This window comes from Leuciscus leuciscus (genome assembly GCF_965113295.1).
Source record: "Leuciscus leuciscus genome assembly, chromosome: 7".
In the NCBI taxonomy this organism is placed as follows: domain Eukaryota; kingdom Metazoa; phylum Chordata; class Actinopteri; order Cypriniformes; family Leuciscidae; genus Leuciscus; species Leuciscus leuciscus.
The window spans coordinates 29165773-29237861 of record NC_138731.1 but is presented as its reverse complement, the minus strand read 5'-3'; the positions used below and the strand labels follow the sequence as shown (position 1 = coordinate 29237861).

Genomic DNA, 72089 nt, shown 5'->3' with positions numbered 1-72089 from the left:
GGGTCTCTTCTTCTGTGTGACAGGCGAGTGTCAGAAGCGTAAAGATGCGCAGCGCCACCTTGTGTACCGGGGTGTTTCTGTTTTTCAAAAAGCGCCATCTACTTTCAGGGAGTGAATTTGCACGTCCACTCGGCACATTGCCAGTGAAAATCGCTTGGGTATGAACACAAAGATGCGCAGAAAAACATCTCGAAAAACGCTCAATCCCATGAAAGACTAGTCACGATAAAAGAGCTCAAAGTGAAAAAACAAGCCAAAATGCCATGATTACGATTGCATTATGTCACATTTGCTTTTGTTAACACTATCGGGAAGGTTTAGAGTTTAGTGTAGGTAAGTTATTTTAAAACTTGATGGAGCATTAATCTTTTAGTGCCACTCACCGGACATTTCAATTCAGAACTGCAGTGATCTGTACAAACTCTGGCGTAATAAAATGTTGCCATATACACGTTCATCTGTTCCGGAAAATAAACTAAACACGCTTTTAGCGCCACTCTCTGGACATTTTACTTTGAAATTGTCGTGAAACGTGCACGGCTCAACGTATTTTGCAGTTTTATTTATTTTTTTGTCACAGACAGGCTTAGGTTTTTCTAATGAGCCTGGGCTGTATTTAACAGTCCATAAGCATTATGTTACACCTATCAATAAATAATGTAAACTAAGTCACACTAGCCAAAATTCAGTATTTGAGCACAAAATTAGCCACTACTTATTTATATATGGGGTTGAATGTAAAATACCTGAAATTGAAAGCTTAAATTTTAAAAAACACAAATTCAGGCCTCAAAGGCCAAATTAATTTCATTATGGTACAATACATTCAGCTTCCTGCATACTGCGCAAAGAAAAAAAAATCATACTGTGCAACAAAAAAAAACATAACAGCGTAAAGTGACATGTGACAGTACAGGTCATGTTTATATGCATCAGTATCCAAATATGTGCAAGTGTTGAGTGTTCGGCACTCAACATAAATGTTAGGCACTGTGCGAAGTGTGTAGTTCAGTGCAGGTTACCAGCTGCATCAGCAGCACTTACTGTTCGCCTTTTCATCTGCTCATGTCAGTCGTGATTAACCTCCGCCAAATAGGTCTAATTACCACAAATTTCCATGGCTACACAGAGACACTTTTAATTTAAGACCAGGTCAGATGGGACACTGAAGTGGCTCAAAGCACAACTCTTGCTCTCAATGTTAGCAGTAAAGTCTCATTGTATAAGTCTAAAGAAAATGTATTATAGTCAATGACTTGAGCAACCCATCTTTTCATTGACAGATTCTGTTTTGCATTCTCTGATGACATATCTTTGCCTTTGGGAGCTAAATGACATGCGGAGGAGAGGAAATGCAGAGATTAGGCCAATAAATAATTCACATCATATTATCAAAACACAGAAATCCCTCCAAATTGAAGAATAAATAACAGAGAGGCTAATCACATATTAGATTGCAATCTCAAAGATCCCGTAAATAGTGGGGAGAGGAGTAACGCGTCCTCCTGCGTGTCCCTCTTGCGCACAGTTATTCATTATAAACCTGTCACCTAATCATCTCTCATCAAGCCCTAAATCACTGCAAACACTGTGTATGGAAATCAGTGAGGCCACTTTATTACTAGGCCACTACAATACTACAACATTGGAGCCACAGCTCAAGCCCCCACGGAAACACATACATTAGCACTATTCAAACAGTAATTCTCAGGGAGACATCTGTAAAAGAAAATTTGCACGGCTCAACTGTGATAAAACACAATCAGATGACAATTAATCCACAGGGTCAAATGAGTTCGGTCTTATGAACTGTAAATTTGTTTCTGATATAATCAATGTTCAACATGCCAGTGAGTCAGACATTTCCGATCTGGAGAGCAATAAAATCACAGACTTATTAATCTAAATGCTAAAATTCCCTTACGTCCCCATGTACAAAAATTCCCATTCAAATAGGGCTTAAAATTCACTTTCAACCTTTCTCAAACACATGTATACAGATAAATACAGCCCTAAATATAAATATGATCTGATGTCTTCATTCATCTATATGGATTTAGCATAATTTAAACAACATGGAACCAAATTGGGACTCCTAATAGAAAACGAAGGCCCAGATGTACCATAGTCAGCAGGGGGCTTTATCTAAATGAATAAACTCTCTGCTGGGGGGAGAGTGTAAAGGGGGTGAATGCAGAGCAAGGAGCCACTAAATGATCAGAAAGAATGGCAACCCTTCCACGCAAGAACTTCGATGATCTTTTTTCCTTTCTCCCCCCTCTCTCTCTTTTTCCAGGGGATCTGTTTATCCAGGCAGGGTGGCTTTGAACCCTAGAGCCTTTGTAGTTCTAAAGCTTGCGGTGGCATCTGCTAATGTCAATGCTAATGAAATGAGCACCGTTCCCCTGCCTGTCGACACACTTAAAAAGAACAGCACAAAAAAATGGGGTGGGGGGGGTGGGGTGGTTTGGGGGGCACATAGGGAGCACAATTTTATTTTTGGGCAGGATCTGTGCATTTATTTATGAACGCATCCATGCACAAGGGAAAACAAGAACCAAAAAACACGCAAAAAGTACCACAAGAGTTGCCAAGTCTGGGACTGGTGCAGAAACCACTTCAATTGACAGCACCACATTAGCACAGAAGCTAGGAGATGTGCGTCCCATGGGAGCGTACTGGAAAGCCTTTTTTCCTGAACACGGCTGCAAGGAACAAAATGATGAAATAAAGAAATAAAGAAATAAGCCTGGCTTTTGCTTTCATCCAAGAGCTGCTCAGAAGAGGGACACATGTGACGCACACTTGCTAGGCCGCCGGGCTCTGAGGTGAAGTCCACTAAATGATTTTGTGGACCAGGGAGAACAAAGGTACAAGACAGTCAAGCGGTGTCAGCAAGGCTTGTCAGATGATCTCCTGCAGAATGGAGAGACAACAGTTACCACTTGAGAATCATTATTTTTGTCATGTATTTGAAGCACTTTTTTTTGGAATGGAACGAAGCAAGTGCCAGCTGAGGGCAATGAAACCCCCTTCCCTCACCCCCAGGAGAACGATGGCTTTTGATTAAGCCTCCGTTCTCCCAATCACACCTAGTTTCAGTTCTCGAGCAAATCCGCTCTGTGTTACTCTGAATTAGCAGCTGCCGCTAACTGGCTCTCATTTAGCAATTAGCACCAGTTTGCACAATGAAACTAACGGCAGGTCTCCCTCCCTAAAAATATAAACACATCAAAAGCGAATTCAATTAGCTTGCCCACAAAACACAAATGGGAGATCATAGCATTAGGCAAATTAGAACGCGATGAAGGAGCAAAACAACACGCTGGAACATGTTAATTAGAAACTTTCAGGCATTACAGATACGGAGGGAGATGGAATTGACCTGAAAGGGGAGGATAATACCAGGCGATTAGATGGTATCTCTGATGCAAACACCAATAAGTCTACCCATTCTAGTGACTGAGATTTTGCTAATTGATTGTTCCGTATGATGTGAATGTGCTAATCATCGAAAAACAAGAGCAGTAGGTGTTGAGAACTGAAAATTAAAACCACAAGACATCTGACATGGTCCTATTTTCCTACAATACAACTTGCTTAACCTTTTCTATTCTACAAATCTACTTTAAAATAGCGTGGCATGTTGATGGAACAACACTTCAGACAACTAATATGATTTTATGGTCACGGTATGGGCTAGTATACCAGTCTATTAATTAATTTTGAGACAAATGTGTCCATTCCTGCTCTTAGAGGGCCATTGTTCTGCAGAATTTAGCTCCAATCTGCCCCAACACACCAGCCTGAGGTTTCTAGTCAACTGAAAAACCTTGGTTAGCTAGTTCAGGGGTGTGTTTAATTGGAGCTATTTGTAAGAAAGATTGCCCTCCAGGAGCAGGATTGGTCTTGGTTTAAGGGTTAGGTTATTGTTAGGGTTTGGGTTATAGGTTATGGGTACTGGGATTGTGTTAGAATCTATTTTTATGTATATTTTTACAGGACTGCTGTTCCAGGACATACAAAACATGCTTACCATAGAACATGCTTTACTTGCTTTTACAAAATCAGGGCATGCTGAAGTGTTTATTTGGGTGGTTTGCATCAGCCTATCTTTCAGCAATGTAATGAGTCAACCTTACTTAATCTTGTTTGAGTAAAACAGATCCACATAGTAAATGACACCTAGGAAATATCCATTCATTATGCAAGATATATTTTTTTTCAGAGAAGCAGCAGTAATGCGTGAGAACTGTTGTGCATGGAAGGAAACAAGCTAAGATGAGCGTGGATGAGCAAAAGCGGATCTTTATCTGCCTCGTTTGTGTTGCTCCAGAGGCACTCAGCTGGACTGCAGTGGTTATCGATGTGGGCAGCAGTATTTGGTCGATACCTGAAGCAGTGCTCCGGCTGAGATCTCTACCGACTCGTGTAACACCTATGTTCTGGGTGGGTGCAGGTCATGGTAGTGATTAAACAACATGAGCTTTAAATCTAGTCTTAACTGTATTAGTTGAACTGACCTTTAATTTTATAATTTGACCAAATGTAATTTGAGCTGAGTGTTGAGAAATGTAAATCAAATGCAAAGTCAAATTCTTAATCATTACATGAAAATAGCATTCTTTAGTTTAATCTGTGAACATGTTAAGTTTTCCATAGATCTTCACTCACTCATTCCTTCATTTCTTTGGTCCACCTGGCTCTAAGTACCTCAGTGCTCTAGGGTGAAAAACAAGTGTGTGGTGACAATTAATGTTGAATCAAATCCAAACTGACAGTGTTTTTGTCTCTGATCAACGGGTGAGATTGAGTGTGATGGTGAAGAGTTACCTGTAGGCTGACAGTCAAAGATGATATTGATGGACTGCTCCTTTGATCTGGGCTGCTTCTGGGGCAGGGCTCCAGCAGCTTTTAAAGGTTCTCTACCAGTTATTGAGGTCGATACCTGGCAGCTAACATGCTGTGTGTTGTTGCCATGGCTCCCTTACTGAAAGACCAATCCCTACGCTATTGACCCCAGTGACCCCAGTAACCCCAGAAGAGTCACAAAGTTACCCATATTAGAATTGGAAAACGCTATCTTATTTGGATGAACCAGAAAGAAAAATCACAAATATCACTGTCAACAATTTTAAGCAATTTTCAGAGAAACATCGGAGACAGTGTTGAAATCTAAAAGAAACGTAACTGAGCGATCGGTTAATTCCCCTGAGCAACGACCAACTAACAAAATCTTCCTCTGGGGAATAATGTCATATGTACAAGTTAGAAATGACGAAACGAGATACATTCTGTTTATGCTTTAAAATCAGAATGTTTCTTAGAGCCCTTATTTCACATCATAACTCAAACATGAATGCACAGGTGTTTGTTTTCTTTCTTCATGATTACTCTTACATAACAGATCACGTTAGCATCAAATTCACATTCAAATGAAAAGCTGGGGTTAGAGGAGAAATGGTCAAACTTCCAATCTTGTCTATCTCTAATTGTCCTTCCCCTCCCTCCATTCCTGTTTAATGCACTGTCAATGCATGCCCTTCTTGGCCCTGTGTGTACTCCATTGCCGTTTTTTCCACATTCTTTCCTCTCTTTTTCTGCTGTTTATTCTTTTTCTTGGCACAAGAAACACCAACACAGCACTAATACTGACCCCGCTGAGAACGCACTTTCTGACTGTCTCTCTCTCACACTTTCTCTCCCCCCCTCCTTCTTTCTTTCTCCATTTCTCTCTTCTTCTCTCAACTTCACCCTAAACCAGCCGGTGTTTTGCGATCTCGTCTAGGCTGGAGCCCGTGACCTTCGCTCTTACCCCTGGGGAGCAGTGAAAATGACTGGCTCCCAAATCCCTCCAGCTGAGAATCAGTGAGTGTATCTATAATGCTCTGATGAACTCCTCCTATGAATGATTTGTAGCCCTCTCTCCATCAGTAAATATAGGTCTTATCGACCCACGCACACCCCGTCTGCACTGTTATTTGCTCAAAGACTCCCCCCGCTCTTCTCACATTAGAAATACATTTGAGTTTTTGGTTTCTGATGAAGAACAAGAGTGATCAGATTGGCCACTCCCATGCAGCCTGATCTCATTAGTATTCATAATGTTTGTACATTTGTATATGCACTGAAATGTACAATACCGACAGCATCTAAACTGTAAACGCATTTATGTATACCCATCTTAGGAAAACTAATATAAATCACTTCAAATACAAAGTACAAAGACACTCATTTCAGCAACATTGCATGGATAAGCTTTAAAATTAAAAGACAGAGAAATTATTAAATTGATAAAAGCATTTTATTTTATTTTAACATTTTTAAGTTTAAACTAAGGAAAAGTAATAAAACATTTGATATAATATTGATTAAATACAATAAAATCGACCTGTTAATTCTATGAATTAAATCTTCTACAAACCTACAAGGATTCTTAAGCATATCTGTCCCTAATCTAGTTCATATGTTGTTTACGTTATAGATATTGTCAAAAAGTTAGTAAAGCCATTTCTGTATAAATGTCTATGATTATGAATGAGATTATTGGCTTTATATTAAAGAAAGGTGCCCTGCATATAGTCTGCCATGCCTTAAGGTAATACATTGAATATTGTGGTTCTCCAATGCTCAATGAATTATAAAAAAAAAAAAAAATGGAAATGCAGCCATTTGTTTTGCAGGTACAATTATCGACAAAGTAAACCGTTTAGGTTCAGGGTTTGTCATATTGTCAGGCAATATTGGGAAAACATTTCAGGACAATGAACAACATAGTGAAAATGTCAATTTGATGTGTTGATGGTCTCATTTGGCATCAGTAATCAGTGTTTAGAAGGGGTTGAACACATCCCTGTATCCTCTATCAGTGAAGCATAAAAACAGTCCATGATCACTGCAGAAACCCTGTGAGGAAGCCCTTGCACAGCCCCGGACATACCAGACATCACCCCTGCTATTATACACCAAAAACACACAGTAAAAAAAAAAAATGCTAGAGCCAAATATACAGCCTAGAAGCTAAAGCAAACCACACTGGCTCAGTTACTAATGAGAGATGAGTGTGCTAGAGCTACATGCTAAGTTTTCCCAAGGCATTTGGGACTTCCTACTGCAACACTTCAGCATCCTCCTCCATCAAAAAAAATAAAACGCAGGGCATAGTACAGCATCGCCACCACAAAGCGACAAACCCACAAAACTAGATTTAATCATCGGCGCAGCGCTCGTTTCCCAGCGTGAGCCCCGCGTCCAATTATGAATTCATTTATTTGCGATTTATTTTATGACAAGCACGCGCAGCGCTCAGAACGTAATGGTGCACAAGTCTGTCGTGTGGAGAACGCCTTGCTGAGTGACTGAAAAGAAGCAAAGCGTGATGGGATTGCTCCAACCTCTAATGGGAGTTTGGGGATGCTGGGTGAGTTAATGCTGCGGGCTAATCCTGGAAAAATCGCAAAAAAAAAAGAAAAAAAAAGTCAAAAGAAACAAAAATGGCTTTACTGCAATGAGATTTCAAGGCTGAAAATAGACTGAATAACCATGACTAATAAGGGCCTGGTTAATGCTTCGTATAATCTCGCCAAATTAATACGTTAGACACAATTGGCACGTAATTAATTCCTGTGAGTACACCCAACAAGATTTATTTTCAAATGTCAATCATGCTGTAAAACCCACCCCACCAGAGGGATTACACTTCATAGCCACATAATTCTAATTATATGGTTATGTGGAATTACATGGTTATATTGACCATAGACACCATGTATGTATAAACAGCCATTACCTGAGCAGTAAAAATCACCGCTGACAAGGGCCGATCATCAAAAGGAAGGTCATTCTAATAGATGAACAGTCTGCCTGTATCTTACGTTTTTATGACTTCATAAAGAACGTGTCTCAACGGGACCATCAGCATCCCGTCTATCTCACAGTACGATCTCTCGCCCTTTCTCCGAAGTGCCAGGCCGTGTGTCCGTGGTGTTGCAGTGGCCCAGCGTCTGGCTGGGAGTCAAGAGTCAAGGTTGAGGAGAGGAGAGGAGAGGAGAGGAGAGGAGAGGAGAGGAGAGAGACGGGAGGGGGGGGGGGGGGACACTGAGGGGGGAGAGCTTTGATCAGGGAACAGATTTAAGCTGGAGTGACAGTCCACCAGTGCACAGCTTTGTTCTGGCCCCAGCTCAAACGCCATCCGACTGCAAGCACAGGGTGCCAACCCAGGGCATGTGTGTGCGTGTGTATCAGTGTACCCAGATGACATGCTCCCACACGCTATCGCTGACACACACACACACACACACACACAAACATCTGTTGGTAAACAAGCACAAACACATACACAGGCAAACAGAAACAGACTGAAAAATCTATGCATACAAATATGATCATTCAATATTTTTTCATGCACAAGGATACCTACTTAAACTGTATATTTCCAAGCTACAAGCAACTCATTTAAAGTAGTTAACTACAGTCAAACTGAAGGATAGTTTGATGTTACTGAAAAAGGAGAAACATGGAAGAGATCATTTCCATACAATGAATGTCAGCATTGTCCAATAATGTTTTGGACCCCTTTAACTTTTTTTTCCTGACTTTTTGACCTGTTAAAGTACTCCTTTGGCCGTGAAAGACTGAGTGCACACTGTCTAGTGGACTTGGTTTTCAAGAGCTCGAGTCACTCAAGAATGCGCTGTTCTACGCTGATGACGAGAATTACGTCACACGGACAGTGCGCGGACCGTCGTGGAACACGGACGGCCGAAGTATACTTTGGGCTTTAAACATTTAAATTAAATACAACTAATACAATTTTATTTAGGTCCTAAAAATGCCTTAATGTATTTATTTTATTTTTTTGTAAGAACTGTTTTATTGAAATGAGCATCCAAACATACTGATTCATTAAAATGAATCTCCACATTACTTTAGAGAGAGAAAGAGAGAACAATTTTAAGACAGTGCACTTGTTTGTATGCATGCAATACAATGTCACATAAAAACAGCGATCAACCATTTGTTACACTACAACGATGATGAAAAATTGTGTAGCTGCTCCATTAACAAGCTATTTTCAAAGCTCCTGACCTTCTGTCACCACATATCTTCCTTCCTTTCGACACCATCTTAAAGAAAATTGAAAATGTTCACAATGCATCTCCGAAGGGTGTTTTAAGAGGTTCACTAACACAAAGCGGTGAGGAGACAGTCCCAGGACATTAGCCCTTCCTTTTAATTCTATGTAAATAGGCCTACCAGTCGTAACAGCTACCATTATTATCACTATTCAAAATCGCCTCCCCGTATGCTATTTGCACTCCAGTGCCTCTATGACACTGGCTTATGCATCTTTTCTTTATTAAAATCTCGACGTAGAATTAGCAAGAGAATATGCTTAACCTCATATACCTTCCACAGCAGAAGGATATATTGCCTCTTCTCTGTTATTAATAAAATCACAAGCACAGGGGGGGATGGGGTGTAATATCAGTGGCTGTAGGCTGGATGAGCACTATATTGCTTTAAAGAATGTTTATGTGTGTATTTGAGGCAAGTGCCAGGTCTCATATCTTGAGGCTCGAGGGGGGGTTAGTTATGACCGCTTTGAACAGCCTAAATCCCACCTCATTCGCCCTGAACATAACACATGATGACGATGGCAAGACTGGGGGTTCTCCATAGGTGCAAATTATGAGGTCTGACCCTGCTAATTAAAACATTGACCCCCCCAGGTGGAAGGAGGGTCTTTGTATAAGTACATTCTTAAATATGGTTTTTAAACTTTTCAATAAACAGAAAAGTTGAAGATTTGTGTTCGCCTGAGGTAACCATAGCAACAGCAGGCTGCTCGAGCACCTTCTAGTAAGGATCATTACAGACTAAACCGTGACAAAACTCAAAATAAATGTCATTATTTTTCACTAGCAACTCACATTACATACATACATACATATATATATATATATATATATATATATATATATATATATATATATTAAATGGATTTAAACGGATAGGCTATTTCACCCTAAAAATCATTTGAAAAATCTATATTATTTACTCAGCCTAATGTGTTTCTTCCTAACCCTGTGACTTTCTTCTGCAGAAAACGAAAGAAGATATTTTAAAGAATGTCTCAGTGATTTTTTGTCCTTACAGTTAAAGTCACTGGGGTCCAGTGTGGTTTTTGAACCCACTTTAACTGTACTGACAAAAAAAAAGCATCATACAGCTTTGGAACTACATGAGCTTGAGTTAATTATGACAGAATTTTTTTTAATTTTAGGCTGAACTACAGTATCCCTATAAGATTGTTAGCTAACGTTCTAGGACACGATTTCAGCAAGCCTAAATGAAAAATTTCCTATAAAATGTCCTTTTAAAAAGTCGACCCCCCTCAAAGTCATAGCTAAATTTCATATCGCCTATGGATAGTGTGGGCAGTTGGGATGTGGGGGTCTGCAGAGATGCTACCAGCGCTGCTCCTGGAGCCTTCTTTAAATATTTACACTCAGCAGAACGGAGATAAGGCACTGAGACGATGCAATGGAGAACGCAGCCAACTCCACATACAAAGCATACATGTATAGGGAAGCAATTCGCCGGCAGTGTGTTACTGTGTTTTTATCTTGATTCTCACACACCAAGATTGAGTCAGAGAGACTGATCAGGATAAAAGGTGTGAGATAGAAAGCGCGAGAAAGAGGAGAGGTGAGAGACAGAGAGAGAAAGACAGCATAGGCGCTTTCAGTGACAAAGATGGAGGCAGTAGCAATACAGGGGGATAAAAGAGGAAGAGATAAAAGTGAGATTAGATGCAAAAGAACAAATACCAAAAAAAAGCTACAAGATGAGCAGTCTGAACATGTGATTAAGGGCTTGATATAAAAGGAAAAAGGAGGAGAATGTTTGAGGGGACAGTGTGAGGGAGTTCTAAATGTGTCAAATGGATGGATGTGATGCCCACTCTCCTCTCCCCCATAATGCCGTGAGCATGGCGAGCACTGCCGGGTCAGCCTCATAGCATACTAATGAGATTACAGCCCAGTGTGCCACATCAATAGAGCTACACTGAATCCCCCTCACTCTATACATGCTAAACCAGAACACAGCTAGATACTCCAGTGCGCTCTCTCTGTGTCGGATCCATTTGGAGGAATTCCAGACTGAATTTGTACAATCCCATTTTTTTCTAGTATAAGAAAAGATGGCAGTAATGTTCAGCAGGAATGTTTGGCCAACAATTTAGGTGCTGAACACAAGTTTCTGGAAGACATGCACTCATTTTTTGTACTTTGCAACTGAATTTACGCAATACCTCAAGGTTTCCTGGGCTCTCCCGCACGCAGTCAGAGGCGACGGGATGAAAGCGTAAAGATAAATGTATTCCCTTTATCATCCAAAGTATTATTCCTTGTGCTAAATTAATCATTCTGTTCTCAAGAGGTCCAAATCTGAAAACCTTCTTTTCAAAGAGGACCTTTTTTTTGTGCCTTAGCAGACCCCCCTCAAAAACCCAGATAATAATAGTAAGGGAGGGAGCCATTCTTTCCATTTCTCATCTTCTCCTCTAGCTCCTTCCATCCAAAGCCACATAAAAGGTGTTCTCTCATGCAAGAGCAAAGGTGCTAGAGGTCAGGGTCATTTTGGTGTACGCGCCTAGACGGAAAGAGAAGTGAGGCTGAATGAGACAAAACAACACAGGCTGAGAGAAGGGGAATCTCGGCACGTCTTCAAGAGGGCCAGTCTAATGCGAGTGGATGTTTTCATCTCCGTAGCAGTGCTCCAGTCCAACCTAATTGGGACAATTCCCACTAGTGATATAATTTCATTCCTACCTCAGTGTGACTCCTATGATCTCATGCTGCAACCTCTTACTTCTCCTCTGATTCCCCTTCCCGCACTCTGCCACGTAGACGACCACTGCACTGCCAATTGGAGTTTGAGCTATACCGAAAAGAAAGTCCGGCGTCTCGCATGAAATCAACGATGACAAATTAATGTGCTCGTGAAACATCGCACGGCTCATGAAATGCAACTTTAAGTATCGTCTTATCTTCGTAAGCTTGTGTTGTCACAACTGAGCAAGCAGGACTCATCATAACTAAAAATGAGTCTGTGTTTGCCTTCCTGTTTCATCTCACTAACATTTATGTTATGCAGTGAGCGACTCCACTGTGTTGTGAGCTCGCAGCAGTAAGCGCCCGCTGTGCAAGAACACTTAAAAGGATGTCAGAAAGTCGAGTGTGATCACAGGTCACAGATGAGAGTGTGGAGGGCTGTGATGTAAGTGCTAGAGGCTGGGTGGGATGCCGTTGATGAGGGGTACTGGGTGAAGAGTGCCCCGGGGTCGGCTGGTAGGGGTCGCTCTGGGAGTCGGACTGACTGAACAGACAGGAGTGGCGCCAGGCTCTCCCCTGTGTGTGTGTGGAGCAGCGGGGTGCTGTAATGGTACAACCCTGTAGCTGCTAGGATCTGTGAGAATCCCAGTGACACGAGGGACCGCAGGGGAGGAGAGTCAGCCCCGTGTGTTTATGCAAACAGATCAGTTGCCATGACTATCCAAGCAGTGGCAGATTCACATGATGTCACCTTGGCAGCAAGGGAAAAACCATAACACAGAAACACGGCTAATTTAGGACAATGCAAAGCAGGACTATCAACATAACACCCACAAATCAGAGACACTGGTAATTTCTTGGTTAAACACACTTTTTAAAAGAACAGTTACATTTTAAAATACAATTCTAACATTGTTTTCTCACCCTCATGTCGTTCCAAACCCGCATGACTTTGTCTTTCTTTCTTTCTCTCTTTCTTTAAACTGTCTCCTTTTATTTTCCAAGAACGTTCATGCTACTCTTTTCCATTCAACAAAAGCATGACCAGCCTAGATACAAAAAAAACACCATTGTGTAGCATTCCAAGTCTTCTGAAGCAATAAGATAGCTCTTAAATTATTTAAGACTTAGCAATAACATTGTTCATTGATCTTGTAAATCCATTTCAATGCTTTGCAACCTTAAACGTTCAGTTTTCTAAGATGTTGTCTACATTGTTGTTGCAGATTCTGCCTGCAAATGTCACAGAGATAATGTAGACGGCCAACATAAATTAGTTTTTGCCAAAATCGCTAAAACAACTTGTAATAATCTTGAAATATCAGTTTGATTGTGATGAAAATACAAACCAATCGGTAATGTTTTCCATGATATGCCATTTTCCAACAGTGCATTTCTGAAACTATGCAGTTAGGCTACATAATAGCTGTGTAATTTCAGCTTGTTGCTAATTTTCTTTTTGAAAAGAAACAAATATATTTGCGAAGAAAAAATTAAAGAAAACAAACAACATTTAACAAAGAAATCTAACACAGCAAAAATAAAAAGGTATTACTTAGTATATTTATTCACTATTTATTCATTCATTATTAATGTTTTATATAATGGACCAGTGAAAATGTTGCCACGGCAAGTGAAAATAAAATAAAAATGATAATTTTAGAGTATTTTCTGGGAACAGTTAAAGAGCAGTGTGAGCATTCTTCTTTTGTGTTCCAAAAAAGAAATAAGAAAAAGTCATAAAGGATTGGAACTATACGAGTAAGTAATGTGTTTTTATTTATTTATTTTTATTCCCATTTTGGGGTGAACTGTCCTTTTCATTTCTGTGTATGAAGTCAAGAAGAGTCATTTAGTATGCTTAGACACAACTACATGTAAGATTCATGATATTACATGCAGTTGTGTCTAAGCATAACAAATTATTCCCCTTTTGACGTCATACAGCCTTTAAAATTTAACACTTCAGCCTCAACAGTAAATGTGTGAGGTAGGAACTGGGGCACCCTGAGTGTGTTTTATTCTGTGTCCATGGCCCAGTTTGGAAGTTGCAGGGTTTGCCCCGGGTCAGGGCTAGGCTCAGTGGGAACCAGCTGTTTCAGACTTGGTGAGACAGCGGGCTAGCCATAGGAGGGAGTGATGAGCCAGTCATCAGGGCTTACCCTGCCCAGCTGTGCCACCGAGCCTGGCAGACTCGCACCTGCCCTTAACCCGCCGCGCAATAACACCAAAGCACACACCTGCTTTTTCTTTCCAGCATCCTCAGTCCCTCGGTAGTGCGCTCTGGCCAATGAGGAAGAGGCAGGACTAAGCCATGTCCCCCCAGATCTGATCTGCTCTGTGCGTCTGCAGCTCAGGAAATCACATGCACTTCGACATTCAGCTGCAAATCTTTCAGTGTATATTTTTGATAGAGACAGGCTAGCGTGTCTTGTGGAGCAGCTTCCACCCCTCCATCCAACCCCCACTCAGGCTAATTCTCTCTGGCAGGGAGACCTGTAAAAATCAATAGGGAAAATGTCCTGAAACAGTCAATCTAGCAACCATCTGCCCCGGTACTCCACTGAGACAAAAACCAATGTCCCCTGGGAAAGTGACGGAAGACACAGACAGCACAACGCGCATACAAACTCAATTACTCACTGCAACTAAAACACTCTTTCACATTGCAAAATCAGGCTTACACTTTTCTACTGCCTGTCACTAATTGCAACTGAAGTAGTGTTTACAATTATCAAAACATTTTATTTGGTGTTTGTGACAACAAGGTTGGTGCGCTTGCAGTTTCAAATTTCAAGCAATCTTTCTAACAAACTGTAGTTAACAAGAGCAGAATTAATTTAAAATGTTCATATTTTAAGTGAACAATAAACCTGTGTTTTGGCAGGTTGTTATGCTATCAAACCTTAATAACTGATTGAATGTAGCATTTGCTTTGTTGATCAAACGTAATTAAATTATTCTTTATCAAGACATTTTCTCTCACTCAGTCCACAAATTAATGTAATTGCCATATGTTACTAATTCATTTTAAAATGAAACTGTTCAATTTCCAATGTGATGGTGGCTGCTTCTATTAAAACAAAGAGGCAAAGTCAGTACTGTTGATTTGTCATCGTCCCCTTTAAAATACACCAAAAATACCAGACCCACAACATACCAAAGAAAATCTGGTTTCCCTCTCCCTCCCTCTCTCTATGTATGTGTCAAATTATATATATTTGTATGTATACATACATACACTCTCCTGGGCAAAACATTTAAATAAAATAAAATTAAATTAAATGGCTAAACACTAGGCTTTAAATTGTCTTAACCATAAAGTATTGGTCACGAAATTAGCTAAATTTAAGCAAATTTACTAATTAAAAAGCCATTGCTGTCTCAGAAAAACAACAAAGACAGAATTAAGTTTTTGGCAGAATTTGGGAAGTTAGTGATGAATCACAATGAAACACGAGTTGCATGGTGATGCTCCAGAGTCTTCGTGTCCAGTGTCTTCGAACGTCTGGTTAGAATATAATAATAAATGCATCTCTCCCACAGTGAAGCATGGTGGAAGAGACTGTGTCATTGTGTGGGGAGCCTTTTTAGCAGCTAGTATTGGTGAGCTGCTTCACTGTGAAAACTAATTTAAAGCTTTGGAGTACAGGAGAATATTGCAGAATGGCTTGCTTTCAAAGGAAAAGTTATCAAAAGATGATCAGATGTTATTTTCAACAAGACAATGCTCCTGCCCAAATTGTAAAGCCAACCAAGAAGTGGCTTGAGAAGGAGTCCATCAGGCTCATGTTTGGCATGTTCAGAATCCAGATTTGAACCATATAGTGAATATTTGGTCTTGCATTAAACTCAATTGAACTGGGAGACATTTTTCAACTACTCAAGAACTGTTTGAAGCCATTAACATTGGCTGGAACAGCACTGACTTTTCTTCAAAAGCTGTCCACAAGTTTGCCCACATGGTTTAAATATTTTTATATTTAAATACAAGTCTGTTAATAGTTATATTTATATATATATAATTTTAATAATATTTTAATACACAAAACAATAATTGTCAAAATCTAGGATTCATCTGTGTAAATGAGACTTCATAGAGCAAAATACTTTTTACAAAACAACAAAATCGGAGAATTAATCTCCATGCTCTCAGTGTTGTCAATTTAAGATGGTTTATCCATATTTCAAAATAAATAAAGGATAGTATACAGTCAGCTATTATCGGGGAAAAGGCCAGACAGTTGATCAGGATAGAGAGATAGAGACAGAGAGACAGAGAGAGAGAGAGAGAGAGAGAGAGAGAGAGAGAGAGAGAGAGAGAGAGAGAGAGAGAGAGAGAGAGAGAGAGAGAGAGAGAGAGAGAGAGCATAAGCCACAGATAGAGATAGACAGACGGATGGATGAATGAGTGGTCACTTATACAGGTTTGCCAGGGGCAACAGTCATTATTCAGAAACATTATTCTGTTTTAGGTTTCTGTTATATGGTTTTCAGGAATTAACAGCTTATAGAAGTGTTTCTGGCTTGCGAAAAACATCCTGAAGAGTCAATTACCCTTTACACAACAATAGCCAGATCAGTACTGCAAATCAATGCCATCAATTGCTGTAATAGTTGCAATTATAGATGCTCTTTGTGGTCATTTGTGCCATCAGAAGAGCTAAAACTCTAATTTCAAAGTGCTAAGCCTCTTATTTCAAAATGCACAAATTTAAAGTAGCCTATCCCTCATCCTGTCTGTGAACCACTCAATCCTAGTGATTGTGGAACATCTGAGAGGATCTCCACAGAAAAAAAAATGTTTCAGCACTTGCCTGTGCCTCAATATTAGCCTAGTAGGCTACAGCACAACATCGATCTATTTTTCTGAACAACTGTTTCCAACTTTATCGGCAGTTCTGTGGTTACCCGTGTACAATTTCCAACTGATATGACTTCATAAAGAGTTAGAATTGCCTCACGTTTCAACTGCAACTTCTACTTCTGTTTGTTGCGTTCTCCCTGGCCGTATGAGAGACGCCAGCGCGCTGCCGCTGCTATATAGCTCTCTAAAAATAGCTCACCTTTCACTGCCTTCTACGGCCCGATTGACAAGCGTCCTGAGCCAATCACGCTATATTATTCAAATTGTACTCCTCCTATTTGGCCATTTTAGCACCGCCTTACATGGACGCCAGTGAGATCATCAACCCTATTTACCGTATATGGTCACGCACGGAATTGATTGACAACAAACCACGCCCCCTCTAGTTCCCTTGGCTTCCTCTCGCTCGCGAGACAGCGAGCCCAGCAACTTGCCTTGGTGATCCACGGCATTCAAGATAAAGGCTACCTGGAATTTATAGCGCAAAAGAGACAGAGGCAATGCGGAAATAGGTGGACAGTTCATGTCACCGATTTTGCATCCCACTCCCAGGCTGAGGATCTGAGAGTTCGCGGGGATTGCAATTAAGTGACAAGAATTATTTTTATTTGTTCCTTCCTTTTCCTCAAAGCGCTTAAATTACCAGCTTTGAACTACACTTCACTGAGGATTTGAAACATTCTTTTTGCGTTTGGCAGTGGGCTGAGAAGTAAACATATACCAGAGGATCAAGCAACACTTTTTTTTTCTTCTTGTGAGCATCAACATGGACGTGTTGGCAAATTACAGTATTTTTCAGGAACTTCAGCTGGTGCACGACACGGGCTACTTCTCGGCGATGCCATCGCTGGAGGAGAACTGGCAGCAGGTGAGAGTTTGCGCGTAACTATTGGACTGGTAGTTAGCATAAATAAGCCGTGCTTATTTGCGCACATGGATCTAATGCAAACATTCACAACTTCACAGTGCGCGCGTATGTCTAAACACGCTGTTTCCTTGTACAAATTATTACGTGTAGTGGTTTATAGTGATGACGAAAGCGCCGCTGTTTTGCTGCTTTCATACTAAAGCATGTCTAGAACTCCGGTCTTTAATACGAGCGAAAGTGATTATTATTAGTTTGACGAATAATCTATATTGCTTTAAGGAATGAGACGCATATTTAGTACACTTCTCTGTTGTATACTCAAAGCAAAACAGATGTCAATGACAGAATAAGACACGAGATGATTCATGTGCATTATAGTCTACTTCTGACTGGAACTGACTGAATGGCGTTTTGTTAAGGCGCACGTAATGTGGCCAGAGAAAATAAGGGGTTGGCTAACAATAAGCGAATTGTTATTAAATAATGCATTCGTCTGTCAGATAACTTCGTGTTTTTCAGCCCGACGATATCAAGAGCAGTTCCCGATCTTCATGTATTATGTATTACCTCCGCCGCGAGGGTGCGCGCGTGAGTGGATGTGAGGAGAATGCATCCAAATCACCCACTCCTGAGAGCTGGTGTGCATCTGTATGACAATTTGCTGACTCTTGAAGGGGGAGAGGTAATCAATGATAATAGTGGTGTTTTACATTTTTATGATATCCCACTTAAGCCCTCTGGAAAAGCTGGAGATGATGCACATACGTGCCACTGGAACATAGTCATGTTTTTAAGTGATGAGGTCTTAATGTGATCAATGCAAATCAATTGCTTTGTGTTATTGGGCAATAATTGTTTTAGCAGCAAATATAGCACCAGGATTTGGAAGTTTTATCAATTAAACGACAGAAATTGAATGATAAGATTTATGATTTGAGGTTAGAAGGACTTCTGGTAATCGATGTGGCGACGAACGCCTCTGAACGCATGCACTGGCTGTCTTCAGCTCATTGCAATTCCATGTGCTCAACTGCAGGGAAATGCAGTGAGTGGTTATTTATTGCTGATGTGTGAACTTGAAACATATCTACCCCCACCAGCAATTCAACCGGCACGTCTAATACAAATATTACCTGGTAGCAAATGCAAATGCAGACGTATTGGCGTGAGTATAGAAGGAAAATACAGGTCTGGCAATCTCTTCTCGAAGATTAGAACAGAGAAGAAATTATGTTGTGCAGGAAGACAGACAGGTCTGGTTTATCTGCTAATTCTGGCATTAATGAACTTAAAGCATCATGGTTATATCAAATAATAGCATGCATGTGTACATGGGACATTTATTCTCTGCAGTGTAAATTGACTGTCCAAGCACATATTGATCACAATTATATATATATATTATCTATATATATATATAGACAGTTTAAAGACAGAGAGAGTGAGTATCAGCTCGCATCAGAAGAGAAGCGGAACAACCACATGGAATCCGAAAAAAATAAAGTTGAATCTGATGGCAAGAAAATGAGCATAAAGAGAAAAAGGCCTATCTCTGTAGACAGGCTTTTTTCTTTGAGTAACATCATAGTTAAAGTTTGATTCTTTTACAAGTTGTGATAGTTTTAAAGTGTAGCCCTAGATCTGCCAGTGCAAGGTAAACAGCACCCTTTGAGAAGGAGACAAGATGGATAGCTGTGCTCGGCCCCTTGCGAGTGGAGCATGAATCAGACCTTAATAGATGTGATATGGGTGAATTGAGTTTCAGAGCTCAGTCTTCGACCAGGGATGGGGCGCAAGGGTCATGGAGGGGAGAGTGACAGAGGTGATGTGCTCGGGGATGACGAGAGGTTGTCCACCGAACGTTCACTGCATCTATTCCCCACGAGTAACGCAAACTGCTGGCACTGTCTCCCCCAACTTGAACAAAGACGCTATCTCTCACTGTCAAGAAGAGACACAGAAGAGAGAGAAAAAAACAGAAGGGGGGAAAGACAGAGAGGGTGGCTTGCTGTAATCACAACTCGCCAACCTTTCTTTGGGTAGAGAAGGGAGGGATTATTTTGGCGATGACCCGCAAGCAAGGTTAATTCAAAGAGCGGCTGTTTGTGCAACAAGAGAGCCCCTGTTGGCTCTCACCCCCCTCCCCAAGCAGTGCCACCCAGTATGACTCTCAGAGCTCATCACTGGAGGCTGCAAGAGCAGGTGGAGTGGCCTGGGGAATGAGGCAGAGGCAGTAAACACCACCATTAGAGGCAGTCAAGGCAGCCTGGCCAATTAGTAAGGATCACCTAAGAGACGGGTTGGGGGGCTGAGTCTGTTTGTCTGTATCCATCCATCCATCCATCTGTCCTCCATCAGCTAGGGCACCACGTGGGCCTTTGTTGGTGTGTCCTCTGACAAGAAGGCCTTTTTGTGGGTCACAGCAAAAATGGGTCACTCTCTGTCTCTTTGTCTACAAAGTCTGGCAGACCTGTCCTTACAGCACTCTTCTTCTCGTCGTCAAGTGTTTTGTTCAGAAAGTTTTAATTGCCATCAGTAACTCCAAATGACTTCATTCAAATTTCTGAAGCAGGGTCTAATTGTTGCGCACCCATCCCAAACCTAGGACTACTACTGTAAGTGTTGCATTCTAAACCCATGATACTTGGCTGTCCTGATAATCCCAGCAGACCTAAGACCTACTCTTTTATCCCCTGTTCTATCAATAGCTTTCATGCTATAGGTTGAGAAAAAGAATCTGAGAAGTGGTGAACTTCTCAAAGCTCACTGGCAGCTGGAGGGCAGACGACTGACCCACAGAAAGGCATCACAGTCAGTAGAACTGGAACACGTCTGAGCAGGGTCACTTAAGCCCCTGAGAGAAGCTGCAGGAAGCAGCTATCTGAGATGAAGGCAGTGCAGCGCTCAAACGTTGAGACTGGTCTGTCCCAGAGAAGCCCAGTTTGACAAGATAATGAATCACACTGCATGCATATTCTGTGCTGTGAGTTTTTGCATTTCACAGCCCAGTAATTTTTTGAAACAAAGGGCTGGATCGTTAGGTCGGTGGATGGGGGTTGAGAAAGAGGCTACAAGATAACATTAAAAATGTATTTCAATTGAGTCAGGCTACGTCAGTGCTCCAAGTGGAGGTTCCACACCTGATTGCAGGAGCCTAACATCCTTGCCCTACGCTTTCTTGCTAATTCCCCCCTGCAGCCCATGGTGCAGGCAGTTGGCCTGGTTTAGCTTCCATCCATGCTTTTATCACATTCCTTCTCTATCCACATTGAGCTTGCTCCAGCTGAAGGCATTCAAACTTTCTCTGGGCAGTGAACACTGAAATGTGCATTATGTAATACCCTGAGGAACACAGCTGCTTTCTCACAGTGTATCTTCTGACAGCACAGACCTTTTCTTCTCTCTTTCTGCAATTGGCAAAGCTCCAGGACACCAAAGTAATGGCCAAACGCATTACCTTGTTGACGACACCAGAGAAAGCTCCCCTGAAGCTGTAGAGTGAGTGGTAACATTGCAATGTCTTCAGAGACCGAGATAATGTACTAAGCTCCTACTTATCTATTGGGAGACTTGCAGGTTTAGGCAAAGAAGGATCCTTGTACACCCTCAAAGCTTTGTGCTGCATTTTAGATTCAACAACCTGAATTTTGTCAGTGGTGATGTCCTCACTGACTGACCTTACTCTGAGGGAAACACCTTGGCATTCAACCTCAAACCTGTTCTACCGGCCTCTCTTTGAAGTGTTAACAGGTCTATCAGTACATGCTGATGCTCAGGCATGCGTTGAAATATAAGGACTCCCACGTCAAGATAAATAAGCTGTCAAAAAGTTATCTTACACAGATATGCAGTTCATCTGTAGAGGCTTGGCTACTCTGACACATCCCTTCCCCTCCAACAGTTTTGACCTCAGTGGCCCCTGCTGAACCAGTCAACGAGCTCCATTAGTCACTATGTTGGTGGTACATACTTTTGACCCACAATGGAAAGTGCCTGTCACTCTGTGTGATCCTATTGCTGATTTTGAGTTTTATAACATAATTGATCTCGTCAGCTGTTTGGTTTCCACTGGATTATCGACCGGCCCATATAATGGCAGGGATCGGCTAGCAGACTGCATTCATAAGTCACCACTGTGTTGGTATTAGTATGACATCATAAACCAACCCATTGTTCTGGGCATTTCCTGTACGCTGCCTCTGCCAGTGACTAGACAGGTCAAAATCAAGCACTGTCTGGGTTTAGTATTGACTTTGAATCACTGTCAAGTCATCATCTGAGATTGCAAAAGAGTTGACTATTTTTCTTCCTGCCTACCTATATCTCTCTAATGATTAAGATCTGATGGTGTGCAGTCGAAATGCACTTTAAAATTCTGTGTCAGACGAAAGCAATAATTTGGCATTTTAAAAAGTGTTATGTCAATCTTTAGTCAGACTAAAATCATATTAGTCTGATTTTTGAGAAGTTTTACTAACAGACCTGGATAATACAATTGTAGCTAAGCTTTGTTCAAGCATATACTGTATACAAGTTAATCTGACTATAATTTACCTCGGCTTTGTGCACTTGCTCCAAAGATGCAGGTGACATGCAACATGTACCCTTCAAATAGTAGGTTACACATTTTGTCATGTATACTTGGACAGATTAAAACGACTACTATTCGACTTCACAAAAACCCACTGTAGCTCAAATATAACTATAAACAATCTTAGTGACTACTGCAAAAGCGTAGCTCCCAGACACAGCAGATCACTCAGCCCCCAGACAGCTGACAGTAATTAGGCAGTAGTGAGGTGCAGCAGGGGTCTTTCATGTATAGGGCTGAACTAGGTTTCCCTTTGAAGTGGGGACCTTTCAGTCACATTCTCCTTTTACGATTGAGTAAAGTTCATACTAAGCTTTAGCACAGGCTGCTTCTGATGCAACCTAGCAATTTCATGTTGAATTCCATCTCTTTGTTAAAAAAGCTGTAACCACGAGCATTGCATGACAGGTCTGGGCAAACTAATAAATAACAAGCTGTGGAAATTATAGAGGAAAAAAACCCAATACCCAACTCGACTATTATTCTGTGATTTTGAGTTACTACATTAAAGTGAAACAGCTTTCACAAGATCATTAGCATTTGAAGCGCAGCCCTAGCTCACCTTCATATACACTGTGTGCCCTGTTTACCAAATATCGTTCACCATGAAATGTGGCAATTGCTCTATAATTTATTCTCAGCGCTAGAGGTAGATCAAAGACGGCATCAAACTGGCAGTTGGTAGGTTTTTGAACAGTCAAACATAGGTTTGGTGAAATGAGAAATTGGGGGATAATTAGCATCTCCAGAGAACACAACCTTCAACAAACTCAAGGGCTGGAAAAATGATAAGAAATATATATAATAATGTCATAAGTTAAACAATATTACAGGATGTTTTTCCATTACAATGACTTGAAATGTGCAATGTCACAAGAGAAGAAACTGCGGCATTTTTTTGCAAATACATGGTATGAAGTGGTATGGTATAAAACCACAGAAGTGTATAGAAGGCACATAGTACGCAAACACAATCAGGAACATAAAATAGCTGAGGAAATAAGTATGAAAACAAAGTAAGGAAATATACAACTATTATAAGCTGGGGAAGTTGAATATTAAGCTTTGGACTACATTTCAAGGAAGCATTGTAGTTTCCCTCAAGTTGAAGTCAAATATATCCCTCAGAAGCCCAAACCAGTGCATTAATGATGAGATCATGTAAATGAATGTTATGAGAAACGCTGAGCAATACTGATTATGTTAAACAGCCTATCCCGTTTCCAGTAAGCACTGGAAGTGATCTCACTCTCGATCTGGCCACGCAAACTCTGAGACGCTAATGGTCCATGCTTATCTTCACTGAGAGTGACTGTTGTTTGTCTAACTGTGTGTCACCTACAAAACGGGCACAAGGAAATGTGTGGTCGCATAGGCCTATGCTGCCTAAGGAACTGCAGATGATTCACAGCATGCAGTTGATTCTCAGATTCTAAGGATGCATTCCAGATCTTTCTCCAGGAAACGTGTGTACATAACCTATAGTTTCTTGGGTAGGCCTAAATGTTTATGATTTTTGACCCAATAGTAGTGCATGCTAAACTGAATATACCTACCCTCATCCATGCATTCAACATGCTAATTATCCCCATGCCTCCGAGTGATTGCTGATGGAGGAGGTATTGTTATGGAGGGATCAAGAGCTTTTCAGGGGCCATGATTGAGTAGCTGTTGGATGGTGCAGACGGTGTGGGTCATTTGTCTGCCGTCTCTCGAGAGTCTTTCAGCCCATGGAGATGAGAAGTAGTACTAGGATGGACAGAGAGAGAAAAAGACAGAGAAAGATGAGTGTTTGGAATGCATCTTTATGCATGAGTCCTGTCATCCCCCTTGGTCTCGATGGAGAGGCAGTTTAGCCACTCAAGGATTTGATTAACAGGCTGAGAGGAACCAGCCATTTTTCTCTAAGTGCAAGTGCACACACAGGCATACAAACTCCGACTAACAGCCTGATGATATCTCTCACACCACCCTGAAAAAAACAAAAAAACAAGGAGATTGGAAATCAATACTTTCCCATTGCAAATGGTACCTCAATGCTGTTTGAGACGGCAGCACTCCTTTTTCTGCAAAAATGAGAGTTGCATAAACCAGGAGGGCATTTGGTATGAATAATAAATATGATATTTTGTGTATTCCAAACCAGCTATAAGTAGACCTGCAGAATGTCAAGGTAAAAATAAAGAAATGAAGAGAGAAAAGAGCAGAGGAGGAAAGTAAAGGATGTCTCATGTTTATTCAAGTGCTCCTGATGTGAGATTCAGCTCTGACGGTCCTGCACTCGTTCTAGCCTCTTGGCCTTCTGGAATTTCCCTGCACTGATATTGTCCAGATGGGAAAGCGCAATAAGGCCAACCTAAGACTGCTGCCAGACTGTCTAATGTTCATATTCTTCAGCTAGCCAATGACAAATTTAAGCCACGTCATCTTGTTTTTTTTTATTTGCCCTAAACAAAACAAAAATACACTTAGAACCAAAAAAGCACATTATACTCAAAAACAACTGACAATAATTGAGAAGTCAGTCAGTGCAAACAAATCTTGTCACGTCACCTTGTTTGACATCACAGCACTAAAACGTACACAACCTACTCTATCATGTACACATCACAGTTCTTTGTATCCAGATGTAAAATTCAATTTAATTCACATTTATTTGTATAGCGCTTTTCACAATACATATCGTTTCAAAGCAGCTTTACAGAAAATCCATGTGTCTTCATTACAATTTAAAGTAATCTGTTATCAGAGGTGACTGTCTTTCCATCGATATCAAATTGTAAATTTTTTTAGCATGCAGATGTTGTAGCAACACTACTGGTTAATCTGAATCATATAATGCATTTCCTCTTGAGTAATTTGGAGTCTTCTGTCTAGTGGAGATTGTGATTTCATATTGGGTTTCAGAGTGGCAGGAAGCTCAGGTTTGAATCACCAAACACCTGTTGTCAAGCTGCCAAACAGGAGTGGTGAGCTCATTGTTTGTTTTGGTGGTGGTGACATAGACACAATAAGGACACAGGTCACAAGACCCATTAAAACACAATGACCGACAACAGGTACTTTTCCACTAGGTATAACGTGCATTTAGGTCGTGTTTTGTGACCTTGAAACAACTTGAAGTAAAAATTTGTGAATTAATACACTGGCTGGGCTCGTTGATAATTTGATGTAAGTTTATTAAAGTGCAAAGGGATATATTGGGGTTTGTTTTGCTGGAATGTCACAGAGATTTAGATGAATATTATATTTTGATTAATAACAATACTCCTGTAGTTCTGATCAATCATACTGCACACTTACCAACTGATGTATACTTGACTGGCCCTTAGCAGATCTGTGGAAGCAGCATCTAAAACAACACAATAATAATATTTAGAAATTTTACAATCCAATTCAATCACACAGATACCTTTTAATAAAATATGTATTAATTTGGAACAACAATGTAGTCCATGAAAAAACATCTCTCATCTGTGTAGAAGCACTTGTCTGTTGTGATTATTGATATGATTCTCAAAACTGCTAAATCCAGTGTTTCTGAAAGGAAATCAAGCTCAAACAGAATAATAATCCCAGAATAATGCTCTCTTTTGTGCACAGAAAGAAAAGTGTAGTAAAATGTAGTAGACGCATTATCCTGGCCGCTGTAGGCTATACAAGAGTCTTATAGATGCAAAGAGACATTAAAGTTGCAATCAGACATTTGAAATAAAACATGGAAAAATATCAATTTAAAATAAATGTTAATAATTTAAATTTCTTGAGGGAACTGAGGGTATCACAGTTTGAGAACCGCTGTAGCCTATCATACCCAGCTTGCCTTTTTAACTTTTAAAACTATATCATTTCTGTATTGTGTGGGTTGTAGAAAACAGAAAATATCATTAACACAATGAAAAAAAAAATAGAAGTCAATGGAAATGATGTTGAAAACAAACATCTGTGTGTGAGTGCATATTTGCATATCGTCTCTCTCTGATGGTCACATGATCTGGCATCACTCCAGCCTCCTGTTGTGCCAGTCCAGTTTCACTATACTTGCTCATTTTCACTTGCTCATTCTTTTCCTTCTCTCGTTCATTCTCTCTCGCTCTCTTACCCATTTTGACCCTGTCTGCGGTTGACCTTTTAAAGCACAGCCACTGATTACAGGACATTTTGCATGATGTGGTCTGTTCAAATGTGAAAAATCCTACGCATTTCTGGATACATAGAGTTGTATGTCCAAAATAGAAGGCATGTCAATTTATGGCACGATCATCATATTATGCACTTGAGATATTTTATGAATAGTATTAAAATAGGAAAGCAGTACAACCACATCTCTGTGATGCAATCTGTTCATGTGGAGGTCAAAGCAGGTGGATGCCTCTTATGTTGAGAGGTGTGCAGGCAGGATTGGCGTACATCACCCTCACAGAGCCCTCCACCTAACTAACAGCTCTGCTCAGTAATTACATGGGGAGAAAATAAAAAGGGCAGATGCCCCCCTGGCACCGGGCACACAACCGGTGTGTGTTCAACCTGGCGGTGTGGAAGAGCATACTGCTAATACACTAGAGAGCTGACTTTGAGCACAGTTCAGAAGGCAGGACCGCCCCATCAAGCACACACAAAGAATGTTTGCGGTTCTGCTCTTCGAAAGCGAGTTTCGAAGTGTGCTGTTACCACTTCCTCCCCATTCGTTGCCAATTCAGTGGAGGAAACCAAGCCCTTGTTTACTGACGGGATTCTCCACTATCGCCCACCCCCCACCCGCAGGCCTCCCTTTCCTTCCCCCTGCCCCAAAAGTCGCTCCCTCCACATGGACAACTGCCAACATCCTCTCCATTCATCAACCCAACAGCCGTACTGTTACAGTTATACTGGTTACAGCCCCTTATGATGGTTGCTAAGCTGGTGCAAGTACCATATTGTGTAAGCTTTATTTTAAGCCTTTTATTTTAGGCAGGCCAGACCTTCTGTAAATTGTGCCAGGTGCCATACTGTATACCTGATATAGCTCTGGCTAAGGATCTGCATTGCTCTGCTTGTTTCTCCTTGAGGCGGCTCTGAGCTGCTCTGCTGTGAGACCCACCTGTTCACATTTGCTGGCATGCTTCACTTTTCCACCAAACTCAAACAAAAGCTGAATCCTAATAAAGCTGAGTAAAATTTTTAACGGGTAGTTGTTAGATAAAGTTAATAAGAAATAAAGTCAAATTGTGAGATAATATAGATGTTATTGTGAAACCTAAAATTGCAGTGTTAGAAATGAAGTCAGGTCATAAACAAGTTTCAGTTAGTATAAACAATACCAAACAAAGGTTTAGGGTCAGCAAAAAAGTAATACTTTTTGTTCAAAAAAAAAAAAAAAAAATTATATATATATATACACACACAAACACATATACATACACACACACACATATTACATAGCTTCCCAATTGCTCTTATTATTCCTCTTGTATTAAAATATTGCTCATCTTGAAAAGTATGTAAAAAAGTATCTTTCTTAAATTGGAGCTGCCCTAACAAACAGAATTATCCCCACCACGTCCACACTAAACTCAAATGCGCTTTCGTCCTGAACGTTGTGCAATGCGAGTCCTGCTGAGTGGTTTTGGGGAAGGAGTTTGTTATGGCTCAGTTAAATGGGTCATGTGCTGAGGACCAGCGACCTTGGAGCATTTGTCCTGCTCATTGAGACATTCAGCCTTCTCCCTTTGTTTTGCACAGACAGAGACCCACTTTCAACCATTTGCTCCTAAATCCTAATCATTGCAACATAATTTATACAAAAATGTACTGTAATAACCATTCTTTTTAGTGTTTTTGGTGGAGTTACCAGGTTCTTTTAGCGCCGTTTTCTCAAAGCACCTGGATGCTATGACAGCGCAGTGGGTGCGAACGCATTGGAATAGAAGTGCAAAAATGACAGCGATTGTAAGGTTTGCAGTCAAGAACGTAAAGTCTGTCTTCTCTGAAGGCGAGGCTGAGCCAGTGTACAGCTATGTGGGTCGGCTGCTATTTTAATCTGTAATGTTGCCGGGAATACCTGAGGGAACAGCCCGGCTCTGTTGGAATGGGGGCTTGTCTGTGTGCAAGTGCCAGTTTTTGTGTGTATGCATAGGTATGGCGGGTTGCAGCGTGCAGATCAGAAAGGTTGTTTAAAGATTTGCGTTAGTATGAGAGATGCCTACTGGGCACCTCTCTTAGGTTCAGTGGAGCAGGCGGCATATAAGTGGGCTTTTAAGCATGGGCCACTGCACCAGGCAAACCCAGCAGAGACTAGCCAGCATCTGCGCACACGTGAACGCATCACGCTGGCACTCCTGCTCTTACGGTACCCTCCCCCCTCAGGCGATCCTCAAACAGGCCAACAGCTCAATTGTATATTTTGAGTGCCTGTGACTCATCTCTTGCGCTACAATATTCAGGATGAGATCACCCACTCTGTCAAATGCAAAGTGCTAAATGTGCCCGACTGCACTGTAGATTCCAGTAAAATGATGAGGTAATGCCTGAGATCCATCACGGAGTCACTACCTCGTCCTAGCAATGATGCTGTCATTGCGTTCGTGACCTTGTGATAATCAGCAATGGTTTGGGGAATTTTGGCAAGGTGGTGCCAGAGCTCCCGTACTGGGCTCCCTGCAGTGCAGACAGGTGTGGCGGCAGCAGGAGCACCTGCCGTTCAGCCGTCGCACCACGTCTGCAAGCCTGGTGGCTTCAAAGCATGGCTGTCCCAGAGAGAAAAACTCAACACAGTCAAGTGCAACTTCGCATGCCCACATACACCATGCACACTTGGCAAAGGTCTCCCTCTCTGCTGCTTCCATTGTAGTCAGGAATTAATAGACTGCAAAGGCATTCATCAAGTCCCAGTTAGGTTTCCTTTTATGTCACTGTAGCAGTCTTGTCAGATGCTAGTAATTGGGTTCAAAGTGCCATCACAGTAAAAGGCTGTGTGGGAGTGAGTCAGAAGGGGCGGGCCCTCGCCGTCTCAGGTGACCTCACTCTCGGCCCAGCTGCTCCAGAGTGCAGGGAGTAGGGAGGGAGGAGGTGGGGGATGAGGTCATTCTTTTGCTGGGAGTATGTGGGCTGGATTTGCGTAGGTGTCTTTGTGTGCGTGTCTGCATGCATGAACGATAGACATTAGAAGAGATAAGGCTGGAGATTTTGGAGCGGACTTCTTGACATTGAAAAAAAAGAGAGAAACAAACGAAATGCTAAATGAAAAGCTTAGGGTCTGATATCGGTCAGCATCGAATAAAGAACATGAAAAATCTTTTTTTAAATCGAATTAAGTCCTTTGTATTCATGTTGGCTTCATATTTTTAGAAATCTCAGTTTATTTACAAATTTCAAGAAAAGCTTTGTGGCATAGTGTGTGTGTGTGTGTGTGTGTGTGTGTGTGTGTGTGTGTGTGTGTGTGTGTGTGTGTGTGTGTGTGTGTGTGTGTGTGTGTATCATGAATAATTGATTCATAAATATCATTACATTTTGGGTAAGTCACACCTAATTATATTTTACAACCTGAACTAATCGCCTTGTTATAAAAAAGGTCAAATTTTTAATTTTATTCATTTTATTATTTATGCAGAAAATATACCAAAATGAAAAATAAAAACACGCTCATATAAGAGGACAAAAATTACAACACTGACCCATATGCTCATACTGCAAAAGGTGCACTGCAAAGTCCATTTAAAAATAAATAGATAAAGACACTAGTTTCACCCACACAGGGGATTTCATCCGGACATTGTTTTGTCGCAAAAAATCGCCGCTGTCCACTGCTCCTCACAATAAAAGCTTTTATGCATCAGTTCATGATCAAATGCTCCCTCCCACCTCACTTCATTTATGGCTGACTGGCAGAGTGGCAGGGCTTTGTGTCTGTTGTTAGAGAGATGAGCTGGGCTGATAGCCACGTGGAGAAAACAGGACAGCCCACAAGGATTGAGACGTCACAACACAGGGGCGGCTTGCCATTGCGTATTCCAAGCACGCACGGGAGCGCTATCAGATCATAGGAGGTATCGGTGAAACAGACATCTGATTCGAGGTGTCTATGATCGATGCCAGCATTTTAAAAGCTAAGAGAGGCTATTGTTTCATTGTAAATCCTCCCGTACACGTCGGTAATGAGACATCTAGATGGAAAGGACAATTTCTCTGCTAGCATGTAACAAAGTCATAGAAGGTTCTCTGAGAGATTGCCTTTGCGATTTTTATTGCAGTCGTCAAAGCTCTAACTCTCCTCTCATGACAGACAACATCCTCATCACTCCAGCTTACATACTTCGGAAGCATCCAGCAAATAGTAATACTGTGATTTTCGTAAACATCCCCAGAGATGGGCTTTCAAAGACAGGATTTGTGTTTACCTTCCTCGTACATGAAAGCAGGAGGAAGAGAGACTAGAAAAGAGCAAAGGAGTTTGTTGTCCCATAAAATACCAAATACCAGTTGTGCAGAGTCTGTGTAATTACCACACTGCAGGATAATTATAAAGAGGACAGATTCAGGGATGAAAAAGCCATTTACGTGCACTTAAGTGAGCGATGGCAATTAACTGGGATGCCTATCCCGGTACTGAGAAATTGGGATGGAAATCCTCGCAGTCAGTTATCACACAAACCAGAAACGACCGGCCTTCTCCTATCTCTTGGAGGTGAGCCTCGCAAACAGGCTCGAGCAAGTTGTTTAATTTTTTAAGCGGCTTTGCTAATCTGCATTCTTCATTTTGTTTTGGAGTCCTTCGTGCGTAAAAAATCCCCGCAGCACAAAGACTGGTGGGGGCAGCTGTCGGGTTGGGAGGGGTCTTGAATTCCTGTTATCATAACTGCCTTTGTCCATCACAGCGGCCAGATCCAGGGGCTAAGTTGGAGATTGGACAGGTTACCATATCCATTCCCCTCAGGGTAGCGTGCCCGCACTTGTCCACACGGATTCCAGCCAGAAAATTTGTCCTGGCCGATCTTTTTGTGTGCTTATCAGCAGGATTGCAGCCAGATCATGGAGGCCCAGTGGGGTTACATAACTTCTCTCTGCTCCAGTCATTGCATCTGCAGCAAGGCATGGACCCCTGCATCCCATCTATGCAATTTCCTTTTCCATTTCCTTTCAGCTGGCTGGCCAAGCCGTTGTGCGTGCTACTCGCATGGGATAGGAAGCTCAGATAGATGTAGTGTTTCCTCTCCACGAGAGATCCTTGTGGAGCCTCCAGCTCACATCCTGTGGTTTATTACAAATAATCATCCAGGGTTATATATAGCATGAGGTTACACTGTTAAACCCATATGTTTGACCATGCTTGGTTGTCAGAGTGATGCACCGAAATGAAACTTTTTGGCCGAAAATGAAAATTCTGGATACATTGGGCTGAAACTAAAAACCGAAAATGGCAAAAAATAATGGAGGGAGGGACCAAATAGTCAATATACTGTAATTAAATATTCTATTTAATATACTATTATATATTATAATGTATTTATAAGTGATTACACTTCTTTATTCAGAAGTCATTACTACAAAAACATATTTTTATGATATATTATATCTGCGTTAAATTGATCAAAAGTGACAGTAAAAACTTACATGGTTACAAAAGATTATTTAAAAAAAAGATTTCAAATAAATATTGAACAAACTTATAACTTGAACTTTCTAGTTAAAGAATGCTGTGAAAAAAAATATAATGTAAATTAAATCAATATTTTTACAAAATATTAAGCAGGACAACTGTTTTTAATATTTATTGATAATAAATATTTTACGCAATTAACGCAGCATCCATTTTTTCTGTCATCCTTTTGGCTAACATTACATTATATGATCACGCTCTTATTTATGCAAATGCTTTTAAACCAGACAAAAGAGAAAGCGTCTCTGAATGTCCTGTCTGTGACACACACAACGCACAGAAAGACACGCGCCAGAATAGAGTTCTCTTTCGCACTTGAACGAACAACAACACACAGAACTATGCCAAAATGCCAGTTTTGGCTAGTATTCTCATAAGAGCAGTCTTAAATTAGTTTAATAACGTCATAAATGAAGAGTTGTAAGAAAATGAGATGCGCGCCAGATCCGCGTCATGTACGGTGGCAGCAGGTCTTAACGTGACAGCAGCCTATTAAACCCGCTGCTGTGATGTCTGTCATTCATGTTAATCAAAGAACAAAGGTAACAGAGAAAATTGTCATTTTAATAAGGATTAATCTATATTTAATTCATTATTTATGCAGTTAAGACTATACAGTGTTTAAGAACTTTATTCAATTTATGTATATTTCCTACCTATTAGACAGGTAGGAAGGCCACAGGTAAATATTACATTTATTATAATGGGTTTATGTGAAGATTGTTATAAGTTCACTTAAATTAAAAGTTGTTCTTTTTTTAAAGCCTAATAAATGTTGAAATTGATAGCTTTCAATTATACTGTAATGTTGAATGTCTATCATTAATGTAAAAAAAAATCTATTTCATAGAGACATCAGTACCAGTTTTAGTATCAGTGATACTGGCCTTCATTCATAAAAATATGCCATTACAACAAATATTTAAAATATACTGTCTTTAAGTTGTTTAACAGTGGTTTCTAAATATTTCGGCCAAAATATCCTTGTTACACAGCACTGTTTTTACAGCACTGTTTTTTGGGGGGTTTTTTGTACCAAAGACATTTATCAGTCCATTTATCAGACAGTCCCCACTACTGACTCTGGTCAATGAATAAGACTGGGCTTTTCACTTCTCCCCTGCTGTTCCTTGACTAGATGTGAATTTCCCATGGTTTTATGCCACACTGCAGGGCATAGAATGCAGAGAAGTCTGACTGATAGTCCCTACAGTGGGATAGAGGTAATGAGAGCACCTGCTGGGTCCCTGGCTGAGGCTCCGTCCTGCAGACACAGACAGACAATGATAGAGAGCTGACACAGTGAACCTGAAGTCCTTGCAATCCAAAGTCATGTGGGCTATTGCTTTGCTGTGACATAACTGAGAATGAAAAGAAACAACCCTTTCACACCAATGCCAGAGCTGTCACGCCAGGGTAATTTTAATCTTCTCTCCATGTGGCTTCCTGCTTGTATTGCACAGAACAGAAGTGCTGATGTATGGGGTAGATCCAAAAGACAGATCTCAAGACAGGAATATTTAAATCCAATAATAGCCTTAAATTCAAACAGCTTCCTTCAAGAAGTTTTATTTTAAATACGATGTCAGCAGGAGATAAGTTGCAAGAATTTGTGTTTAATATCATCAATTTAATGGGCACAATCATTTATAGTGCTTCAAATATGTTCCTGTGTTTGTCGCCAAAACCGAGATAGGAGACATTCTTGGTGAAATAAAGAGAACTCTTTATGTCTCCTAGGGGTATAGACCTTTACAAGTGCCTGATAATGGGACTGCAGCTGAAATTGACTCCCTTGGAGAACTTGGCCTATTAGTCATGTCTGTTGCCTGTTAAAGTATGGTATGTAACCAGAGATCTCTATACAATACCCAGAGGGCCATGCATCTTATGATACAAAACGCCCTCCAACTCAGCCCCCACTTCCAGCTCGCTCCTTGACGGCCAGCTCTCTTTTGTTTCCTCTTGTTCTCTTTTGTCTCCATGTGTTGTATCCCCCCACCCATGTGGCATTCTCTTTGCATTGAGTAATGAAGATTAGCCTGGCATCAGTCACAATAGAGCCCCCCCACCCAACCCATCACTAGTATCCCTTACTTAGATTCCCCAATCTTATAACAAGCTGTTAACCCCATTTAAAAATGTCCCCTTTCAATCGGCTTGTGACGGGGAATAATCCAGCCCGAGCGATTTAATGAAAATCGCTGTATCCTGATTAGATTACCCCAGTGCCGCCAGCCAGTGGCCATTAGCCGACCCTGTACACAGATAAACAGCAGCCCCGCTCCACAAATCCAGTTAAAGGAAGACGGAGAGAGGTTTTCTGAGGCTCAGCTCGCCTCTTACCAGCCTACAGTCTTACTGCCTTTGTCAGTGGGATTATCCCCCATTTGGCACATCTATGGAAAGGACTCATTCATGTCCTCCTGTACCCACTCTATCCATTATTGCGCTTGCTCATTGCTCTATCATTGTGCTAATCGTGATCTTCTATGGCATATCTGTGAGGAAGATTTAAGTTGTATGTGATTTGTAACAAGCATTCTTACATATTGGTAAATCGTAAGGACGCATTGATGTTGAAATTGTGACCAATTGAGGATGTTTATTTATTATTATTATTTTCTGTTAATTATGGCCTAATCACTTAACCAATATATATAGAAACATATAGGAATGTAAATGCTACTCTATTGCTAACTAAGCATATTTGTGGAGCACCTACTTTTTAAAACACCATGAGCAAGTACACCATGATCAACATACTGTCTGGTTATGATTAAACATGAATCCAGAATCGTACTTTGTCATCTCACAGACTTCACATTGTAGCACATAGTACAATGACATCTTCATCTGTGTCCCCTCCCCAATATAATTTCACCAGGTGTTCTTAACTGAGTTTATGAAGAGTTAATAGTGACTTTGTTCATTTGGGAACACGATCAAGGTCGTATTATGTCCTCTACAATCCTGTGCTGATGAAGCCATAGTGCCTTTTCAATTCCTTCACAGCTTCTTTGTCCCTTTTGTGACCTCTGTTACTGAAGTCCCACAATACTTTAAAAGCAAAACCAGTGTTTGTGTACACAGAAATAGCTCTCAACAGCCCCATACAAGCACACCCAAAGGCTGATTGGCAACCAAGCCGCCTCTTCCATCTTTAAATGGAGGTATTCATTAGCTGCAGCTGCACCATGTCAGACTTAAAGTCTCCTTGTGTGGATGGATGCAGATGGAGAAGACAGCAGACACTGTCTTTCACTGTCAATCCTAAATTATTGAAAGTCTCCTATCAAGTAAAAGCTTTGATGAGACGTGGCACTGAAGGCTGGCATGGAAGAATCTAGCCTAAAAGGGTTTCAAAACAACTAAAATAGAGAAGTATCCCAATAGCGAATAACAAGTTTAATTTACAACCATTTAATTTTGGCTAGCCTAGTGCCCATGTTCTGGCCCCGAGCTAGTCCCCTAGTATCAAATGCAATTATTTAGCTAGCTGGTGCTCAAAGTAGGTATGCACTAGACAACATGCTAGCTTGCTAATCTTTGGTGCCAAGTGTGTCATAATGCTCTCAATAACACGTCTTTGCTTGTAGTAGCATCCATCTGTGAAGTAATCCTGCCTCTAAGGGTACAGTGCACAGATAATTCTTGGTTGTTATCTTGCATGATTAGCATTGCTCTTTGTTCCGCATTACATGCATGCTCACTCAACGTATTGTGGAGAAATGGGCCATGTGTCTGTAGAGAAAAGGCTCAGTGATATTTCCAGTTGCTTTGATGGAATGGACGGGCACAGATGCATATTTCCTGTTCCTGACCTCAAGAGTGTTCTTGTCATAATAAAGCTGTCTCAGTTATGTCATGAACCTGATCAGGGCCCTAATGTTCCGCCAAGTGCTGTCAACAAGGATAAACTCGTCCACAACTATGGCTAATGATTGTTTTTCTATCCCTGTGCTCCCTCACTAGGTGAAGAATCTGCCAAATATGTTTATTAGCTTGTGTTTTCTCACCAAACATGGTTAGAAACCTATAAACCTAAAACCTATTCAGCGCAAAGAAATCTACCTAAATATTTGGCCAGCAGACACGTTCACAAGTCCAATCTCCAGTGTTTTGTCACAAGTCCAAGTCGAATCTCAAGTTCAAGTCATTAACTTGGGATTTTGTAGTTGGGAAAAATGTATAAAAGTCCAAGTCAAATCTCAAGCCCAAGCATTAACTTGGGATTTTGAGAAAACATATACCATTCAAAAGTATGGGGTCAGTAAGAGTTTTTCTTTTTAAATAAAAATAAATATTTTTGGTCAGCAAGAACACATTAAATTGATCAAAAGTTAGAAAATACATTTATAATGTTACAAAAAAATTATCTTTCAAAAAAAATGCTGATCTTTTGCACTGCTGTTGTGCTGTGAACTGTTTTAAGAATTAATAATAGTAAGAAATGTTTCTTGAGCATCAAATCAGCATCATATAATGATTTCTGAAGAATGTGACACTGAAGACTGGAGTAATTGCTGCTGAAAATTCAGCCTTGCCATCAGTGGAAAAAAACACTTTCAAATATATTAATATAGAAAACAGTTATTTTAAATTGTAATAGTATTTGGCATATATTTCTGTTTTTACTATATTTATGATCAAATAAATGCAGCCTTGAGGAGCATAGAGACTTTAAAAACATTAAACCCCAAACTTTTTTAATGGTAGTATATGTATATTATAGCACACAAAAAAGCAAAAAATAAATGATCAACCAATAAATAATTAAATAAATAACCCACCTGGTAATTGTTTACAGTGAATTGTTTATGAATCATGATTTTTTGATTTTCAGTATCGCTCCTTGATTTGTGTTGTTTACTAGTCTCAAATTCAAGTCGAATGTAAAATTAAATTTTTGGCAATTTGTGTCTGAGTTGCCATCTCTTGTCCAGTTACTTGGACATTCTATACTCCGATGCTTCACCAGACTCTGGTCTCACTGTTCTGTTCCTCACTTGATAATGGAACAGGAAAATGTGTCTTTCTGATACAGGCAGCACACACAATAACGTCCCAAACCAGTGTCCTGCTGTCTTTTCACATTTCAAAACCCAACAATGTGGCTGCTATGGAAACAGCTGCCAAGCCTGTTGTGCTCATCTCTGGCTGAGTTCCTGTCTGTCTGTTTCCTCTCATTTCCCAGAGGAGCTGGTCTATGTTTACCAGCCAAAGAGAGACACTGGAGCAGGAACAGCACTGGAGAGGCCCTCTCGGTCACAAGGTGCAGCTGCAAAAGCAAGAAGCAAAGCTAGGAAGGAAAATGGAGGGCAGGGAAAGGGATGAGGATTTCAAAACAAATTTGCAAATCGCATTACACGGTCAACATGTAATTAGCTTTGTGTGCGAGTGTAAATATTGATACACAGTAATGAGTACATGGAGTTTACACTAATCTGAAACCCAAAGCCAAGCTTAGCCTTTCTACAGAGCTCTCTGTACGACCATTATGCTCGACGGGATCATCCTTACATTGTATTTGCATGGTGCTTTTTATGGTCTTTGAGAAGAGGGACATTACTAACACTTAGAAGCAGTCTTGTGTCAAGTATCTGATTTCTCAGTGGAGTCACGTAACATCGTTTCTGAACAGATGTGAACATGCTGAGACAAGAAAAAAAAAGAAAAAACATTCAATGGGAGCGTCGAACAGAAGCCACATCAGGAGAACAGCTCCAGACATTACCTTCATCAATATATAATAATCCAAGATTGGAAACATGATAGAAATGAGCCAGACAGATGAACAGATCATTGAGTAGCACAGATACCACATGTTTTGTTCTGAGTCAAAGAACTATAAAGCGTTAATCTCGATACGCACGGTTCCAGATGACAGTATTAGTACAAGTATGTTTGCCTTCTTAAAATAGGACTTTGGCCTTGCTGATCCTGTCAAATTTGTTGTGTCTAAAATAGTAGCAGACAGAAAAGATTCTGGGCACTGGGACCGGGCCAGTGATTCAATTACTCTAAGTACACATTTGAGCAAGGTCAAGTTCGGCACAGGGATATTCAAGACATAAACTGCAGCCAATGTCTTCATATTAAGCAGTTGTAGTTATTACATACCAGAGCACTCACTTGTTCACAGGTTTGGCTCACAGACAGGCCACTAGGCATAAAGGAGAGAAATATGGAGCATCTGTCTATAGCAGTGAACCCAGCAGCTAATTCATACACACACATGTTTCCACACAAGCTACGAATTCCATTTATGAGAAAATTCTAAATAAATTGCAAAAAATGATTTGGAACATGCAGCATTTCCATTGCTTGTGCTAAGTGGAAAAAAAATGTCAATTTGAAAATTAGAAATATTGATCATTCTATAAATTATTATAAATTATAATGCACAGTATGGAAATGGATATTCATTTTGAGATTTGCTAAAGATTATATTTAACCATTTAGATTAAGTTCAAATGAGTTTTAGATGTCTTTAAAGGTCATCTAAATGTACAAAATAGGGCAAATGAAATAGGGCACAATTAAATAACCTGTATGGACCGAAACAGAAAAAAAATAAAAATTCTGTTGATATATGATATGGTACTGACACATCATGCATCCCTATGCTCTGACAAGCTTCATGTTTGCAAGCAATCTTTGACAGATGCCTTACATCTGGAAGCAACAGCGTCCCAGACAGTTCTGGGAGGTAATAATAGTCAATCACAATGACTTTTTTTATGCACATTTAAGCATTTATTCAGTAAATGTGCTTATAGCATTGTTTATGTGCATGTCGTCTTATCAAATACCCAATGTATCTATCCACCTCAAGTGAGCATATGAATATTTATTCATATTTATATATTTATATATTTATCTTGGTGATTCCATCCAGCATTTTAATGAATATTCATGGATGAAAACCCAGCTACCGAAGCCAGGTTTTACTCAGCAAACCTACAGCATTGAAATGTTCACTGTAAGGTATAATTTAAAATTAGGATGTATAATTTGAAATGCCATAATGAAGAACTACACTGCTATTATATAAATGCCACTTGTTTGTAATCAAGTTGTGTTGTTTCTAAAAGAGCGACTCTGTGTAGTGCAGAGGTGGTTTTGAGCAACTTGATGACAAGCCTGTGTAGATGCATTTGCAGCGTAAGCCTACCAAATCTGGCTTTTTGTTTGTGCAGAATGCCTCCCTGACAAGCCATGCAAGTTACATTTGCAGATGTACACAAGGGATTTAAATATCATCTGGTTCCCAGGCAACCACAACAATAATGAAACCTATATGTAAATGTGTGACACAAAACCAAGTATTTTTCTCCAGAGAAATCTGGGGCAGAGGTTCTTCCGCTAAAGAGCTGCTCAGTAAATCTGGCCCTGAAAATGTTCAGGCAGTTGGGATGCCAGAGCCTCAGGCTTATTTGCAGTGGCCCATTCGTCACAGAGTGTCCAGTTTTGCCAACTCGCTAATAGGACGCCATCCTCAGTGAATAATTGGCCCTTTTTTTTTCTTTTTTCGCCATTATACCGCAGCTCTGCACGTTTTAATTTCACCACGGCAAGAACTGCATTGTTTTCTCTTGGGGTTTTGATGTCTCTTCTGGCAGAAGCAGGATATTAGAGATCTTTAAAATGGATCATTCTTAACATGTTACCAACGTTCTCCCAATGACAGATAGTCAGCACCAATCCACAACCCATCTCAGCCTACTCTTCAGCTATGCAGCAAAAGCAGCAGTGGAGAAATCAGTGGCAGGTGGTCATTGGCACGTCACTGAAGAATGACAAATGGTTTAGCCATGGCATTCAAGCATCATACTTTTCACTAAAATTACACAATTTTCAAGATAGCTCTCTGCTGCTCAAACACACAGATAAGTATCTGATCTTACACGTGTAAATACACCCTCAAACTGCAGGCTGACCGGCAGAAATTCACAGCCTGCTGTAAGTAAAACATTTCTCTTGTGTCCTCTATCTTACATCTTTTTCCTCAGCAAACAAATGCTGCACATTGGAGGACAGGGACCCTGACTTGACAAACGACCTGCGATGAGCCTCCATCCACTGCAACAGTGGCCAAGGGCCAAGGGAAACGGGATTAAATTATCCACCCAAATTAAAAGAGCATATCTGTCTTGTCCCTGCTAACAGCTGTTAGCATTTATCTCCCACATGTGTCCGTGCCATTCATTCATTTTATAATCTGCGTTTATCAGACTGGCTAGGCCGAAGTGGGGCTGAGGGGACCAAGAAGAGGCGCCCGGGTGCTAATTGCCTTGCCATGCTCGAGAACGTCTGTGTGTGTGTGTGTGTGTGTGTGTGTGTGTGTTCCAGAGGACCCCACCGTTTTGGCAAAAAAGGGGGAGGTGGAAGTGTAAGAGGGGGTAGGGAGGGATGACACAGGTGCAGAAACAGGAAAAAAGGAGGGCTATTACACAGCGGGAGAGTCTGCAAAAAGTCACTCCATCACAGACCGCTGATTAAAATTTCATAGGAGGGGGCCAGAAGGACGAGTCTGCAGTAGGTAGTAGTTAAACAGTAGAAGTGGATGAAGGCCTGTAGAAGTAGATGGATTTTATTTATTTGAGTGGGGTTATGGGTCAATGATGTATAAGTAATCACAATAAAAAATAAAATGTTTAGTTTTAAAGTTAGAAACCAATGTGGCAAGTTTTAGAAATGTACTCTTTGAATTATGTTGGTTTCATATGGTTTAAAATAAATAAAACGCTCTTATTTTATACTATCTTATATCCATAGTAGTTTCAATAAAAAAAAGTAATGTCATTGACCTACAGTATATCCCAATGTTTTCTGTCCATGTGCTTCTTGGCGAGCAGCATACAGCCATTTTCTGCAGGTGTCGGGTGCAACACAAATTGTTTGTTGTCCAAATGTTGCAGTTTAGTGAGAGTGACGGGTTGTGGAAAGGCTAGGGCTACATTTTCAGATGCAGTCGTGTCTCCGTAGAATCCTAACAAGTTGCTGACATCTCTTTTGTGAGAGTGAGGTTGCAATGGAAGCGGCCGTTTATTGACTGAGCTTGCTTTGATGGGGAGAATCACGAGCGAGATCAAAAGGAGGTTCGGCAGCCGCTCGGGATCGTACCACACTGATGTTTACTTTTCACATAAGTGCTCTTCTATTGGTTATTAACTGCTTTACTGAGACTCTTTTTCATGTTTTTGTTGGCCCTTTTGTTAGGATGTCTGCTTGTAAGAAATTGTAGTCATTGGTTTTATGGCCACTTGTCAGTTGGCCATCCGCACACAGAAGTCTGCAGTAAATCACAAACTGTGATCAGCCCCATGCTGTAACTGTATTGTCTAAATGTCAGGATACCCAGAGTGGGGGTACAGGGGGATGGGACGATGACAGTAGATAAAGTGAAGAGATTCAAGCTTCACTCTAGTGTGTGTGTTTGACAGCTGTTTTCTTCCACACTCACTTCCCCCTCCCCAGACCCCTGTCAGCCTCCCCTCCATTACTCAACCCAACACTCCAGCACCAGGACAGCAGTGACAGCTCCCCTCCCTGAGCTCAGCCAGCGAGGTGCAGGAACCAAACTGAGAGAGCGGTTGAAAAGGCACGCAAGATCCGTGAAATCCTATCCATGACGGTGAGGGCCTCAGATGACTCTGATGTCCACCCTGCTGTGATGATGGTTTATATGTCATCGGGACAGATAGGATATTCCTCCGACTGCAAATTTGCAGGCGGCTTGGTATCTCTCTCGGTGCATGGATAGACATATCCTGGAGGGAGGTCCTTATGGGCTATAGAGTTTCGAAACACTTCCTGAGGTTGATGGCGAGTGTGTGTCACTCCGAGGGTTCCCGGGTAATTGTTGTGTCATTACAGAGGTAATCGTGCAGCAGATATGGCGCATCCCTAAAAAAAATACTTGAAATAATATAGATAAATGCATGTGGTGTGCAAACAGGCCAAAAGCCCTTCAATACATGAAGGATGCATATTTAGTCTTGCTTGGTCATAAAACTGTTAATGGCCATGGTGGAATCACAGCACCCTGGGAAATTGTTATGAACACTGCAGGGTACGAAATTATGTCATATAGACAGATTTCATCGCAAGATCATTGACAACGCTTGTGCTTTATTGAACAAAACATTGCCAGAGCTTAGGACATGTTTTGCAGGAAGGAACACCTGGTCTGCTCATATTTCTGCATGACAGCCTATAATCTTTAAATTGTTAGGTGCATCAAAGAACCCTTTTCTTGGGTTCCAATTGACTATGCATGGTTCTTGAGCTGACTAGAATTACAAAATAAAATGTTTCATTACAGGTACTTCATCAGATCAGCATATTTTTGGAAAAGAGGAACAATTAAACTCTTCTGGGTTCTTTGAAGCACCATTAGAACCATATAACTTATTTAGGTTCTCCTGTTCCTACTGAAAAAGCATATTAAACCAGCCTAAGGTGGTTTGCTGGTCTTAGCTGGTCTCTTATACCCCTTTTCCACCAAGGCAGAGCTGGTGCTGGTTCGGAGCCAGAGCCTAGTTTCAAATCGGTTCTTTGTTTTTCCACCGCCAAAGCACCAGCTCCGAACCAGTAAAACTGGTTCTTAAGTAGCACCAAATCATTGCAGGGTCTAGAACGGAGCCAAGAAAGAACCGCTTGCGTCAGAGGCTGGGGGCGGGGTTACCGTGGCCAACAAGACTGAAGAGAAACTTGTGACCGCCATTTTTAAATAGCAGCTAGTCGAGCTAATAGCAGCTCGATTATAATATCCGTCTATGTAAGTTACGGCGAGCTGCACGAACACGTTGGATTCGCCGTGTTTGGATGCCGATTTATTTTCGCAAACCCATGAGCATCCATAGTAACGCAACGTCTAAGTTATTATTGTTGATGCCTTGGTCGAGATGCATCGGAGCAGCGTGGACCGATCAGAGCTGCGGGAGTGTTTGGAGATCATACGACTCCTTGTGCTTTTTGATCGCTTTCGCAGTGATTTGATTTCATGTGCTGATCGTTCTGCGAGAAGCCGATGCATCTCGAACAAGTCTGGTGTGTTTGTGTTTGGCGCTGCCGCATAGCGTTGCTGGGCAACATGATACGTATGCAGTGACGTAAGATATAGCTCTGTTGTGGCTCTCTGGCCGGTGGAAACGCAAACCGGTTCTTAGTAAGCTCGTCAGTCGAACCAACTCCGAACTGGCAATAGCTCTGGCTCTGAACCAGCACCCGGTTCTTGTTGGTGGAAAAGGGGTATTATAGCCTAGTTAAACCAGCTTATTGGCTGTTTTAAAGGGGATTTGGGACACTTTTCAGATGGTCAGCCTGGAAGACCAGCTTGGGACTTGTTAAACTAGCTGAAAACCAAATTGTGCAGACTGCAAAATCAGCTAAGAACATTCTTGGGCTGGTTTAAGATGGCTTTTCCAGCAGAGATGAAAAACTAAAATGTTCTTCTATTGCATTACACTCTAAAAACCCTTTTGAAATGTTTAGCAGCAGCGCTTGCTACAGTCCTAATTTTTTTTTTTTAAATAAATATATAAATATAGCACTTTTAACTCAAGTGTTGTTCTTAGTGACTACATCTTACACACATACAAGCACACAGACACACACATACACACTTAGGCTTCCCATCAGCAAATTAACTGAATAAAGAGCCTCTCTTTGCTGGGTCGTTTGAGTGGCTAATTAGTCATCAGCGCATGCTGTGTGGAGAGAGAGAGAGGAGTGCAGAAGAGAGATCGGTTTTGCATCAAGAGGTAGAACTTCAAACGACATCTGATGAAAGCCAAAATGCTTAATTAAAATCTATTTGTATGAGCGAAAAATCATCATAATTTCAACCTCAAAAAATAGAGAGGGTTAGAAAAAAAAAAGCTGTTTTGTTAGATGCGGGTGGAGATATAAACACATTAGTTTAGATAATGTGCCGACTTTATTATCCAAGCAGGGAGCGGAGACAGCGAGAGGAACTGACTCTGAGATTGGCGATAATTTCCCCTTTGTGTCTAACTTGGACTGCATCCACATTTGCTAATAACAGTTTTGCGATTCTCCCCCTCGCCTCTCTTTGCCCGCTCTTTGTCTGACATTGGCTCTTAGCGCTGCATGCGAACCCCCTGGCACTGCATTTATAATAGATGGAGCTCAGTGTGCACAATATAAGCAGGGTATGAAGGGGCTTTCTACACAAGCAGCCCGTCCAGAAGAGTCAAATCACCTCATCTACATTTTCCTTTCTTTTTTGGTCATGTAGTTGCTCAGATGTGTGTGAAAATATAGTGTGCTTATGCCAAGTTCTTTCAACCCTCTGCCATCTCTCAATGGCATGTTGCTTTAAGATGCATTACATAGAGAATTTATACATATGCTGCACTGTGCTGATCAATGCAGGTTGGGTATGTCCGCAGAGCATCTATTAAAGTTAAGGCCTACAAAATGCACAAAAATGGAATAATTCCAATAGGTGCATGATCTCTCTTGGTTGCTAAAATTCCTGCATGCTAAAACATGGCTAAAAAAGCTTCAGTGCATGGATAATTCATGCACTCTCCAGGTAGTGCTCAGAATCATAAATGAATGGAGAGCTGACGGGGAGAGCTTGCAGTGGTGAATTGTAGCTGCTGCAGTGGACTGTGTTTCAGTTATTTTAGTCTTTGTCGAAGGCTCTGCTGTATTGCATAACATGAGTCAAATTGTAGCTATGCTACAGTATTAGTGCCTTTCTTTCAGTGTCACCAGTGAGGTCAGAGAAAGTGCAAAGGAACCATTTGGCTTCAAGTAAATTCAATCAATGTTTCACTTAAGCAGTAGCTGGGATTGAATTGCATTAGAAATGTATCTGATACTGTTTCTAAAACTTTTCTGTGTTTAGTCTGAAATAGTAACCTCATAGAAATCCCTGCATGAACAAGGGTTTATCTCTTTCTAAGGGACCCAATATGTTTTCATGTATTAATGTATTTCAATGTATAAAACCCCATTTAGACTATATTAAGTGTGACATTGCAAAAACAACCAATTTTGACCATTTAAAAAAATATTTAGCAGAAATTAATTTTTTCAATTAATAATAATTAACTTTGAAAAACAATTTTTAAAAAACAATCTTTTTTTCAACATTTGCCGTCAATCTTTTTTCTCCGTTTTTTGCAGACGCCCTAATAGCCCCTAAACCTTAGTTTGAAAAAACCCTGCATGCGTATACATATTTCAATTAATAGACTAAAAAGTGCAGCTTATCTGCAGACAACTAGGAAATAGGAAATAGCTAGGAAATACCTTCATTTTGGACAATTTTATTTTGGTCTGAGCTAAAGGAGATGACAGAATAAGTTAAGATAGGGCAAGTACAACAACTGTAATTTACAGCTGGCATGAAGTAGGGAGCTGCAAGGTTTACTCTACTGCCATTTGACTGCCAAAGTGCTTTTACCGCAACACACTGAACAGAACTCTCTAATATCCAAACTGGCCACTGTGACTGGGGAACAATAATGTTAAACCACTGAAAAAGAAACTGCTGAGTGAGCAGTCAGTGAGCCATGATAGTGCTGTCTTTCTCTTCCGACCTCCCTCTGTCTGCCAAAGTATTCATCAGAGGAAAAACCAGAGTGAGGGGAAAGGTATCTTAAGTAATAAGACGGTCATTTCTCGCTCAATAAGCACCGTACAAAATAGCCTACGCTACATAGATAAATACTATTCCCTCAACCGCAGCAAGTGTAATAAAAATTCCACGGATGTTCAACTTCTCTCCCAGAAAATTTTGCCCCTCAGCTGCACTCGAAAAAATGTCTGTGCGAAAGTCTCTATGTAGCAGATGTAGTCGTTTACACTTTCAACAGTGCGACCAACTAAACCAACACCAACTGAAAAAGTGTTGATGCACCACGTGTTTTACTGACATGTTCAGCTGTAACCATGTGTTTTTTTCAGACGGTTAGCTTTCCCTTTATAAACATCACTGGACTTAATAGTATTCTAAGGCTTACGGTCTCGTGTTTATGCATTTCTGTTTCTCCTGCAGACATGTCTGGAACTGGAGAGGTACCTACAGACGGAGCCCAAAAGGCTTTCGGAGCTCTTCGACGAGGAGCTTGACTGCCTCCTTACGCCAGCCTTCATGAGGGGAGACAGCGACGAGGACCTGATGGACCCTCTGCTGCCCAATTTATCAGACGAGCCCAGCCCCCCACCTCTACTGGTATCCCTTCCCAAAAACCTCCATGCCCCAGCCAACGCCAAGAATACCGACGCAGGGCTTAAAGAAGCCAGCGGAGGGGTTAATCCCGCCCAGCTAAACGCAGTCACATCCCTCACGCCACCTTCCTCCCCGGAGTTGGGACGCCATCTTGTGAAGCCCACGCAGACACTTACCGCCACAGCTGATGGCACGCTCACGCTGAAACTGGTGGCCAAGAAAGTGGGACTTGGGGCAGCAAAGTTAGTGGCGACACATTCGCTACCTTCGCCACCAAATCGCGGGGCACAGAGCGACGGTGAAGGAGGCCTGGGAACAGTAGGCGGAGGGGACATCCCGGAAAACAAAAAGAGGGTTCATCGTTGCCAGTTTAATGGCTGTAGGAAGGTTTACACAAAAAGCTCCCACCTAAAGGCACACCAGAGGACACATACAGGTGATTAAATGCTCCAATAACATATGTTCTAATATTTAGCATCACGTACAGCATTTAGCTTTCCTGGAGAAAGGTTTCTGGTTTAGCAAGTCTTACTCTGCATGTAATAAGATGAAGTTTTCAGAGATCAGAAAATACTATAGAAGGGTCACAAGAGATCTTGTGAAGCTAACTCGATTTTTGCTGCACAGCCCCAAAGCAAAATATCTGGTTTTCTCTCTCCTACACCTTAATCTCAAACTAAAATGAGCCCAGCCACAGCATTCAAAACCTGCCAGTGCAGTCAGTAATTGCAAGAAGATTGATAGACTGACTGAGCTGAATCTTGTTTCCCAGCTAATTCGAGCTCACACGCTCCGGTGCCGTAGTTGCTGCCCTCTCGCTGAACCTGAGAGCGTGTTGCGCTCTGCCATGGCCCCGAAACCTACTGTGACAGTGGCCTCAATGCAGCGTATCTGGCCCCTGTGGCCAGCTGTTGACTCGGCAGGTTTCTGTGAGAGCTGGTGGTGCTAATCGCTTTTAGGCTGATTCTAGCGTATAGATGGTGCTTCGCTTTTGAAGATCGGGGGAAATAAGCAATAGCAGGAAAAAGGGGAAAATAAAAACCCTAAAGGAACATTTTGGCTTGCTACCTCATCATATAAAAGTGTTTATTACAAGACAGACTATTCTTTTAATTAGCTTAATCCTGCTCTTTCAGTTATCATTTCCGTAGATTACTAAAACAGGGAGATTAAAATTACAATAGGATTTAAGAGAAGCCTACATGCTACAAGACTCAATGCTAATATTTTTGTTTAGGAGCACTCATGGCCCTGAAAAGTGAATTAAGCATTTCTACAGAATTCAGGGGGGAAACTTTTTTTTTTTTAAGATTTAATATTTTAAGATAACCTGAGAGATGGCATAAAACAGTTATAGAGTTGGTGGATGCCCTTATGAATAATGTTTTATATACTGTATATATATATATATATATAAACATTATTAAATGTTGAACAGTAGGCTTACCTTATTGGCTGAAAGACAGATGTTGTTAAGCATGCATTAATCAGTTGGTGATAATCCAACAAAGCTCATGACTGGATTTGACTGGACACCCAAAGGGCTACCTAGGAACATCGACATGACCAAATTACAAATCACAAATAATTTCACATTATGATTCACATTATTCTGGTGAGAAAGGAATCTCTGTTGATTTGGATAGAAAACAAAAGCATACTAAAGCATTTAAGGTTAAATGCATTAGGGAGCTTTTATTTTGTTTTAATTGCATTAGGGAGTTTTATTGTATTAATACACACCAATACATCTGACTGGGTGTCAGGAGTCGCTTAAATAATTTTTCACATTCATTTACACTCATAAATGCAGACGTGGAGCCCTGTGGTAATGACATGGTCCTACTTTGCTTTGTCAACAATGTTTGCTGAAGTTAATAGCACATCCCTGAATGGGATTTGGAGGATAAAAATGGGTTAGAATCAGAGAGCTCATTTTGAAATGCAACATGAGCCACTGGAGAAGCCGAAATGAATGGATGATAATTGGGCCCTACCTCTGAAATCTAAACTTCGGAGACAATAATAGCTTACCAGCACTCTGTCCTGAGGAAATGTAATTAACCACACCGTACACACCTAGGACACTGGTACGAGGGAAGGAGCTTGCCGTTTTGGAGGGGATCCGTTGCTAGGAAACCATATCAAAAGACTGTAATAGGTTGATTATTTGCAGCTCTAGATACCAATTGAAGCTCCAATATGCCAAATCAATCCCACCTTTCCCCTACCCTCTTTGGGTACAGTTGGGGTTGCCAGGCAACTACATCATGCATATCTAAAGCAAGCAATAATTGGTTGGTATTGCGGAGTGTCCATAGGTTGCATACCGACTGAATGGCTCTTTCTCTGTCTCTTCTCTCCTTTTAACACTCTCTCTCCCTCTCTCGGCTGGTTGCTAGGCGACTCCATCATGCATCCGTGACTCTCCAAGTTATAATTGGCCTGCGTTATGGTTGCCGTGGTTGCAGGTCCAAGCCTGCCTCGCTGCTGTCAGACAGCAAGAGAGGGAACGAAATAAAGAGGCGGAGGAAGGGGGCTACGGCATAAGGAGGGAGCGAGCGCGAGGGGGTCTTTGGCCAATTATTGTGAGTGTAGTGCGAAACATTTGCCGTGTCACACCTGCGGCCCGCCACTCTCCAAATGACAGAGATGCTCTTCCTGCACACTTGTAGCAGTCGCAGACGTGGCAATATTTTCTCCAACTGATTTTATAAATTGAAAAAGCTCAAGGACAGGCAAACATAATAAAATAAACCTCAAGGCACTTTGACCTACTGTTTGTCTGTGTGCGTCTTGCCTGGCAGAGAAAGATGAGAGATGTCAAAGAAGGCCCGCTGCTTGTTTGCAATATTCCCAGAGGTGAACTAGTGAAAAAAAAAGGCCAAGTACATTGTATTATATTTAAAAATCCTCTTCTATTTGTCATCGGAAGTCGAGAAATATTTTTATGGGGAATGGAAAGAGGAATGGAAAGCCTGGTCAGGCCTCTTACTAGTCGTTTTCCTCGTCGCCATTGCCGTGTCATTCTTTATGTTGCATCATAACAGACTTTCAGGACAGACTGAGCAACGTAGTGGTAAACCCGACGTTATGTCATCCGTTACCTCATCTTGCATCATAAAGCTAAAAAACGAGACGGGATAAATAGATGAACATACTTTGATTTCATAACAGTAACAGTGTGCTCATATCAACTGCATATTTGGGGATATGAAATATTGCGAAAGCGAATACCTTCCACTTTCCCCACATCTAACTGGATCATATTTTCCTTACAAAAGGAAAAAAGAAAATAACAGCCTGTAGTCATTTCCATTCCCTCTATGGTTTTCTTCATCAGTTTCTAGAGTCCAATTTCTATGTTGGTCCAGGCTTGTTAGTATAGTCCTTAAAGTAAGGCAGGTTTAGTAGGATTGTTAATGACTAATCATTCATTGATTAACCATCAATAATCAAAAATCAATAACCTGCATCTGTCTGGCCTTCCATCCTTCCATCTGTCTATCTGTTCCATCTATCCATCAGTGTATTGGTCTATCTATCTAGTCTACCTATCTACCTTTAACTATCAAAACTTTTTTTTAAATTATATTACATTTGATTCAACAATCAACTACGAAAATCACCATCCCTACTTAGTGAGTTTAGACATGTGGTCGGAACCAATTTATTGAACTATTTCCAATGGAGAAACAGCCACTTTATTCTGGTTAGGAATATTGGTGCACACAGCGTTTCCTGGAGTAGCTGGCAGCTCTTGTACTGTGAATATGGCATTGTTTCCCATTAAGCGTCATTAAGACCCCAATTATCATTACCACCTCCAGATCTGAATCCATGCCATCAACACCCTCCCCATTCCCACCTAGGCCCCAGGCTGAAGCCAGTTCTGTTCCCCAGGAACACTGCCACTGTGCTGGGACCCTCTCTTCGGGTGTTGAAACCCCCCTTCCTCCCTCACTCGTGGCCATATTTTGAATTTGAGGCATAAAAGTACAGCATGTGGAACAATTGGTTTCTCCTTTCCCATCTGTTTAACTTCATTTGAATTTCAGAGCTCAATGGGAGGGTGAAGAACATTTAGCACAAATGGCTTCATTTTGGATACTTGACTTTGGGTTATGAATTCATTCTGTTATGGTGACTGAGCACATTTAAGCAGCCCCACTTCAATTTAAAAACAGATGGAAAATTACTCTTTGATCGAATACATTTTTGTGTCTGAAAACGATCACCTCCATATATTGCCTGAGAAGGCAACATTTTTACTATTGAGAATACAGGAGGTTTGGGCTACAGACATGTGATTGGTTGACTGGGAGAAAAAGCAGCAGATTTGATTGGCTGGCTGGAATGTGTGATTGAGAGAAACAGTAATGAATGATGTTGATAATGGAACTGCTGACGGTGCTCACAGTGGCACATCGGCTGCCTCGCTCCAGAGGTGCACCATCTGTGTACAGGTGTGTGTGAATGGTAAAGCATGGATTAAATGATGTGTGTTTGTGCATGCAGGTGAGAAGCCTTACAAATGCTCCTGGGAAGGCTGTGAATGGCGTTTCGCACGAAGCGACGAACTGACAAGGCACTACCGCAAACACACTGGTGCCAAACCTTTCAAGTGCAACCACTGCGACAGGTAAGAGACACTGCAAATGCTGCAAAGCTAGCTCACAATAAATGCATGCGCTAATTTAAACCTTTTTAATTCTTTAACACTCCTACACATTCACTAGTCCACAGTCCTCAAGTGCCCATAAACAAATTCCTTTAGCTATGAGACTAGAAGACCAAACTCTCTCCCTCAAAAAAAAACCTCCCTTTGCTCTTGTTTTCTCAAATTCTCTCTGATGGCATGCACATACCAAAACTGCATCAGGCTCATTGGAAGTTAGTACAGGCCCAGTTCCCTGCTGAATAACTCATTCACAGTCTGGTCCTGTGATACCCATTACTGAATTACTGTGAATATCTCATGCTCGCATCCTGTTCCACTTTCCTCCGTCCTCCCTTCGGTACAGCATATTCCCACACTGTGGCTTGAGTGCAGGGAGAAAGAGAAGTTAAAGGCATGGGTGTGCATTCCAAGGTAAGAGAGTTATACAACAGTAATATAAAAGAGCTGGGTAGAGGCACATGAAGAAATGGATGCACGTAGAGCTACAGAGGAAAGACACAGCATATTTGATGAGGTTTTTTTGTGTTGTGTTTTTTTTAAATCACAATACTTGCATGAACTGTTAATTAAACATATGGAAACTGCTCCTGGTGAATAGAATGCACTACATGCAAATCATTCCCAACTAAAACACGACGTGCCAGTTACGTGGTTTATTGGTACTTTACTTTTATTTCATGACTTACTTATTAACAACATAACAACAACGTTGATGTATAGTGAAGAGATATACAGCACTCATCGCCGCATTTGCGCGTGCAATATACGTCAACGTTGTTGTTAATTAGTAAGTCATGAAATAAAAGTAAAGTACCAATAAACCAGGAAACTAGCACGTCGTGTGTTTTAGTTGGGAATGATTTGCATGCAGTTATTCTATTCATCAGGAGCAGTTTCCATACGTTTCATTAACAGTTCATGTAAATATTGTGATTTACCATGGTAACTTGGTTCTGTAACCCAAAAATGCCACTTTTGTTTTTTTAACTCATACCCACTTACCAACTTTATTGTATTAACAAAAACAAGTTTGGGACTGCCATTTAATAGCCATACCTTATAGGCCTACTGTTTAGTCATCAGTAGTCATTTTCTTACAATGTACTGTATGTGTAAAGTAAAGTGTGTGTGTGTGTGTGTGTGTGTGTGTGTGTGTGTGTGTGTGTGTGTGTGTGTGTGTGTGTGTGTGTGTGTGTGTGTGTGTGTGTGTGTGTGTGTGTGTGTGTGTGTGTGTGTGTGTGTGTGTGTGTGTGTGTGTGTGTGTGTGTGTGTGTGTGTGTGTGTGTGTGTGTGTGTCAACAATGTGAAATAAAATTGCTTGTTTTTCTTTACATTTCTCACAAGTTGAGAACCACTATTTTTAAAGTATGCACGATTAGAATTGTTGTGTCCGAAAAAAAATTATGCACTTGCCTGGATGGTTGCCCAGGCTGACTGAAAGGGTTTAGGACAGCCATAACTTTTTCTGACCAATGGGATACAACGGAGTGTCCAAGAAACCTGCTTGAAAATAGTACATTTTGTAATTCTGTTTAGTTATGGTAGTGGCACAGAAAATACACATTCAGTAGTAATGAACTTTAAGTTAAGTGCAAATGGAAACAGTACACAACAAAGTTGTCTGTGGACTAAATACTGACTTTGTACTCAAACATTATAGTGTATAGTGATTACACTCACAAAGAGCAATTTTACTGCAAACAAAATATTTCAGAGCTGAGCATAAATATATTTATATTTCTGTTAAACACCAAGTCATGGAGAAAGTCATAGAAATATCTAGTCTGGAAATCACAACTTCCCTCATGACTGTGGGAACCCTGTGGGAACCCTGTTTAAATCTTACGGGCTATATTTTAGCCAAGTCAAGTCAGCTTCATTTATATATCTCTTTTTACAATACAGATTGTTTCCAAGCAGCTTTACAGTGATAATTGGAAATTAATGCAACAAAGATTATTTTGGCTGTACAACAGCTCTAGAAGAAATTCAAGTGTGCGCACACACACGTGATGCAGAGGTAGCATGGTGAACGTGTGTTGGCGTTGTTGATAAAGAGGTGCAGAGACACTGAAACAGCAGAGAAAAAGGGAGATTTGCATTAGCATGGGGAGAAAGAGTGATAGCCTGTCAGGTGACAGTATTAGGAAGCTGTCACTCGGGCCTGGCATGCGGGCAGCAATTACACAGTGGAGGCCGCGTGCCCACTGAGCCAGCTCCAGGTGGAGGCACAATTAGACACGGCTCCCTGTCTCGCCGTCGGCATCAAACCAACCTTGCCGCAGCCTTTTGAAAGTTGTCCATTGAACATTTCTCTGCTGCTCCATCACAATGAAGCTCCACTGATCCCAGCGGACAAGTTGCGGCTGGGACGGCCTCTGTTCTGCAGACTGCTGCCGACACCTGAACAGTGCCGTTTTCCCTCAGGCTCAGCCAAGCACGTGAACTCTCTGGGGAAGGCATAGGGAAATCTGTGTCCCTACACTCATTACTCAGTGTTTGGCAGCTATTGCATGACAAAAGGAGGAGGAGCCGGCTTGGATAAGCAAATCTACATTGACAATTCTTTCTCCCTGATGTCAGGTATAAACAAGGGCATCTTCTGAAGATGATGTCTAGCCTGTCGGCTGCAGAATCCCACACACAGATCCCCATCTTTCCCTGGGAAGCATTTATAAATTGAGCCCTCCTGTTATTAACTTTTAATACTAAACCTTGAAGAACCTTTCGGGAAAGCACATCCATTTTTGGCTGTGCATTGAATTATGGGTGTATAAAGAATGGAAAAACTATTACAAATGTGAATAGTGATGCTGCTGGAATGTGAAAGTGTCCTTGTGCAGCATTATTACTCTTGACTGGGATAACAATAAAGAATAATGTGTAGCAATGGCAGAAGGAGAAAGTATCTATTGTCTGATGGCAGAAAGGATGCCTAGTTGAATCTGGATGGAATAAGCCAGGGGCTAAAGGTGATTCTGAGTGTACACTGTTGAAAAGGTGTGCAAAACTGCCCATTATGGTCTTCAATTTTGCAACTGACCTCTCCTCTGGCACTGCCTCCAGTCAGTTCAGGCCGAGTCCCATTACAGAATTTTTTTTAATTGTATTTAAATTGTCTTACTAAACAAAGGCAGCTGCAGACATGTGGCAACACCATTAGATATTAGAATAGAACAGTCAATACATAATACAGCATTTCTTCCATGATTTTTGGCATAGTGCCAGACATGTGCATCCGTCTTAAGTTACAGAGATAGTTACTCTGAGGCAACCTGAGGATAGGAGTCTTCCTCAAGTCCACAACAGTGAATAAGAATTAAGTTTAAGAATTAAATGAAAAACCAGTGCTGACCAAAATGACTGATGCCAAACTTGGGTAACTTTTAGGGTATATTTATAAATTAAATAAATTAAAATTAAATAAAAAGGCTTAAAAAAATTTCACATTATCTAAAAGATAGAACAAGATTTGGAACAGCATGAGCCGTGGTATTTCTCTCAGCTAGGTGTAATTACACAGAGTGTGTTACCATCACAATGGGTTATGAGAAGCTACAGTCAAGGGCAGTCTAACAGTAAATACAGTCAGCCAACACACACAGTCATACTGTCTCACAGTCACACACACACAAGTGTATTGGGCATCATTAATCCTGCCTAATCAAGCACAGCCCCCTGTTGGGTGTTGAGAGGGGTTGAGTGAGAGGTGGGGGGAGGGGTTATGAGATCTAAGGGTGTGCCAGCTGGTGTAGCAGCCACTTACAGTGAGTCACAGGACCATCTGTCCAGTCGCTCTACCCTACCTCCACACACACACACACACACACACACATATTTACACCTAGATCAATGCAAATCACAAACAAAAATTTAACCGAGTGTAATACAATACAATCATCAGGCTCTGAAAAAGAAATTCACATACCTGAACAAAAGTGAAATGTATATATGTAATTCACATAATGCAAATCCACAGATGATGATTGGTCAATACTGCAGTCTAGCTGTATTTTAGTAAACAATAAAAAAAAAATAAGAAAACTTGTCTTGGCTGCTACTGGGGTGCTGGAAATGGTCAGGTATATGTGCTTATTTTGTCAAGAAAAAAGATCAAGGCAATGGAAAAAGTAACCACCCACATTTCAAGTGGCCTTCGTTCTGAACACTTTTCCCCAATAAAAAAAAAAAAAAAATCCTCAATAAAAGCAAACCAAAATCATTTGTCTAAACAAATCACAAAATTACACATTATAATTTGAAGTAAATAAATAAGTATGGCGGGGGGATACATTTATATGGTTTTGTTTTTATGAGGGAATGAACTTCAATCCCCCATGAAGAACTGTGAATGGCTTTTTTTATTTTTTATTTTTTTTTATTGGTTATGCACATAATATACAGTATGTCAATTAATTGCAATATTTGAGCTTTTTTTGTTTAACTTCAAAGATCATGGTAGGTCTGTCTTGAAAGGTTTCTATGGAATCATTAAAAAAATTCTCTATGGAGAAAAATGTATGGGATTGTTACTTCTAAAACCCAGCTTTTGCCTTCTATAGACCTTAAGGCCTCATTGGGCATACAGGTAAGACTGATCATTGGAAGTCCGTTTGAAAGATTTTCCTTGAAGGACCAAAGAGAGAAAATACTAAGAGAATGATTGTACATTTGTTCAATGTTCAGAAAAGAATTCTGCGAAGCAACAGGGGAAAACCAGAAACTGTCAGACTGAGATATAATGTAGAAAAACCAACTGTGTATACCTGTATATATACACACCCTCCTCCCACCCCATTTTGCATCTTGGCTGCTTCCCATCCAAAAAGCAACAGCGGATTTAACACTGTGGCTCTCGACTAATTAATAATGGATACAGCCAGAGGCAAATTGAAATTATAATTCTCTACTCCTTTTCAACTCTCCAAGTTTTTATTCATTCCAGTTAAGATTCACTTTCAACACTTTTTTGGCTGTAATACAGTAATCCTTATAGCCATATAAATGTAGAGTAGAAATGGCATCGCAACACCATATTTTCTAAGCACGGTTATGTATTGCTCCTACCAGCAGTGGTTACATGTGAGCTTAATTGATGATGACACAAAAAAGCCCATGGCCCACTACGAGAAACCAACCGCTATGACTCAAGTGCTACATAACTAATGCAGTCGCACAGTTTAAACAATACCATTTCACCTCCAGCCTCGAAATAATTTCCTAATTCAAACGGGCTCGCTGTGATTTGTGGTCGCACTCCCAAAAAAATATTTATTGCGCAAGGCTCAGCACAGACTTTTCTGCTAACTGCATTGGCAAGCTATGCGTTCAAAACGATCTGTCACCAGTTTTAGAGCAAAAAGCTGGCTATGTTTTTTTTTCTTTTTTTTTTTTCAAACGCCAAATGTTGTTTTCTCTGTTCCATCTGCAAAGCTGCCACACATCTTCCAAGAAACTTAGATCGTGGCCCTCTTTAGCGCAATCATAAATGTGTTTCCTTGAGTGATTCCAAGCTAACTCTCTCTCTTTCTCTCTTTACAGATGTTTTTCCAGGTCTGATCACTTGGCTCTGCACATGAAGCGACATATCTAAGGCCGAGGGAGACGGGAGAGAGAGAGTGAGAGAAAAAGAGTGAGAACGAAGAGAAGAACATGTGTGCACCGCCCATTCGGGAACATTCACAACAGACTTTGGGTGCACACGAGGGGTCTGGCCGCAAACGTCACCAGGAGGAACATGCGAGGCAGCGTGGGCAAGCGTTGTTGGATTCTACACACTCTCAAGACCGTACAAAAGCCTTTTCATCAGTGATTAGCCATGCCTTACTGAGCGTTAGCTTGGAGGTCAGACACTGCCAAACACCACCTTTTTTTTTTTCTCATTCTCTTTTTGTACAGTAACTTACCACTAGCATGGGACAGTAAACTGAACGCTACATGTACAAAATCGAAACGCACATGTCATTCATCACGTAACATAATTCTACTAGAGAATCAACGTTCATTGTACATTCTGGAACTTCCTTTTTCTTTTTCCAAGGACACATCACAATTACCAACCTGCAGCTATGTCGTATACAGCAAGCAACCAAACACGGAAAACAACATTGCCAATACGTTCGGAGGAGTGACCAATGGAAGTAGCGGCCAAACGCAACGCACGGCCCCCGAAGCAGTCTCTGCACGGGAAAAATTTAAAACAAAAAATACGGCAACGCTCAGGATGTGTGCTGATTTCTTGTACTCTTTCGCTCAGGAGCGAACTCTTCTCTGCTCTTCACACCCGTCACCTCACGGGCGACCGAAATGATGCGCAGCGACACTTTCTTGCCTTTGTTTTTTTTTTAAAGACTGTTAAAAAGATGGTTTGTTTTCCTTCTGTGCTGAAATGTCTTAAACTTCTGAAAAGTGAAAACTTACTTTGTGAACACAAGCATAAATGTGCACATACGGGCAATGGGGGGGGGGAACTGTGAGCCCTTCTCAGTATGCACAAGGTTCAGTGGCTGCTATCTGGCACTGAAACGTAACATTGGAAGCATAAGACAGGAACAGAAACCCCCAGAAAAGTTTGAAACTGCTGGCTTGGTATGAAAGGACAGAAGTCTTCTATTTTTCATTTTGCTTTGCTCAGACTTGATCCGGGAAAAGTGAACCAGAGTGTGTCGGCACGGACCTTGTGTGATGCTCTTGACACTGGAAAGAGTTATTTTGCTTTGTGTTGATTCTGGCACCCATGTAAGAACATAGTAGTCTGGTGCACTGGAGGAGACCAATGAAGGAGACGTTATGGCGGGGAGGGACAGCTGGCAGGATGTTTGACTCTCAGATTGGAGCACCTGCTGGGATAAGGATCCAAAAGAACTCAGTGGCATCAGCCCAGACAAACTTTGCCTGTTTCGTATCCATTGTCTGCACTGATTTTTTCAATGTTCTCTGTGCTTTTTTTTCATACAGTCAAAAAAAAAAAAGCTCAAAAACAAAACAAAAAAAAGCATAAAAACAAAAAAACAACTTGGAGGGAAAAAAGCAGAAAACAAAAAAAATACATTAAAAAAAACTCTTTCACACAGACACACAACACAATGCAGACAGAATGGTTTCATTGCTCATGGCTTTTTCCTGAGAAAAACGCAAGAAGAAAAAAAAGCAGAACAATAATTACCAAGTTAATGAACAGCATTAAAACGAAACACTGCATGGCAGCCTCTTTCAGACAGACACACGCACTCGCACACATACATGCGCAGCTTGCCTCTCAGCATTATTTGTTTTTGCACCGAAATCTTCACAGCAGGGTTTTAGCAATTGTTGTTTTGTAGGATTGCGTTCCATCCAGACGTCAGACGTTAAATCGAGAACTTGTTGATACACTCGAGTAAATTCTGCTAAACCGGGCCTAGGTCTAGCTCTGTGTTAACAATCAGCTTCCAAAATAGCGGGTACAAAAAAATATATCATCGTTCCCAAGGTTGTGAAGCCTGTCATGGCGTCGCAATCAGGACGTTACCCTGCCGACCCTCCTCTTCTGCATTGATTTAATGGCTGTAAGGGTGGAGGGGAGATTGAAAGCCATTATGATTCAGCGGTAACATGTTCGTAGTCATCACAGACTCTACTAAATAATCCCAGATTATCCCTCAGGGGACTTCCAGAGCTTAACGTTCGATACCGAAACTCTCAGTGCAGAACTGCCTAAGACTGAAGGGTTGGTGCCTTTCTCTTGGTTTGAGTCCTGCTGAAGGCAGCTCTTCTATCACACATACACACACATACTGTACACAGACTTACACACACACCATCACTTCGGTTTGACCACAACTACACGTTTGATTTCAGTTGTCATTTTCAATTGATTTCCTTTTATTTCCAATTCATTTTCTCCATTGAAATGCAAAGTCATGCCAAATTTTTGACAAAATAGGGGATGAATTGGTTCATCTCCATTAATGTACAATCAGTTGTGGTTCGTGGCACTTTTTCCGCGAGAAGCGGCCCATATATGTGACGATTGTATGTATGAGTTTCTGTAAAGCAAGCGAGCAGGATGTATTGCTATAGTGTCATAAAAACGTTGTCTAAAGTCCCACAATTCAACAAATGGGGCAACTATCGACGGTGTACAGCATTCTACATGTTACATCAACTATGAAGTTTCGAAAGGGTTCAATTTCCGTTTTACTAACATATAGCAGAGGTGAAAAGCTACATTTGTTTCACACTGCTCTGCTCTCCTGTTTTTGCTCCCTGACAAAGCGACGATTCCCCTTATTCCTTTAGTCACCATATGGGATATAACAGAAGGAATGCAGAGACCAAAAAAACGTGTCATATCATTTTCTTTGACACTGACAAGCAATGAAGCCAGTCTTCAAATTAACACTTAAGATATACATATAAATATTGTCTGTTTAAACACAGTGCAAAGCAACGTTAAATGCAAAATTACAAACAAAAATCCCTTCTTTTGCCAACATGCTCCAGACGTTACTAAATCAAAATGTAATAGGCCAATCAGATTCATTAGCAGGCAACATGCCGTTCATATCCCCTCACATATCAAGTGCCATTTAAAACCCCCGATATCTCACTCTCAGAACGACAGCAGCGGTCCAGTCAATTGCACAGGCGTCTGATGCATACTTTGCCCAAAGAATTACGCATTTGCAAATAAACTGCTGGGTGTTGAAAGAGAGAAAGAAGAATTTTGTGTTCGACTTTATTCTCACAGTATCTCTTCTGCCCTTCACCAGCTTCCTATGATTTGTTATTTAATGTCTAGGTGATCATTGGCTTGGTCTTGGGTATGTGTGCTTGTAAAATATGGTTTGAATGCAAAGTTGAGGATGAGTTTAGAACCTAGCCGTGAAATTGAAACAGCGAATTAGTCGCATCGGTTCTAGTGCTTCTATAGTCAGTGCAGGTCACGCATGTCTTTAGAAATCACCATCCAGGCGATCGTTTTTAAAATGATTGTTTACGTAAGTCCTAACACGATTTTAGCTGTACAGAAGACCACCTTATCTACTGCGAGTTATCCGTACGGAGATAATGCTGTGGCTGAGTGTTTTACACGACAGTAAGAATGTTTGAAAACATTCTAAGGGAACAAATTTTAAGTGTACTAGATATGCGCACTCTTCCAGTGAAGCTCCCTTCCCAAGCCGTTTGCTTTGTTGCTTCAAAGAGGCTTTTGGCAGCTTAAATTTTATACAAAAAGATGCTTGAAACATCACAAGGGGGATTTTATGATAAATGGTCAGAGGTGACAACTTTTTCATTTTTATTGTCCGTATTGGAACATTTCACTGCATAACTAACACACGTCATTGTTACCGCTAGCTTAGTCTGTTTAAATGACACTGCTGTCGATTGTCTACATAACATTTAGTGGCATTTCAAGATGCACTTATCACAAGATCATGGGAACGATTCATACTTCAGCTTCTTAGATAAAGCTTGTAGGTTCATGGCACAACATTAATTGTCTTTTTCGATCAACAATGCATTAAATTAAAGTCTGCTATTATGCGTATACACTCAAATACTCATCCATATAGTTCCCAGTCAATCGCAAACAGAGATGAGAACTCTGAAGGACTCGTTTGACTTGAGATATACTGCATCTTGAAGTGCATCTGTATCCGTGTTTGTCCGAACTTGATATGTCAGTACGTAAGGTTTTCACCAGGTCTTTCCCTTTGGCTTTTTGTGTTCCTCACCTCCCACCCCATCTATCCCACCCTGCACCTGCAAGAACCACGGTCACTTCCTGAAAGCGCCGTCACTTCAGTTTCATCCTGCAGTTATGTTACCAGCTGTCAGCAATCTTTTACCTATGAATGTCCCTAGACATCACTAACCAGGGAGCAACCGGCCAACAACAGACCTCAAAGCTTTTACAGGTGCTCTCTCTCTCTTATCCAAACATGGATCTTTCAGACGGCCTCCGGTTGGTAGAGCAGGTACAAGTCTGAAAAAAAAAGAAAAAACAGAACAGTTATGTGCCATCTTGATTTATCTGTATGGAAGTAGGACGACATTTTGCCATATGTAGGCTGAAGCATGTAGTTTCTCGCTAGAGCAGGGACCCTCATATTCACTGTCCTCTCTTTCCCTCGCCACATCACTAACACTCCACCCCCTCACTTCCTGTAATCTTCACACTCTTCCTCTCCGTTTTTTTTCTATTCTGTTCTTTCCTTGTGTGTTTTTCTTTATTGGTTCTTTTGCTGTACAAAGTGTTTAAAATATTATTATTTGTATGATATAATGTTAGTATGGTAATGTTCTTTATTAAGGAAGAAGATGAAATTTATTTTTGTTACTGGTCTGTTTCATAATTCTTTTTTAAATTGGTATTGTAAGATATCTATGCAAGAACTGTTCAGTGGAGCATTTTTATTTAAGAATGTAATAAGTGTAATAAATGGTAGAATCTGAATACCCCGGACTGACGTTTTCTGTAACCAGAAAGAAGAAATATTACTTTGACAGCGAGTGAGAGCAAGACGCTGTCTTTTCATTGCCTTTCATAACCTTTTGGTGCAGTGCTTTCAAATAGTCAAGACTCATTAAGAGACAATTTTTGTCCCAGAAATCACCACATTGTGACAATGGCTCTGTGTACATTGGCTTAAAATGACTTTTTTTGTGTGTAAACGGTTCATTGGAATTGGAAAGCTGTACACCATCACCAACAGAAGCACTGTGAAGGTCAAAGACTACCACACTTTCTTTGCAGATATATATTGTTGTATATCTGAATTTAAACAAGCAGCGATTTTACCGTTGTGCACTGCAATGAATAAATAAATACAAATAAAATAAATAAAATGATGAGTAAAATAAAAATAATACATTATACTATTATTATAATTTTTTTAATAAATAAAGTAATTCCATCAAGAAGGCAATTTCTGGTTGCTGCATTAATAGTTATTTTGCGCATTCAGTATTGGAATTTTATATGAACTTAAATGCTTGTAGGCCCAAGTAAATAACAAGTGCTTGTATTTCTGAAATACAATTTTTCCTGCAACTAAAGAAGACCTGTATCCCCATCCTTTGATGAGAGCGGCCCACAAAGGTCCTCTATGATACAGTTTACTCAACCATAAAAATATGTCCCACGGCCTGAGAATTTTACCAACAGCCCTGCAGGTGTGTGAATATAGGCCATTTTACAATGACTAAAGACTCATCCAATCGGATTTTCAAGCCATTTTATACCTCGATTTTTATTACAAATTAATGACCCTCCCTCCCAAACTTCTCTCTGCGGGCCACTTTGTGCATCACATCCTTTAATTAGTCGTCACAGGGCTGCCAATGACTAAGCCACCATTTAGAAACTCGTACCCATGACTCAAGGATTAAAAGGGCTAATCGAATAACTAATGGTTAATTAGAGAGTAATTATGTGAAAGAAAAGGTACTTCTAGCGCACATTCTCACAGCCTTGTAAATGTCTTCCAGAGAGATTTCCTCCATCAGCTTCGCTCTATTATAGCTGATGCTGGTAATTGAAATTCATATTGTCATCGCCTCAAACCAAAAGCAAATGTGATATTTATGCGTCATCCACCTCCTGATGCAAGCCTTACTCCTGACAGACACTCGAACGCCAGTACGTTTCATCTCACCCCGATACACGGCACATCTGGTGTCAACTGTGAGTAGACCTAAATCCAATTAATTGCATTATTAATTTGTAGGAATAGACGTGTCAGTGACTGCTGAATAATCTCACCTAGGCTAATCACCAAAAAAAAAAAAAAAAGGAATTCTGCAGGCTGCAAATTTCCAGCCTAGTCTCTCGGGATCCTCGTCAGTAGCTTAATGTGCATATCCAGCCCCCTCTATTCACCATCCCGCTCACCCTCTCTGCTCTTGGCACAGGGGTCGAATCGTCTGGGTGGCGGAGAAGACATTCATCCATGCCAAGTTTATTAATGTAATACGTCCCCGTGCCCTTGTGCGCCGAGACAATGGTACTAAAATTAGTGTGTTGATTAAATGGAAATCATGCCACTGATGTGATTATTGCTTTAATAGGGCTAAACCACTGTAACTGATGCTAACTAACAAAAGGTCACTTAATTAAGGAAGTGATAGCAGAAGATAATCAGGAATTTACAGGACTCTCGAGGTGGCTGGGGCCAGGAAAACAATGTTTTGTTGTGCACAACATGCTCTTGCGATCGCCTTGATTGTGCGATAGTAAACAAGCTTGGATTTTCCCTTAAGACTGCATTTTGGGATGTAAGCAAACATTATTGCAGACGGCATGGGCACAAGGAATTTCCCATGATTCCTTTTGCCACCCTTACACAAAACTACTGTGATTGTAGTTTGTATCAAATTATAATATCATTGCACTTTGATATAGCCTGCTTTGGTATTTCCCATGATATTCCAAAGGCATTAAAATATAATATAGCTTTAAATTATATAAATCTACATAAAATAATGTAACAAAGTATATAATTAAAGATATTACATATATAATATATAGGCAATACCACACAGGCAGGAGTGGAACTTTACAACAGTAATATTTCACAATATTAGTAACAATTTATTACACAATTATTACAAAATTGTATCAAATAAATGCAGCCTTGGTGAGCATAAGAAATACACTAAATATAGGCCCACATGTATGTATACGTATGTAGTGCACTGACATAAAATGAAGGCTGAAATGAAAAGAAATTAAGTAATTTCAAATTTCTCATTTCAAATTTATAAACACTAAAGAGATCAAAATATGATACCTTTCATTAATAGTCTTGAATTTGAGCTTTTTCCTTCACCAGCGATTTCAAAAATTTACTGCCATCAAAATGAAACATCAAACTTGATTAAAAATGGTGAAAATGTCAAAGGACTCATAAAAATCTTCTCAAAAGCCCTTTAAAAAATTCATTGTATTAGGCTATAATTTAATGTCTGCTTTGCTGTCTGAAGAGGGATGATCACATTTAGTTAAACCTTTAATCTTAAGATGGCAATAAATATGCTTTTGTTTCATTAGCTCACATATAAAATATCTGCTGTTAAGGCACAATGAGCGGTTTCCCATAAAAGCAAGCAATTTATTCCTAACCATGGAGGAGGGGAATTATATTAACTGCCAGAGGAGATGGTATTTGGAGTGGGATGTGGCATAAATTGAAGGGTTTCATGGTTGTCCCAGCACAGGAAATACTTGTATCCTGACAGGCTGGAAGCAGGAAATGATGGCAAACAGTTTAACTAACACGTGTTTGGAACAATACCTCCTACGTGTCGACGGATGCCGCTTCATACAAGCGTGAGCTTGTTTATGGGTACACACATTGAGAGAGTGATCAAAAATAGCTTTTATGTATTGCATTTAATAGTAATTTGTTGAAACATTGTCAGCTTGACAACATTGTTATACTTTGAACGAACTAACCACCAGACAAAGATAGCAAAGTTCTTGGTGGCTCAGACAAAGAGAGAGAGAGAAATCCCTGTAAAATGACTTCCTCCTAAGAATAGAGGGAAGGAAAATTATGATCTCACAAGCAGCCCTGCAAACACAACAAGATAAATACTTCCCCACCGGATTGTCAAGCGCACCCATACACTTTTCTAGTACCCTCTCGAAATATCTGTAGTGATTGCTCCTGATATGACTGTGCTAAATCTGTCTGTCCTTTGCCACAGTTTTGCTGTAAACAGTATTCCTCACCCCTCTGCCAACCACGGAGAGGGAAAACATATCTGGTCTGAAAATTTAGAATCTAAAGGAGGACTATCTGAGGAGGATTAAAACATAATTAGCTTAACCATAATAACCCAAAGAATGCAATTGAGTTCTCTTTCACGTCTTCTTGCGCTTGACAAAATGATGTCAAAATATCCTTGTTAACACAATCGGTTATGTCTTAAGAGAACGTAAACAGTTGAGAAAGAAAACGCATGTGTAACAGTTTATTTGATCCGTGCATTAGGTATTAAAGTGACACCAGCCTAATAAAGCTGCTGCCATCTGTGTCATTACAGTTAATTAAAGAACAACAACCAAAAAATCACTCACTGATCTTGACTGAATAACTTTAATCTAACTTTAACTTTAATCCTAATGCGGTTATTATATGTTTAAATCAAATGTTTTCGATTCATTCAAAAGAAAGAAAAGAAGAGTCATTTGTTTGTGAATCGAACTACACTGGTCGATTTGCATGTTTGTTTTTGATTGCAGCTTGTACAGAAACCTCAATAGAAAGATGGTTCTTGATATTTCGCAGCACATGCACTTATCACCACATCGCATTCAATACAGATTGCAAATTCACATTCACAACAGAATTGAGCAGAATGCAGTGACACCTGCAGAACAGGATGCGCTGTACAAATACATTTTCAAAACAGGTAGGGTAAAATATTAAAACTGGGATTTTAAGAATCGATATTAGGAATGTTCAAATGAAGATTGCGATTAATTACAAAATCTATATTTTTACCAAGAACACTTTCTTCAGAAAATATAAAAATGTGTCAACTTTTATAAATGCCTATTTTACTCTAAACTAATACAAATCTGTTGTGAATAACAACATGTGGTCTACCAGTCTTCCTGTGGGAAATACCGGTAGTGCTATCTTCACAGTGCAGACACCTCGGTTTGCCATCCAGAAATGCTGCTGTTTACTTCAAATCAAAGGTAAAGATTGAGAGGGGGTCGGGGGTCAGAGAGGGGGTCATGCATTCTCATTTCTTATTTGTGCATCCTCGTTTCCTTCTCTCGCTTCCTTTCCTCGTGTCTTAGCTCCACCCCCTTAGGGCGCGGGGTAAGGATACATCTGTGTATCCTCACTCATGACTCCTCAGGAAGCTTCCTCACTTCTCATTCCTCGCCTCCTCGCGATGCAATTAGAGAATTGAGACGTCCTTCAAGATGGCTGAGTACGATCTGTTTCCGGGTCACGGGCTGGAGGGTGTAGGAGCGAAGAAACGAGGAGGCATCAATTTGAGTATTGAGAAGCACCCATGCATTGCATTTATCCATATCTTACCATTAATCCAGATAAAGTGCTCAGGGATGAGTGAAGCAATTACAGAAGGTGTTTAAGGATTCAAGACAATACAGACTTATCTCTGGATGACACTAGAGCAGATTTAGCACACTTTCAGCCTAGTTTTTAATCTCATTCAGTACCTCACACACTGACACACACACACAGTATTTCCTTCCCGTTTTCCTGCATACGCTTTCTCTCTGTTTCCTCACAGAAAATCTTAAAAAGCAGCTGAGTCCAGTCCACTGGGTCACACGGGGTCAGAACCACTCAGCCCATTCAAAACTCCCCCATAGTTCAGACCAAACATCTGCAGATTCCATTGAGCATCAGTTCTGACCAGTGAACTTCCTGGATGGAGTTTGTGTGGGTATTTTTGTGCACATATAGCAGTGTTTCCTGCACCACTGCTAAATCTGCAGCACCACAGAAAACTATATATTTTAGATGAGCTGTTAGCTCGCAAACGGTCAGGAACCATTTCAGTAAAAAAAATCATTCATCAATAAAATATTATTATAAAGTACATTTAAAATGATAAATCAATTACTATTATTGACTGGTTGTTCTTAAGTAGTTAAAAATAAAAATATATTAATAAAATCAATGGTATTAAAAAACAAAAAATGTAAAACCTGATCCCTGTATTATTTACATAAAACTTAAAAGTAGCCTATGCACATATAGAAAATGTATTTAATTTTGTCAGCAAAATGCTGCTTCACTTGGTTGTCCACCCAATGAAATGGAAGAGAACAACATCCACAACAAATTGACCTCATGTCTCTCTGCTCGATTTCAGATATGTATCGGGGTCCTTCAGTAAATCTGCTGAGATCCACCATTATGGCCAATTTCTTGCTCTGCTGAGTAGTCACATCAACAAGCTTTGAATAGCCAATACCAGCACTTCAATTGCTATCTACTGACTGCTCAGACTCATTAATGTCATACGCAGTCTTTATCAGACAGTTGCTGGAGTGTACTGCCTAAATTATTCAGGGTAAACACGTGCATATCTGAAGAGGGCTGAGGAGGCTTATCTCAGAGAGCAGCCTGTTGTTCTTCCACGTTCCCTTCTCAGTGCATATCAATTCGGCCCGTGTCGGGAGGAATCATCATCATCATCATCATCACCCTGTTTCTCTGATCAAACTGTGGATCACTATATCTGCAGCTTGCTCTCTGTCGCAGCAAATGCACATTGATTTTAATGTTATCATTATAGCCATCTTGTCTTTCAGGGGATTACATTAGGTGCATTTCTGCACATTCAGTTCTTAGCTTAATCACATCATTTTCAAATTCAAAAGTAGTGATCTTTGCACTTATATATATATGCATATATATATATATATACACACACTGATAAGCCAAAAGATTATGACCAGTCACAGGTGAGGGAACAGGGTGTTGGGCACCCAGGGCTCATCCTCCACCCATCATATTATAATTAAAGGGGTCATATGTTGCGTTTTCTTGTTTTCCTTTTCTTTAGTGTGTTATGTAGCTGTTTGTGCATGTATACGATCTGCAAAGTTCCAAAACTCAAAGTCTCCCACAAAAAGATTTATTCTATCTCAAAGAGAAGGCAGATCCAGACCTAGCTAAAATGCCTCGATCGGATTCTCCCTCACATACCAAGGTCACTATGTGAAAGTATTTGCATAATGCGCCGCCCAAATGCATAGGCAAAGAAAGAAGGCGTGGCTTCAGTTATAGCGTTGTCGCCTCCATGTCCTGAGACTCTGTGTGTTTCTATGCGAAAGCAAAAGCAATTTATCTGGCCTCCTGAAAGTGGACGCAATTATGAATGAGTGGTTAAAATTTATTTACAACATTTACTTCCACAGTACAACACAAATGTGCAAAACGTGTGTGCAGCTCATTTTAGGGAGGTCAGTTTCCTGAACCTGGGAGAGTACAAGGCCGGCTGTGCACAAAAGCTATTTCTAAAAAATGGGGAAATTCCAACTTTGCTAGGGCAATCTGGCGCTTCTGAATCAGAGCCTGTAAGTATGTTTTATTATTTGTTAAAGTGTTTGCTATTGACTGTTCAAATGCAGAGTTTTGTGCAGTGTAGAGTAAAGGGCCGTTCACACCAAGAACTATAACCATAATGATAATTATATTTGCGTCCAAACCAACGAACGATAACAGTCTGTTTATTCCTGCACGCTGCGGCTTCGAAGTGTGTACAACGTCATTGAAAATGTTTTTTGTTTTTTTTTGCTGTTTTTGTTGCATTTACACGGCTTTAACCAGAAGATGTCCTCAGCGTGCTATGTTTTGAGTGAAGCTAGTGTTATCGATCTAATAATCTAAAAGTGAATTTAGCTGACGTAGTCAACGAAGTGGAATAAAAACAACACCTAGTCTTTTTCACCGCAACTTCAACGGAAGCAAGACAACATTGTCGAAACGAGCGCTGGATACCTGAGGTAATACTTCTCACCATACTTTCCATATCCATTTTCTTGAAAAGGGGCTTGACTTGTAAAACAGTGGTTAATTTGGCTGTACCTCGGCGCCGCAATATCGACGTCGTCTGCATTTTAAATGCGCGAGCCCTTAAATTAGAATGGATTCTGATTGGCTGTCAGTGTCAAAAATCGTTCCGAAAGTGATCCCAACAATATAATTTCTCTATATTGTTATCATTAACTTTATAGCTTTGCTGTGAACTCTGCTATTCTTTAATATTGAGAACGATTTTTTTATTATTATATCTTTGTTATCGTCCTTGGTGTGAACGGCCTTAATGCATATTGTTAGTTGTCCTTATGATCAAAAGTTCAGAGATGGATTTTTGTTTACAAACATAGTATCCTCTGTTCACTGCTAATTAAGTTGTGGTAAAAAGATGAAAGGTTCTGTTTCACACAGGCCACTAAACCAGAGCTTACAACTTACCACTGTGAAACATTCTGCTGAAATCACGCTTGCAAAGTTGGTTCCAAACGATCGCTTGGTCATCTGCATTTTCAGAATCCGACTCGGGCTCGAACCGATATGGTCAAATTGACGACATTATTAGCTGTCTTTATAATTGCTTTGGAAGCTGAAGCTCACGATTATGGTAAGGGCCGTTACATTTCCGTGTTCGGCCAATCACAACGCACTGAGTCAGCTGGCCAATCAGGACACACTGCGCTTTTCAGAAGGAGGGGCTTTGTAGAAATCGTCACGTTTTAGAAAGAATGGGCATACAACTGTAGCCTGGTAATACCAGACTCTGCTACTTCACTTTGCTTCGTATACAGAGTCTGGAAGGGCATAATAGAGAAGTGTTTTCTCTCGCGCGGGGGGGCGCTTGTCTGAAGTTTAAAATCATTGGTTACCCGTAAGCCAATCACATAACGTTTGGTTATGGCGTGTGTTATGCGCATGCTCAGCCGCATCTAACTTCCACTGTAAACGCATGTATGATGCAAAAACTAAATCATCGAGCGAAATACCGGAGTGAACATGGCTGTGAATGACTTTTGGAGATTATGTGAAGTAAATCTACGCATCCACGGTACAATCAGCGTCTACGTCACGGCTCTCAGCCCGCCCTCTGTTCGTTGATTGGCCCGGCTGTTTTCAGGCCGGTGGAAAACTGAAAGATAGGCTGCTATCTCAGACTGACTACAGGAGCGAAATGAAATTAGCGGAAGTAGGAAGTCTGACGTAGTCAGGCTAATACAACTGCATGGTATGTAAAAAATGTTTTACATTTTTTTACTTTAAAGCATGTTAACATATTCCTATTACACCCAATCCACAAAATAATGATCTTTGAAATAGCATCATGTGACCCCTTTAAATAGTTTCTGTTATAATTTAATTTTTTTTTTTTTTTACCATTTGATTTTGTCTAGTTATTATTATCAAATACAATGTGATTTTTGGTGATTAAGATCTGGTAGCAACAGCACATTTCTCCGCTTGGGTGAGCAATTCACGGACAGCTTTCCTTGAGCATGAAATCCCCCATATGCCACCAAACCAATGACAATGCAGAACAATGAAGATGATGATGCATAACAACAGAGTAGGCGCCAAAGCTGTTGTGGATCTGCTTACCCGAACCCCTCCATAACTGGCACAGATTTTTACAGAATATTACAGTCGTTTGGCAAATAAATAAATTACGGACAGTTACATGCATATTACCACCATTTTATAATGTAAGATTTATGATACATGTCAAATGATAAGGAATTGTATAGGCCTAGTCATTTATAGAGTTAATATTAATTAGCAAGTCCACAAACTCATTCTCTCAAATTGTTTGGGTATGCAGAGCATTTGCAGCTTATGTGAACTGCATGCTCATATGTATGCATGCATGTATGTATGTATGCATGTAGGCTACACACACACACACACACACACACACACTAAATAACCTTTGTTAGCCCACCTTCAGCCTTCGCCAAATGAAAGCATCCAAACTGCATTTGAAATCTGCCTGCCATTTACACTTCTAATTTGCATAACATTAAAAATGTCTCCACTTTTTGATGCTCTCACTGCTTTGATGAATTATATTTATGACATTGGCTACTAGATTATAATCTAACCTCACTATACAATTTAGCAAAATGAGTTTTAGGCTCTCCCATGACAGCATATCAGAACACGGCTCAAATATTCAACAGAAAAATATAAAAACTTCTTCAGAATTTGCCAATGAAATGGACACCCCCATCTTCGTCGGCTTCAAAAAGAGTGTGGGGCCATTAATTTCCCTTGAATCAGGTTCCAACTGTTAGATGAGCCTTTGAACATGAACTTAAAAGGAACTTGTCCCACTCACAAATATGCCTCAACTCCTTTTCTTAAAAAATAAAAAATGAAAGAAAAAAAAAACATAATAGGCTTCCCCAAGACCTGGTTCCTCTTGATGGGAAAGCACCACTGCACATATATATACAGCCTTATCGAGCATGAGGTAGGAACGTTCCTTTGTCACCATACTAACCTCAGAACTAATCCCCTTGCCAGAAAAAAAGTGTAAAAAAGAAAAGACCCACTGCCGTTTGTCTTGTCTTTCATCCTGTTTTTCCCCCTCTCTCTTATCAAGCGAGGGGAGAGGAAAAGGAAGTGCATACACACAGAAAGGTCTGGTGACAGTCACACGTGTTTCCTTTTTCTCAAGGCCTGTGTGTATTGTTGTGGCCACAGGTGTGGGGCAGAGGGCAAAAACTGTAATTTCTAGGTCAAATACGCTTCACATTGCTGGACCTGGTGAAACGCTGCATCTAAAGCCGGGTGCACAATGTGCGATTTATAATAGTCCTTTACGATTGTTGCTTGTCAGACTGTACGAACATGATCATCGCTATAAGCCATGTCACACTGTAAGATCTCAGTTGTCAATGTCAGACAGTCAAGACGCACGCAAGAAAACTTGTCCGGAGTTTTACATCCATCAATCAATGACACGTTCGGTGACAGTGAGCTGCATTACAGGCGGGATTGAAATGGTGGCTACAAATAAATCTCTTACATTTATTTTGGTCATGGCTTGTCTTGAAAATTGAAGACAATTTGACTGTCGTCGTAAGAGAAGTCACACTGCAGGACTAGTCAAATCTTCAGACACTGCCAGAATTTCGTCAGAGGTAAAATTTGATCGCAACGGTCATTTATCGGCTGTCGGTGAACATGTCAAACTAATGATCAAAGACTTCAGATTTTAGCCTAGGATCAGAGGATTCTTTTAAGATGTACAAATTTTGTCTTAGACGGACAAACTGTGGCCAAAATCACACAGTGTGCACCCGGCTTTAGACATAGAACACAATCTGTGCTGACGCACATTAGTTGAACTGCAGAATGTCTCCACACTTCTTCATCCCTGATCCATCAATGTATCGAGGAGCTGAATTAATTAAAATAAAGAAATCATTTAGTGTTGTAAGTGATTAACTTAGAGGATTGCATATCTGTGGCATCAAGACCAAACACACAGGTTTTAAAGTTAATTAAAAAAAAACAGACGGATATGATATGGATATTCAGAGATTATAATTGCATAAACATTTATAAAATGTTATGAATTTATACATTTATAAAGTGCAAATATATTTTTTTTAAAATAAATGTTCCGTTTTTCAAATGTTTATGAAAATTTGCATTGCAAATTAAAACCCATATTGGCCCACATCTAACAAATAGCACCCTAAAAGCTACTGGCTTACACTTTGCACAGTCCATTGTCCACAGGAAGAGTATAACAACAAGAGCAGAGCGATATGAAGAGAGAAAGGAAAACTTCCTTTGAAGAAGTATAATGAAGGCTCTAGTCAAAATGGATATCTTTTTGTATGACTTAAAGGGGTCATACAAA

The 72089-nt window shown here is 40.6% G+C and overlaps 1 protein-coding gene and 1 long non-coding RNA gene across 2 annotated transcripts; both read left to right on the top strand.

Moving 5' to 3' along the window:
* Positions 1-17099: 17099 nt before the first annotated feature.
* Positions 17100-61140, top strand: klf7b (Kruppel like factor 7b). Its single transcript, XM_082176422.1, has 4 exons — positions 17100-17575; positions 45842-46451; positions 50534-50657; positions 56238-61140. The coding sequence occupies exons 1-4, from the start codon at positions 17474-17476 to the stop codon at positions 56287-56289; spliced, it is 888 nt and encodes a 295-aa protein (XP_082032548.1). The 5' UTR covers positions 17100-17473; the 3' UTR covers positions 56290-61140.
* LOC309503669 lies at positions 29544-33884 on the top strand. Its single transcript, XR_014207801.1, has 2 exons — positions 29544-32513; positions 32548-33884. It is a non-coding gene; the product is annotated as an uncharacterized lncRNA (long non-coding RNA).
* Positions 61141-72089: the final 10949 nt, after the last annotated feature.

Bases quoted from the DNA above. Each gene is read 5' to 3' on its own strand.
- klf7b (XM_082176422.1), top strand. From the start codon at position 17,474: ATGGACGTGTTGGCAAATTACAGTATTTTTCAGGAACTTCAGCTGGTG. The intron at 17,576-45,841 runs GTGAGAGTTTGC...TTTCTCCTGCAG, and splicing joins TGGAGGAGAACTGGCAGCAG to ACATGTCTGGAACTGGAGAG. The intron at 50,658-56,237 runs GTAAGAGACACT...CTCTCTTTACAG, and splicing joins AAGTGCAACCACTGCGACAG to ATGTTTTTCCAGGTCTGATC.